Raw genomic sequence first — 72089 nt, 5'->3', positions numbered from 1 at the left:
ACTCTCTTTACGATCTCGTAAGGTCCAATGAACCGAGGACTCAATTTTTCTCTTTGACTAAACCTCAAAACCTTCTTCTATGAAGACACTTTTAAAAACACTTTATCTTCGACTTGAAACTCAATTCCTTTTCTTTTTAGGTCTACATACGATTTTTGTCTATCAGCTGCTGCTTTGAGATTACTTTGAATTATTTGGACCTTTTCTTCAACTTTCTGGATCAACTCAGGACCAAGAACTTTTTTATCTTTAAGCTCGAACCAATTTAGGGGCGTACGACATCTCCTTCCATAAAGAGCCTCATAGGGTGCCATTTTGATGCTTGATTGATAACTATTGTTATAAGCGAACTCATCAAGTGGTAAGTATCTTTCCCACGATCCTTTGAATTCTATAACGCATGCTCTCAGCATATCCTCAAGAATTTGGATAGTTCACTTAGATTGTCCATATGTTTGAGGATGGAATGTTGTACTGAAATTCAGTCGAGTGCCTAATGTTCCATGCAAGGTCTTCCAGAATCTCGAAGTAAATCGAGGGTCCCGATTAGAAACTATGGAAACAGCAATCTATGCAATCTAATGATCTCCCTTATATATAACTCAACGTATTTATCCATGGAGAAATCAGTTCGTACTGGAATAAAAAGAGCCGACTTAGTCAATCTATCTACGATCACCCAGATTGAATCTCTTTTGTTCGGAGTTAAAGGTAACCCCGTTACAAAATCCATTGTTACATTCTCTCATTTCTACTGAGGAATCAAAATTGGTTGCAATAATCCTGACGGAACCTGATGCGCAACTTTGACTTGCTGACAAGTCAAACACTTAGATACAAATTCAAATGTCCCTCTTCATTCCAGGGCATAAATATCGACTCTTGAGATCCAAATACATTTTGTTTCCTCTAGGATGCATGGTCAATGGGCTACAGTAAGCTTCTGTTAACAAGTCTTTCTTCAATTCAACATTATCAGGAATAACTAGCCTCCCTTGATAATATAGGTTCCCATCAGTCTTCAATTCATAATCCGTAACCTCTCCATTCCTTATTTGTTGTAGCTTCTTTGAACACTTTTCATCTCTAGCTTGTAATTCATTAATTCGATCTAGCCATGATGGCTTGAGAGTTAACTATGCACATATTGCACCGTCTCTGTTTAACGATAGTCTGGTATCCAAAAATCGTAAGGTTGTAAATGTATTTCAACTTAAAGCATCTGCTACCACATTTGCTTTTCCCGGATGGAAATCGATTACTAAATTGTAATCCTTTAAGAATTCCACCGATCTTTTTGTCTTAAATTTAATTCTTTTTGAGTCATCAAATACTTTAAACTCTTTTGATTTGTATATAAATAACATTTTCCCATACAAGTAATGACGCCAGATCTTAAGAGCGAACACTACTGCAGCCATCTCCAGATCGTGCGTTGGATAGTTCTTTTCGTGCGGTTTTAATTGTCTCGATGCATAAGCCATTAACACGCATCCTAAGCCATTATGAGTCGCAACACTATACACTATAAAGTTCTTGCCAGACTCGGGTTGTACCAACACTGGAGCTTCTGTCAAAATCTTTTTTAGCTTTCAAAACTCACTTGGCACTCTGGATTCCACACAAATTTTATCTCATTCCTCAATAATTTAGTTAGGGGTAATGCTATTATGGAAAAGTTTTTAACGAACCTTCGGTAATAGCCAGCTAACCCCAGAAAACTCCGGACTTCTAACACATTCTTTGGAACTTCCCACTCTAAAATGGCTTTAATCTTTTGGGGATCCACTCGAATTCCTTCTGCAAAATCACATGTCCAAGGAATGTCACTTCCTTCAACCAGAATTCACATTTGGAGAGTTTAGCATTAAGCTTATTTCTATCAAAATATATAGAACAGTCTTTAAATGTGAACTATACTCTTCTTCTGACTTTGAATACACTAAAATTTCATCGATGAACACCACTATGAATTGATCCAAATAGGGTTGAAATATTCTATTCATTAGATCCATGAAAGCAGTCGGTGTATTCGTAACTCCAAATGGCATAACAATAAACTCATAGTGCCCATATCTCGTTCTGAATGTCGTCTTTGGAATATCTTTATCTTTAATCTTTAATTTATGGTAATCATAACGTAAATCAATCTTCGAGAACACTGAGCACCTTTTAACTGATCAAACAAATCATCAATTCGAGGAAGGAGATACTTGTTCTTGATAGTCACTTTATTGAGTTGTCTATAATCAATGCAAAGTCGCATGGATCCATTCTTCTTTTTGACAAACAAAACTGGAGCTCCCCATGGTGAGACACTCGGTCTGATAAACCCTTTATCTAGTAATTCTTGTAATTGGATCTTTAATTCTTGTAACTCTTTTGGGGCCATTCTGTATGGTGACATGGCAATAGATGCAGTTCTTGGCATTACTTCAATCTGAAATTCCACCTCTCTATCTTGAGGCAAACCTGGTAATTCTGCAGGGAAAACGTTGGAAAACTCTCTGACTATAGGAATTTCATCAATCCCCTTCTCTTTAGCTCTAACATCCAGTACACTAGCAATAAATCCGTGACATCCTTATAGCAATAACTTCTTTACCGAAATCACTGATATTATATTAGCCAATGGGTTTCATCCTTCACTAAATACAATGACTTCTATACCTTCTTGACTTCTCAACATTAGTCTTTTCAGTCTACAATCAACATTAGCGTAGTAACGATATAACCAGTCTGTTCCCAGTATCACCTCGAATTCGTTAAAAGGTAATTCCATCAGATTAGTAGGGAATTCAATTCCCTGAATCCGTATAGGACACCTTTGACACATCATATTGACTCGAGCACTATGCCCTAATGGATTAGTCACTATCACCTCACTACTAGTAGCTTCTAACGGAATATTCAATTCTCTCACTAACTTAATGCAAATATAAGAATAAGTAGACCCTGAATCAATCAGTACAAACACATTCTTGTCATACGATAGAAAAATACCTACTATTATCTCTGGGTCATCTCGATCCTCGTAGTCTTAAGATTATACACACGAGCTGTAGAACGTATCTCTTGTGGAGCCGATGACTCTGATTGACTTCTTCCTCTACCTCTACCTCTACCTCTTTCTCTCTGGGTAGTCAAGGAAGACCTCTCTGACTGAGTAGATTCATCAGCTAACATGGGACAATCCCGAACAAAATGCTCGTTATCCCCATATTTAAAGCAGACTCCAAAAATCATATTGCAAATCCCCGAGTGATTCTTTCCACAATATGGACATGGTTTAACTTGACTCAGATTAGATCTCCTATCTCCAAATCCCACTGATCGTGTTTTTCGTCCCCTCATCGTATTTGATCTCCTCACGGAGGATACCACAAACTCTGATCTCGCTTGGGGTCAAGAATCAACATTTTTGCCCCTTTTTGATAGTGCAACACTCGATGATGCACTCGATCTTTTCGATATCTGAGCTCGGGAATCTCTGAACCTCTTATTCTGAGCTCTTTCCAGAGCTTTAGCATGATTCACCACTTCTTGAAATGAAGATAAGTTCAACACAATAAGCATCTCTTTCAAACGAGGACGCAATCCCTCAACAAACCACTTGCAAGTATCATTCTCTGTAGGAATTAACTCAGCAATGAAGCAGCTTAACTTGTTGAATTCATATTCGTACTCATACACTGTACGGTTCTATTGCTTCAAGTTCATGAACTCTTGCTTCATCTTTCGGATAAATTGAACTCCAATATATTTATGCTTGAACTCTTCTAAAAACAATGACCAAGTTACTTGATCATTCTCAATGCAACATTGGTCCACCAAATCCTTGCTTGCCCTCGGAGCAAAGAGACTACTCCATCCAGCTTGTCAGCATGAGAACAATGAAGTCCTTCAAGCATAATTTTCACATCATTAAGCCAAAGATCCGCAACATGACCTTCTTTGGCTTCACCTCTAAAATCTGGTGCTCATAAACCCTTCAACTCCTTTGCAATATTCATTCTCGGAGTTGAAGTAGCAGAAGGTTGGAAACGCGCCAAGACAATGTCTAGTGTTTTGAAGAACACATCTTGATCACTCACAAGCACTCCAGAGGGTGCCTGATCTTCACTCTGCCTGGCCAGGGCATGTGAATTACTGCTTTTAGCGGGCCTATCGTCTCCCGCTTTACTTCTAGAGCTACCATGTCCGGACATCTATAAAAACATATTCATATCATCCTATTAGCAAAACAACATACTTACTATTTTATCATATCAGAAGTTTTCACTATTTTGTTGGTATGTATACATTATAAGACTCTCTAGACTTCGGTTTATATCGAGAAACGACTAAACCATAGCTCTGATACCATTAAATATAATACCCCCAACTCGTACCCGACCCGGATACGAGTATGAGGTGTCACATTGACTTTTCAAACTTTGACTCTTGACGAAAATCAAGGAAATTTAAAACTTTCATTAAAATAACATTGTTACTTTACATAGGTTAACCAAAACAAGACAAAATTGATCAGAGCATTCGTAACTAACACTTTTCTTACATGCCAACCCAATATACACAATTAAAATACATACTTTCTCAGTTACTTCTGATATGATCTTCTAGCAAAGATGCCGTTCTTGTCACCCCTATTTATGCTCTTCTGAATTCTTGGTACCTACGTGTAAATCACTTACACACTAAGTCACAGACTTAGTGAGGTATAAAATAAACTGTTGAAAACATTTTGATATTTCGATATAATAAATTAAATTAAATGAATTTTAAGATTTTCCAAATGATTTTCTAAGTATATTCGATATAATTATTCGAATATCAAAACATTACTCCAAATATTTCAAAAATCATTTTTAATCCTTACTTAAGTGTAAAATTAAGTTTTAATCTTAAAACAATTTCAAAATAATCTTTCAAAGTATTTCGAACCATTTCAAAGCCAAAAATTACAGATTGCTCAGAGGGAACCGATTCCCCCCCAAGGGGGTACCGATTCCCCCCTGAATGGTTTGGCTCCGAGATTTCCAAAATGCTCGGAGGGAACCGATTCCTCCATAGGGGGTACCGATTCCCCCTGATCAACGGTCGAAATATTCGAATTTTACACTTAGGGAACCGATTCCCTATGAGGGGGAACCGATCCCCCACGCTCCAAGCTGTTTTATTAATTGTTTTCACACTAAAACGGCTATATGATCTTCACTAATCATCCCCAACGTTCATAAATGATTCAAGGTGTATTTAAACAAGTTCTGAAGCCCTTGATCAACAAGAAATCATAGAGAAACAAGAGAGAAAGCATCAAACACCAAGTTTGTGCAAATCAAGCCAATTTTCCTTTCAATATTCATTTTGCTTTCAAGAACACCATTTGTGCTCATTTGTAATTATCTTTGAGTGTTCTTTTCTTGTTCTAGAATTGTGCAAACATATTACCTTCTGAGGTTTTCCTTGTAAGTTTGCAAATTTGTAATCTTCTCTTTGGGAAAGAGTGTTCTCAAGAATTGGGGTATATTCTTGAGGGTGTTGTAAGGTTATCTCTTTGGCCTCAAAAGAAAGAACAAATTAGTGAATTTGTTGGAAAATCCTTAGTGTGGATAGCTAAGGTAGTGGACTTAGACTTTGATTGAGAAAGTCGAACCACTCTAAATTCGCTGTGCAATTACTTTCAATTTTCTGCAAAAGCTTCCATCAAATTTTTAATTGCCAATTCACTCCCCTCTTGGCCAAATCCGTCAATCGATTAACTTAACAATTGGTATCAGAGCCTAACTCATTTGAAGGTTTAATTGCCTCTTGAGTCGATTCGGGAAGAGTTATATCGATAATCAAAGTCATCAATGGCCTCCGCTTCAAACTTCGACTCCGGTCTCGACTCGATGCCCGTCAACAAGCCTCCTTTCTTCAATGGAGCTAACTATGCATATTGGAAGAATAGAATGATGTACTTCATTCAAGCAAGTGACATGGGAGCATGGAATGCTGTAGAAGAATGATACATCAAACCTCTCACTCATCCAAGGTTGTGGAGTGAAGGAGAGACAAGAATGTTCCAGCTCAACTCCAAAGCCATCCATATCATTTTTTGTGCTCTTGGACCAGATGAATACGGAAGAGTTTCAACGTGTACAACTGCCAAAGAAATATGGGACAAACTTTAAGTCACTCATGAAGGTACCGATGAGGTAAAGAAATCTAAAATTAGTATTCTAACGCATAGCTATGAAAATTTCAGGATGAAACCAAATGAAGATATCAAAGCTATGACGGATAGATTTTCAACGATTGTCAATGGTCTAAAATCATATGGAGAGATCATTTCAAATGAAAAGCTTGTGAGGAAGTTAGTCTACTCCCTCTCAAAATCGTGGCAATCAAAGAAGACGACAATCATCGAGTCTAAGGACTTAACGTCCTTAACTCTTGAAGAGCTAATTGGGTCACTCCTCACTCATGAAATGATGCTTGAAGATGAGGTGGACCTCGACAAGATTGACGAGACACCAAAGGAGAAGGAGAAGAAGAAAAACATTGGAGTTGCTCTCAAATCCACAAAAGATGAGAGTGATTCGAATAACGATGACGATGACGAGGAAATGGCATTGTTTTCCAAACGGTTCAGAAAAATGATGAGACCTTATCGAGGAAGAAAATTCAAACGAAATGAAGGCCTCAAAAATGAACCGAAAGAGAAGGACCCAATAATTTGCTACGAACGCAAAAAGCCAGGGCATGTTAAATATGATTGCCCATAATTGAAGAAAAAGGGCCAATCAAAGAATAAGCACAAGGCTCATGTGGCTATATGGAGCGATAAAGAAAGTTTTGATGAAGAGGAACAAGAAGTAGCTAACTTGTGCTTGATGGTATTTGGGGAAGATTCTAAGGTAACCTCTAACTCATCCGATTTTGATGATTTATCCTATGATAAGTTATTAGAGGAATATAATGGGTTGGCTTCGGATTATGAGAAATTATTTTTAAAATATAAAAACGATGTTTCAAAATTGAAAAATGAAAACAAACTCATATCCAAAACCAACAACGATCTTGAAAGTAAAATCAAAGATTTGCAAATCAAACTAGAAGAGTTTGAAAAGAAAAATTTAGATTTGCAAAATTTACTTTCAAAGATCAAAGATGATCTTCAAAAGAAAATTGATGATCTTAAAACTTCTTTTGATAAAGTTGGAACAAAACATTTTGAAAAAGGTGGAAATTAAAAATCCAACTTTGTTAGAAAAAGTTTTAGAAACTACAATCATAGAGGTCCCCAAAGAACCTCTAATGGAAAAATCGTTAGAAGTATGTGGGTTCCTAAAGAACACATTACTACTAAAGATAAAAATATCCTACACAAATGGATACCTAAGGGGACTAGGATTTTGGAAACTAATGAATATGGACCCAAAAGAATTTGGGTACCAAAAATAAAAAATTAATCTATGTTTGTAGGGAAAGGAGCATTGCTACAAGGCACGAGAAACAAATTCAAATTCATGGTACCTTGATAGTGGATGCTCAAGACACATGACCGGAGACAAAAGCCGGTTCATTGAGCTTAACGTCAAAAATGGAGGAGAAGTGACTTTTGGAGACAATTCAAAAGGTCACATTGAAGGTATTGGTACAATAGGTAATACCTCTTCCATACAAATTAAAAATGTTTTATATGTGAATGGATTAAAGCATAATCTATTGAGTATTAGTCAATTATGCGATAAAGGATTCAATGTCTTATTTGAAATTAATGGTTGTAAAGTCATTGACATTGCATCTAATCGGATTATGCTTGTTGGTCATAGAATAGGGAACATTTACATGGTGCATTTAGATTCTTTTGATATGACTAATTTATGCCTAGTTTCTAAGGATGAACATGATAGTTGGTTATGGCATAGGAGACTAGGACATGCTAGTATGAGTGTTTTGCAACGGCTAATTCAAGGTGATTTAGTTCGAGGGTTGCCTAAGCTTAAATTTGATAATGATAAAATTTGTGATGCTTGTGCTAAAAGAAAACAAAAGCGTGTTTCTTTTAAATCCATTAATGACGTATCAACTAGTAGAGTATTACAATTGATCCATGTAGATCTTTTTGGGCCAACTAGGACTACTAGCTTGGGTGGAAAACAATATGCATTTGTCTTGGTAGATGACTATTCTAGATATACTTGGGTTCTATTTTTAAGTACTAAAGATGAAGCATTAGAACAGTTCATCACATTTTCAAAAATAATCCAAAATGAAAAAGGTTACTCTATAACTAGTGTTAGGAGTGATCATGGCACTGAATTTGAAAATCTTGGATTTATTGAATTTTGTAATTCTAATGGTATTAGTCATAATTTTTCAGCACCTAGAACCCCTCAACAAAATGGAGTTGTTGAGAGGAAAAATCAAACTTTAGAAGAAATGGCTAGAACCATGCTTTGTGAAAATAATTTGCCAAAATATTTTTGGGCGGAAGCCACAAATACCGCTTGTTATGTTATAAATCGAGTAATGATTAGGCCAATTTTAAAGAAAACTCCATATGAAATTTTCAAAAATAAAAAGCCTAACATTAGTTATTTTCATCCTTTTGGATGTAAATGTTTTGTTTTAAACAACGGTAAAGAAAACCTTGGCAAATTTGATGCTAAAAGTGATGAAGGAATTTTTCTAGGTTATTCCTTAAATTCTAAAGCTTATCGAGTATTTAATAAAAGAACTTTAGTTGTAGAAGAGTCTATACATGTTGTTTTCGATGATAATCCCCTTCCTAGGAAGGATTCTTGTGTGAATGATGATGTAGGTGTTATAAATACAAATGACGTTAGACATGACGTTGGAGAACTATCATCAAAGAAAGAAACGAAAAATGAGGAAACTCGTGATCCTCTTGAGAATCCAACCATTGAAGAAAGGGAAGTATCTTATCCAAGAGAGTACAACTATGTCAAGGATGGTGAAATTATAGGTGATCCATCAAAAGGGGTAACAACTCGATCTTCTCTTAGAAATATTTTGTAATTATGTTGCATTTATTTCATGCGTAGAGCCTAAGAATATTAAAGAAGCATTAAATGATGAACATTGGATTATGGCTATGCAAGAAGAGTTAAATCAATTTGAGAGAAGTAAAGTATGGACATTAGTTGAAAGGCCTAGTAATAAATCTATTGTAGGTACTAGATGGGTATTTAGGAATAAGCTTGATGAGAGTGGTAATATAGTGAGAAACAAGGCTAGACTTGTTACTCTAGGGTATACTCAAGAAGAGGGCATAGACTATGATGAAACATACGCTCCCGTAGCTAGGATGGAAGCAATTAGAATGTTATTAGCATTTGCATGTTTTCATGAATTTAAATTATATCAAATGGATGTTAAAAGTGCATTTTTAAATGGTTTTATAAAAGAAGAAGTGTATGTTGAACAACCTCCAGGTTTGAAGATTCAAAATTTCCAGATCATGTTCTTAAATTGACAAAAGCTCTTTATGGTTTAAAACAAGCTCTTATAGCTTGGTATGAAAGATTGTCAAATTTTTTAATTAAAAAAGGTTTTTCAAAAGGAAAGGTTGACACTACATTGTTTTTAAAGCATAAAGGTAAAGATTTATTAGTAGTTCAAATTTATGTTGATGATATAATATTTGGTTCTACTAATGATGTTCTTTGCCAAGAATTTTCTAAGCTAATGCAAAGTGAGTTTGAGATGAGCATGATGGGGGAGCTCTCATTTTTCTTGGGACTCCAAATCAAGCAAAGAAAAGATGGCATCTTCATTAATCAAGCTAAGTACGTCAAAGATATGCTCAAGAAGTTTGGACTGGAAAATGGGAAACCTCATGACACTCCAATGAGCTCTTCAACAAAGCTTGACTTAGATGAATGAGGTAAATGTGTAGATATTAAATTATATAGGTCAATGATTGGCTCTTTGCTTTATCTAATTGCAAGTAGACTGGACATTATGTTTAGTGTTTGCTTATGTGCTAGATTTCAATCATGTCCTAAGGAATCACATTTACTAGCTGTTAAGAGAATCTTTAGATACCTTAAGGACACTCCTAGTTTAGGACTTTGGTATCATAGAGACTCTAGTTTTAGTTTGCATTCCTTCTCTGATGCGGATTATGGAGGATGTAAATTAGATAGGAAAAGCACCTCTGGTACTTGCCAATTCCTTGGAAATATGATGATTTCTTGGTTTTCAAAGAAACAAAATTGTGTTGCATTATCTACCACTGAAGCGGAATATATTTCAGCCGGTAGTTGTTGTGCACAAGTTTTATGGATGAAACAACAACTTTTTGATTATGGAATTGAAGTAGGTACTATTCCTATCAAGTGTGACAATACTAGTGCTATTTGTCTCACTAAAAATCCCATCCAACACTCTAGAACTAAACACATTGAAATTAGACATCACTTCATTAGAGACCATGTCACTAAGGAAGATGTAGTTCTAGAATTTGTTGATACTTTGCATCAATTAGCGGATATTTTTACAAAACCCTTAGATAAGGAAAGGTTTTGGACACTTAGGAGAGAATTAGGTTTAACTGACCTATTTTCACTTAGTGTTTAAAATAATTCAGCACTTTTAATAAATACTGAAAAATGCTCATAATAGTACTTTTTGATTGCATTCATTGCTATTAGTTAGGGGGAGTTTATGATTCTTGATAAAAAATTAATTTTACGTTCAAATATCGATTAAAGATTAATTTAATTGTTTGAACATAATTATTTTTCAATATATGAGTTGCCTATACCACTAGAGAAGATTAATTTAGCATTTTGTGTGCTTAAAAATCGGATTTTAGCATTTTGGTACAGAGGGAATCGATCCCCCATCATGAGTGAACCGATTCCCCCTTTGAAGGGGAACCGATTCCCCCCACAGGGGAATCGATACCCCCTTGGGGTTCTGTTAAATCGGGCTGAACACCCAAAACCCCAAAATACTCAAACCCTCTTCCGCCGTTCTCTCTCAACTTTTCTCAAATCTCCATTTTTGCCTCAAATCAACGATATTAATCGGAATTCGAATCAAATATCATCTTCTAAACCTGTTGGAATCATTAAAATCGTGCAAACAACATCTAAATCCCCTCAATCTTCATCTTTCAAGGTAAATTTTTCTAAACTCTCTATTTCATTGATTTTGAACATAAGATTAGTTTTAATTAGTTCTAAGTTGAAATAGTGATCGGGCATTGATTGTTTAGTGATTAGAAACTAGATGTTACAACTAATTTCATCAAAAACACAAGAATTTTCCAAAAAATTTTAAATTTTTGAAATTAAAAAAAATGTTAATTTTCAAATTATTGTGTTTTGTTTAAATTATGTTGTTGTTATGAAAACTATACATATATTGTTTCTCAAAACCATATTTTTCAAAAGTTTTTCGAAAACTTTGCCCATTAGAATTGATTTAGAAAACCTTGAAATATTGAGGACTCAATTGAGTTTTGGGATTAATTGAATTGCATACATTTGTTTTTAAAATTGCAGGTTATCCAATCTATTCCGATTTCCTTTACCTTGTCCAATCCTAAATGTGCTAGATCTTCATCTAGTTGTTCTAGTCGTCAACCAAATCCACCTCCAAATCCTCCTCCTATTCCTCAAAATCCAATTCCAAATCTTGATCCTAACTTGACTATCCAAAATTCTTGTTTCAATCAACCGGGTCCTAAAGATTATCGTTATTGGTTTTACCAATATTTTGACTCGTATAAGATTAGGGAAGAACGTATCTCATCTCTTCAAGCTATGGTTGCTATTAACTTTAAATATCTCCCTATCTTGTACAAATGGAAATTTGATAAACTTTTCGAACTTGAACCCGTTGTCTATCATCAACTTGTTCGTATCTTTTATTGTAATGCCGTTTGTATCAAAAATCGTGACAAAACCAAAACCATAGGAGTACGTTCCTACCTCCTAGGTTAATATTTCCATCTTGAACCGGCTTACATAGCCAATGCCTTAGGCTTGGATAATGAAGGTTTATCAAATGAAAAACAAGTTTTAGGCTCACGATATAAACGAAATGATAGTGCAAGTGTTCTAGATCTTCATGAGCGTTTTCTTCATCTCATGATCACTTGGTGGTTTCGACCATCCGGGGGTCGTTATTCTACTCTCAGAGCTTTAGATCTTTGGTGGTTGCATTGTTTTGAACACAATATAAAAATAAACCTTTCCGAGATTATCTTTGCTGAGATTGTTGAAACGGTTAACCTAGTGCCAAATAAGAAACTCTGTTCTTCACTAGTTTACGGTTGTATCCTTAGTAATCTATTTTCTAAAGCCGAGCTTCGAGTTGGTCTAGATGCCTCATTTCCTCTTAAGAAACAAATCAATCTTCTTTCTTTAACAAGAGCGGGATGGGTCAAAAATAAAGAAACCGGTGAATGGGTTCGATCTTCTGCAACTACTCCGGGAGCTAGTTCTTCACAAGCTCCACTCGAAGCTGACAAAGATCCAGAGTTTGAACAATTAATGAGGGATATCGATGAAGCCGAAGATAAGCCTGAGCAACCCAAGGAGCACGGACAACAATCGACTCAAATGGCTCCATATTTTCAATCCTTTATAGAGACATTTGATTTCCGATATGCGACCATGGATTCGCGTTTTACTTCTATAGAGTCCCATTTATCCACAATGGGAGCTCAACAATTAGAGATTCTCTGAGATATGCGAACAAACAACGCTTCAATGAATGAACGTATTGATGCACTCTCACACGAGATGGCCGCTATGCGAGCTCGTTTTCCTCCTCCCGATCCTCCTACGGATGTTTGATTCTATATTTTGCTTTGAACTCCAAACTTATTGTTTTAACATTTTGAATATTTTGGAATGTTTGAATTTGTGGATTATGAATTTGTTTGGATTTATGGATGGTGTGAACTTATATGTTTGGTGTGATTTATTCATTATTGCATCATTTAAATCATTATTAGCAATATGACCAATTTTGTCATATCACATTGTTTATGAATATTGATTATGGAACTAATGGCTAACGTTTCTCTTGATTGTGATCTTAGCAGCTTATGCATACATATACCTAATCAATTGGCTAAATGATTTTCATGTTTCTTTGAATCTTTTTGATTTAACAAAAAGGGGGAGAAGTGTGTGTTTTTAAAAAAAATGATAAATGGGAGAAGTGTTAAAGTAAGGGGAGTAATTTCAAAAAATTGATTTCAAAATCTTAAAATTACTAAAATGTTTTGTTATATCAAAAAGGGGGAGATTGTTGAAAACATTTTGATATTTCGATATAACAAATTAAGTTAAATGAATTTTAAGATTTTCCAAATGATTTTCTAAGTATATTCGATATAATTATTCGAATATCAAAACATTACTCTAAATATTTCAAAAATCATTTTTAATCCTTACTTAAGTGTAAAATTAAGTTTTAATCTTAAAACAATTTCAAAATAATCTTTCAAAGTATTTCGAACCATTTCAAAGCCAAAAATTATAGATTGCTCAGAGGGAACCGATTCCCCCCCAAGGGGGTACCGATTCCCCCCTGAATGGTTTGGCTCCGAGATTTCCAAAATGCTCGGAGGGAACCGATTCCTCCATAGGGGGTACCGATTCCCCCTGATCAACGGTCGAAATATTTGAATTTTACACTTAGGGAACCGATTCCCTATGAGAGGGAACCGATTCCCCCACGCTCCAAGCTGTTTTATTAATTGTTTTCACACTAAAACGGCTATATGATCTTCACTAATCATCCCCAACGTTCATAAATGATTCAAGGTGTATTTAAACAAGTTCTGAAGCCCTTGATCAACAAGAAATCATAGAGAAACAAGAGAGAAAGCATCAAACACCAAGTTTGTGCAAATCAAGCCAATTTTCCTTTCAATATTCATTTTGCTTTCAAGAACACCATTTGTGCTCATTTGTAATTATCTTTGAGTGTTCTTTTCTTGTTCTAGAATTGTGCAAACATATTACCTTCTGAGGTTTTCCTTGTAAGTTTGCAAATTTGTAATCTTCTCTTTGGGAAAGAGTGTTCTCAAGAATTGGGGTATATTCTTGAGGGTGTTGTAAGGTTATCTCTTTGGCCTCAAAAGAAAGAACAAATTAGTGAATTTGTTGGAAAATCCTTAGTGTGGATAGCTAAGGTAGTGGACTTAGACTTTGATTGAGAAAGTCGAACCACTCTAAATCGCTGTGCAATTACTTTCAATTTTCTGCAAAAGCTTCCATCAAATTTTTAATTGCCAATTCACCCCCCTCTTGGCCAAATCCGTCAATCGATTAACTCAACATAAACATACAACAATAATATCATGAATACACACTACTATTAATCCAATGAGACATTGCAATGCAAATTGTAGATATCACACTATGACATATAAGTATGATATGCATGAATGGACAATTATGTTTTATGAGAGTTTTCCTTTAATTTATCTTTGAATGCTCATGTACATTATTGAGAACAGATGGTACGCGAGTACACTGAGGTTGTGCACAATGCTATCACCACAGATCGGATAAAATCCCACTAGGGGCATTGAATATTTGTCCCGAAGGACCACTATATCCCGAAGAACCACTGATAATCCCTCGACTCTTGGCATGCCAATTATACCTACAGCTCTCATATTAAATAACATGGGCTTAATTACCAATACATTTCTTATTTCATATCTCTTTCATCACTGTCCATGTAAACAAATAAGTCACTTTATATGATCATTTCCATTATTTTACATACCTGGAAGGATTCTCTGATAATGGCATTCATTCATATAATATCATGTTAAATCATGAATGAATTATGCATGGAATCACTATAACATTAACACATATATATGTATGCATGTGCATGAATATGGAATCATAAATTCAATTATAAGAAATAGACTTATCGCAAGTCTTATCTCAATATAATTCTATTTAGGATATGCACTCACCTTAGCCTTGCTTGATTTGTCTCGATCCTAATCCTTCGATTATTCCGGAACAAGATTACGTTCACTATCTACATAATTATACATTTATACATATTAGTAATCCAATTGTATACTCTAATATTCTAATTATTAAGCTTAAGGAAAGGTAATTTCCATTCTCATTTATAATAGGTATCGATACCCCCATAGGGTATCGGTACCCCTACAATAATCTGAAAATTTCATCTTAAGGGGGGTATCGATACCCCCTATAGGGTATCGGTACCCTTATTGCATTCTGTTATTTTTCGTTCAAGGGGGTATCGATACACCTTCATAGGGTACCGATACCCTCTGCCCAGAAATTATATTTTGAGCACGAAATTTGCTTCCTTTTTAGCTCAACACTTCATATTTCACCTACTTTAATATCTCTAACTTGCATACACCTACTTAAACTAATTTATACCCATTCAATACCTCTTAAACTTAAAAATCCAATCCTCCACATAGAATTCAATAATCTCACTCAAATTCTAACATGTTATAAATCTAATTCTAACACTTCATATTCTTTAATCAAGTTAGTGACAAGTCAAATTCAACTTCCAAATCTCATTATGAACTTTATTTCAAAATTCCATTCAAGAACTCCTAACCTTTAATTCTTCCTACTCCCTTCATCTTGTTGTTTTAAGATAAATTAAACTTTTCTTAAGCTTAATTATCATCCAATAATCAAAACCAAAACTTAATTTCAACTAATAAGCAACTAATAAGGATTCTTACCTTTGGCTTAGTTATCACGTAGGAAGGAAGATGAAAAAAAGGAGAACTCTGGAAACTTGTGTATTTCCCACTTCACTCCACGTGGTTATATAATCCATAACCAAATTTAATTATTTTCCTTGCAAAAGACCATTCTATCTTTCTATTCCTCTTTCTTTTCAATTTCATCCTACACCATATTTTTCATATAAGTCTTTAAACTATCCAATTATTCTACTTTAAGTACCAAATTCCATAACTTTACAATTTAGTGATTGACCCGGTATTGAGGATGTTACAGTAAGTTTTCAATCGATGATGCTTGGGAAATTCTAATCTAACTTTGAATTATGTGGAGGTGTTGACTTGAATAAGGGTCCATTGAGAGAAGACCCGACCAAGGGACTATCGGGACCATCAACAATTCAAGGTGTAATGTTAGATACATGTCATCTCAGGTGAAGCATAGATGTTCGATGAAATTCTTGTAAGAAAAAAATGGGGTTAGAAATATAGAGTTGACAAATACTACTAAGATGAACTAAGTATCATTGTCGATAGTCACCAACAAAGCTGGAATTATTTTGTATAAATGACATATAATCTTCTTTTAATCCTTGTACTTAAAGATTTTCCAACATATGATCAAATATAATGAAATCCCAACCAACACATTCACCTCTCGTTTGGTTTTTGTTTAATTTTCCGCCATGTAAAATTGTAAACCCAAGCAGTGCTCTGTCTTTCACCTTTTTATTTACAAAGAAAAAATGGAGGAAGAATTGTTTGAACGCAACACCGATTGCGTTTATTTCTTAGCCTCTCCCCTCACTTGTAAGAATGTATTTATTTTCTCTTTTGGACTATCCGGTAGTAAGTTTTTCCTCTTTCTCACTTTCTCATTTTCAGCTCGCATTGTATGTTTTTTATTGAAATTTTTATGTTTCTGGAACCGCATATCAATGATTTGGAAATTTTATAGTTGAATTGTATTGAATTATAGCTTTAGAAGGCAATTCTGCATGCACGTAACTCGAAAGACATCATGACATCACAATATATTTGGAGAAGCTACTTAACCTTGTCATGATGCCTTTCGAGTTGCGAAAGAGACTGAGAGGTAAATGCGCTGTTGGGATTTCATTATATTTGATCATTTGTTGGAAAATCATTAAGCACAAGGATTAAACGAAGAAATTATTATATGCCATTTATACAAAATAATTCCAGCTTTGTTGGTGACTTACTTAACTTTTCATGATGCCTTTCGAGTTGCGAAGAGACTGGAGGTAAATGCGCTGGGATTTCATTATATTTGATCATTGTTGGAAAATCATTAAGCACAAGGATTAACGAAACTTATTATATGCCATTTATACAAAATAATTCCAGCTTTGTTGGTGACTTTCAATAATGATACTTACTTCATCTTAGTAGTATTTGTCAACTCTGCATTTCTAACCCCATTTTTTTTTCTCACAAGCATTTCATCGAACATCTATGTTTCACCTGAGATGACATGTATCTTACATTACACCTTGAATCATTGATGGTCATGATAGTCCCTTGGTCGGGTCTTCTTTTAATGGATTCTTATTCAAATCAACACATCCACATAATTCAAAGTTATATTAGAATTTCCCATGCATCTCCGACTGAAAAGTTACGCTGAAAATGAGAAGAGAGAAGCGAATAATGAAATTCTAGATCAAAAAGAAATTTGGGGTTTAGAATGAAATTTAAGACTGTGTTGCAAGTTTTAAAAGTTGGGGGACCTAAATGTAAGCGCCTAAAAAGTTCAGTGACCATATTACAAATATACTAACGGTAGTGTAACGGCATCAAACGGTCAGGGACCATATTGTAAACAGACTAAATGTTGGGGACCATATTTTAAATGGACTAAATATTGAGGGACTGTATTGCAAGTTTTAAAAGTTGAATAACCTAAATAAAAACTTTAAAGAAGTTCAATGACCATTACTATACTTTACACTAAAATAAAATCCAAAAAACCCATATATCTTTTTCTTCTTCGGTTGAGATAATCGAAGTCAAATCAAATTTATGAGGGGTCCATATTTCAACCCTTGAGCTGTGCAAGTGCATACCTGTTACATCATCAAACTAATGACCGATTTGACACTAGTCCGGTGAAATAATCGAACAGTAAAGCGCAACATTTTGGGATATGCAGAAGGCAAAATGGTTGATTCCACAAGATAATGTTCTCGAATTTTTTTTTCACGAGATAATACTTTGGACATATTATTTACTGAGATAGGGTTAATTCTACAGTGACCAAAGAGGTCGCCATGCACGCCCAACGACCAAAGAGGTCTCCATGCACGCCCAACGACCAAGGAGGTCGCCATGCACTCGGGGTGACCAAGGAGCGGGAGCTGCATGGTGTGCATGGGGGGGAGATTGGTGCATGCAGGGGAGATCACGCCCAACGACCAAGGAGGTCGTCATTCACTCGGGGCGACCATGGAGCGGGAGCTGCATGGTGTGCATGGGGGGGAGATCGGTGCATGCATGGGGAGATCGGTGCATGGGGCATGCACGTGGGGTGTAGGTCGCCATGGAGTCCCGGCGATATGGTAGGTCACCATGGAGTCCTAGCGACCAAGCTGTGGGAGATTCCTATCCCTCATGCATGCGTTGCATCCATAGCTGGAGATTACTACATCCTGACCAAGCTTTAACCCTATCACTCATGCATGCGTTGCATCCATAGCTGGGAGATTCCTGTATCCGTAGCTGCATGCGTTGCATCCATAGTTGCATGATTGCAACGTTAATTTAGCTGCTAAATGCAACAAATATTGTTGTTCAATTGAAGCCTTTCAATGCTCAATAGTTATACTATTCAATGCTAATATTATTTTCTTCAATAGTCAAATTTAATGACTCTGTCCAATGTTTTTTTGCTTTATATAAATGATATGGGGTTTAGGGTAGAAGCAGAAGCAGAACCAGCAGCATAAGCATAAGCACATATAAACTTTGAGGAGAGAAAGAAATGGAAGAAGAAGAAAAGAAGATAAAGGATCAAACATAGTTCGTGAGGTAATTTTTTATTGTTTAATTTAGTTTATTATATGAAATTATTAGTTTGTTAGTTTAGGGTTTAGGGTAAAACTAAAATCTAGTTAATTAGTTTGTTAGTATAAATTATTAGTTTGTTAGTTTAAGTTATATATATATATAAAAAATTAGTTATTAGTTATTAGTTAAGTTATTAAATATAAAAAAATATTAATTAATTTGTTAGTGTCTTTAAACGTATATTAGGTTGTTCTTTGAAGTTGAAGTTATATTATAAAAAAAATTAATTAGTGCTTAATTAGTGTGTTATTTTAACTAAGTTATATTATAATAAAGAAATAGTTTATTAGTTTAAGTTATATAAATATATATATATAAATTAATTTGTGGGAGCTATTGTTGTTTAAATAAATTAACAGTTTACACATACAGAGCATTATTCCACAACATTTGCCCACGTTCAGATTGATTCGAAGAAAGAAACAAAGAATGAAAAGAAAGGAAAGGAAGAGACATAATACGTGTAATTTATTATTTTGTTGTCCATTTTTGTTGGGAGTAAAAATTAATTAAATGAATAATTCGGCCAACGCATTATCACGATATTTTGCCTAACAAATTGTTTGATATTTTAAAAAAATAAAAAATATTATCAAACTAATCATGATTATTAGTAATAATTACTAAATGATTAGTATCAATCTAAATCATTAAATATTTATAATAAATAATTATTAGTAATCATGACTAAATCATTATTATTAAATCGTTAAATATCAAATCATTAGATTAAGAATAATTATTAAATTATTATAGTAATATAGTAATCAATCAATCAAGTTAAATAACAATTTTATTTGATCATTAATATAATAGTATATTATATTATATTTATTTTAATGTTTTATGAAATTATCTTATCTAATTTTAATCTAAATTAATTTATTTTTTATTTGTAGAAAAAATGAGCAACAACTTTTTCACGATTGTCCATTATAATGGACAGATTATGGAAAATGAGGTCGGAGTAGTTTTTCAGTTTGAAAAACCAATAAATATGATGTTAAAAAAATACATCACATTTATAGAAATGAAGCATAAGATAGAAAGAAAAATTCGAGCTGCAGTTGATGGTTTGAGGTATAGGTTTATGATATGCCCCAACCCAGTCAGAAATGTTGCAGTTCCACTTGAAGAAGATGATGATATTGGAACCATGGCTGGAATACATGAGTCAACCAATATAGCAGTTATTGAGTTATTTGTTTATGTGCGTAACATATGTGATGTTCCTGGGTCATCAAGAGGTGTGGCTCAAAATCCATCTGAAATGGCTTTATATAGTCAGTTTGAGGAGGCGACATACAGGTTCCCGAACAGTTTTATGGCACTATTGGAAAGTGTAAATGAAGTCGGGAGGTCATCTGCAGCAGCATAGTATGAGACGAGAAACATACCGGAATTGGTTGTTGATATTGACGCTGAAAATCGATGGGGAGAAATTCATGATGATTCAAGCGAAGATGAAGAAACCGAAGAACCCGTTTTGGGCGGCGACGAAAATATTTTGGTGGAGGAGGTGCAATTGATGAAGTTCAGATCGTATGAAGCTACTCCTCACATGTACGAGATAGACTATGATGCGATGAGGGCACCTGAATTCCAAGACATGCCACATTTACCTCCGTACCAAATGACTGAATCATTCGATAATTCTGGTGAATTTTCAGTTGGGGTACAATTCAGAGGAAAAATGAAGCTACGCTGGCGATTAAAGAGTACTGCATCAAATGCCATGTTGATGTCCATGTTGCAGAGTCCAACCAGAAAACCCTATACGCAAAGTGTGTAAAATATGGCCCAGAGTGCAAGTGGAAGATCAGAGTGTCGAAAAATCAAAGGCACGATGTTTGGGTCATCACGAGGTACAATGGTCCGCACACATGTTTACGAAACTCCATCGAACAAGACCACCGACTATTGGACTCTGATGTAATATGTGATACGTGAAGGCGGTTGAAAAGGATCCAAGGATATCTTGTTCAGTGTTATCTGCATCTATTCGAAGCCAATTTGGATATCAAGTAAAATATGGCAAGGTGTGGAATGCAAAATGAAGGCAATGAATGGAGATTGGGATACATCGTACAATGAGTTACCACATTTGCTACAAGCAATGAAGCGATTTATCCTAAGAACTATAGTGAAGTCTCAAACTATGCCCGCATATGACGAAGAAGGTCAACTTCTGCCAGGGAAGAAAATATTTCATAGACTATTTTGGACATTCAAGGCATGTATTGAAGGATTTTCATTGCAACGTATGATCCAAGTAGATGGTACGTGACTGTATGGTCAATATAGGCATGTACTTTTGATGGCAGTTGCTCAAGATGGTGAGTGAAATATCTTCCCAATTGCATTCGCCATTGTTGAAGGAGAGACAATAGAGGCTTGGGATTTCTTTCTGACCAATCTACGTCAATATGTCGTTCGTGAAGATGGAGTTTACTTGATATCCGATAAAGGAACGGGTATTTTGGCGGCAATTGAACGACCAGGAAGTCATTGGATACCTCTATATGCATCTCCGACATTTTGTATCCGTCATATTGGCAAGAATAGTATCGACCAGTTTCATAACGCACATATTCGTAGCAAGATAGTCAGCATGGGTAAGTTTTATTTACAATATTTGTGCATTTTTTACGTGGTTTTTTTTAATTGCGGTTTAACACAATATATTATGGAACAGGATACTAACTACGTTGACCAAATTTTGACAAGAGATTGGAGAATTTGAAGGTATTTTACGATGATCAACGTGTTTGGAAGAGGGCTTCAAAAATACCGCGGGAAAAATAGTTGCAAGCATACGATGAAGGTCGGAGATACGGACATAAGACCACAAACCTTACTGAGGCCATTAATTCGGTACTAAAAGGTACACGCCATCTCCCAATAGCGAGTGTGGTGAAAGAGACGTACTTTAGATTGGCTAAAGTTTGGTCGGACAAAGGCAAGGAAATTGAGAATCTCATAAATAGAGGTAAAACTTGGGCTCCTACAGTGGTGGAATCAATGGAAGCAAATGAGCGATTGGCAACATCAATGGTTGTTCATAATTTCGACCGAGTTGGTCATACTTTTGTCGTGTCGTGCATATACCGTCACGTCGGAGGAGAAGACCAAACATTTAGAGTTGATTTACGACACAAATAGTGTGATTGTGGTCGTTTTCAGGCATGGAAATATCCATGTGCTCATGCAATCGCTGCATGTATGTATGTTGGTGTAAGCGCATACACTTATGTTGATGAATGCTTCCACCTACGTAGGATATTAAATGTCTACAGCTATGCATTCAGACAGATCCCGAATGAATCATATTGGCCCAAAAAGGATCATGATGAATGGCTACCAAATCCAATGCTTCGCAGAAGTCCAAAGGGTCGACCTGAGTCTACTCGAATTCATACCAGTATGGATTTCCATGCTAGAGAGAGAGGTCAAGCAAAAAGATACGGATTATGTAGGGGTGAAGGCCATTCAAAAAATAATTGTCCTAATTTACCAAGATATAGGCCTCATCATTAGTAATCATATATGTATTTCTATGTATTTATCCGGATTATGTATGGTTCAATTAACGCCATTTTCGTTACATAACTAATATTGTCCCGGCATACATACCAGAGTTTGTGCAGTCTGAGGCACCCATCTTATAATATTAATGATTTGATAGTAATGATTAGTAATAATAAATTATTATTAATTTTTAATGATTTGATAGTAATGATTAGAACAAATGATTTGTAATGATGATTAGTAATAATGAAATTATTATTAATTTTAATGATTTGATAATAATGATTAGTAATAATGAAATTATCATTAATATTTAATGATTTGATAGTAATGATTAGTAATAACGAAATTATTATTAATTTTTAATGATTTGATACAATGATTAGTAATAATGAATGGAGGGCCCTAATTGATATGACATTTATAATTCGAAACTTGAACAGATTTGAATGGACGTGTGGTTCATTAACCATAAAAATGATTTTAATAATTTAAATAATAATTTAATATGAATTTAATATTTAATGATTGATGATTTAGTAATGATTTGATAATAATCATTTAGTAATGATTTGATAATAATCATTATATATGATATGATTAATATAATAATGATAATAATGATTTAATAGTATTATTTAGTAATGATTTTATAAATGATTTATACTATGATTTATAGTAATTTATTAATGATTTTAAATATTTAATGATTTGATACTAATGATTTACTAATTATTATAATGATTTATTATTAATATTTAATTATTTGATACTAATGATTTAAAATAGTCGATACTAAATATAATTATTTGATACTATTGATACTAGTTATGATTTGATACTAAATTCATTGTTAAGGTTAAAAACTAGTCTAATTTCAATATATAATTTGTAATAAATAGCAAACGAGTTTAAAATTGTTGTCGATGCCGGGGTGTTGTTGAATGATAATGTCGGGGTGGACGTCTGATACGTTGTGGCCGTTGTGGTTGGTCAGGAGTATTGTACCCATCCTCCTCATTCATTGGGGGCATTTGAACTGCCATGTGTTCAAAGTCATACGTCGACGAAAACGTAGGAGAATAGATGGGTGCCTCAGGCTGCACAAACTCTGGTATGTATGCCGGGACAGTAGAATCATCAACTGCGTGATGCAACGATTCCGCATCGCCGAACGGTTGTGGTGCGCTATTATCCTCATCGGTCATTTTCGCTTCAGGTTGTAGAGATGAACTCCCACTCAGTAAAGAGTATTCAGATTTACCAAATCTTTTCTTAAACCTAAAAAATTGTTGCCTCTCTACCATTGTTGTGAGGAACGACTTTCCATTATCCCAAAAATAAGCAAGGTAAGCCGAAGTCTCAAAATTAAAGTCGTCGTCTTGAATGGCGTCAAGAGTTGGCATGAATAAAGCCCTATTGTTCCAAGCATTAATGTAGGTTGCATGCTTTTCAACCCAATTAACGCCTTCTTTACGACGAAGGTCAAATCTGTGCAGATCGTCATGCGTCTCAACCCAATTCACCGGACGACGACCATCTAAGTTTTGGAGGAGGTCATGATCCCATGGACTCCGCGAAATAGGTTGGTGGAAGTGGAATTGGCTCAACAATCTATCCCCAAATTGGATCTCAACAAAAGCAAAATTGATCAATGGTGTAACAGCACACCAATATTGCAACCCATGTAAAATATCGTGCGGTATCAACGCAAATAATTCTTCATTCATGTATAGTCTCCAATTAAACTGTAAAATTACAAAAACAATAAAATTGATTTAAATCAAATAATATAGATAATTTAAATAATAATTAAAAAATACATATTATACATACCTCCTTTTTGGCATTAAAGTCGATCTTCAGCCTGAACTCTTTAATGTTGTTGTGCACAAACCCCGTGCCTTCAATTTTATGTATCCATCTGTATATCAATCAAAACCAAAATAGAGACATTTTGTTCAATAATTTTAATCAAAATAAATTTTTTCTAATTAATATTTTATATTAAAATAGAGGATTCATATTACCTTCCGGCAAGTGGAAAGTCAACCGCAGTCCGACTAATCAGTGTCAAAACCGGAAGTCTATGCCAAGCTCATGATTATAGCAGCAACATACATCCACCGATTTCTGCTGTATTATTATCATTCATGACTAATGACACCTTGTACATCTCATGATACAAGAACGCCAATATCGCCGAACCCCAGCTATATTGCCTACAATCTCAAAATTGTTAAAAAAAGAAGATACTGAGTGTGAACATAAACTACCGGATTTATCAGGCATCAAAATTCCCCCAATCAACTATATATATGCTCGTGTTGCATATATAATTTCGTTCTCCGTACTATTTGGTTGAAGTAGAAATTCATTCTTCAACCATGACAACCTCACTCTCCACCCTCTACACTCTGGTGGTACGGGCGCTTTCCCAAGAAACAAGTTGCAAAGTTGTGCCACATTTTTAAACTCATGTGACATTACCACCGGCATCCCATTAGTTTGGACCCCGAGTTGCATTGCCACATCCTCCAAAGTTATCGTGCATTCGCCACACGGCAAATGAAACGTGTGCGTTTCTGGTCTCCAACGTTCAATCAACGCACTGATCAAACCTGGGACCAACTTATAATCTCGCACAAATATTACATACCAAAATCCAGCCTCTTGCAAGTTTTCTTCTATCAATGGATGTGGCTTGGGCACTTTATGTAGCCGAAGACGAAGGACTCGTTGCTCGTCCTCCAACAATTAAATAATGCAAAAAAACTATCACAATCATCATAAAATAATATTCAAATATTTATTAATTATAATTCAATAACCAAATATTTTATTCACCATTATTCCCAAATGACTTGAAATATGTTCATTGTCAAGTCTTAGCAGTGGAATTTGGTCAGCCATTGGAATGAATCTGTAAAAAAAGTAAACAACAATATTTAAAAATTCATTTAATATAACTAATATAATCTAACTAACTAACTATTTTACAACACAACAAAAAATTTAATATAATAACTTATATATATTAAACTAATAAACTAACAAACTAAACTTTTTAAAATATAAGTTAAACGTAAATTTTTCCTTAAACAACTAAAAAACTATTCTTTAATAACTTACTATGCTTTAATATAACGTTAACTAATAAACTATTCTTTAATATAACTTAAACTAATAAATGATTTTTAATTATAATTTACTACTAAAAAACTAATTAACTAATTTTTTTATATAATATAAATTCAACAAACAAATATAACTTAACTATTTAACTAACACAAACTAATTACATATTTTTTATATAACTAACGACTAACAACTAACTAAATATTTTTATTAATATGTAACTATCAAACATGCTAATTAAATAATTTTTTATTTCTATATAACTTAACTAAACAATAACTAAACTAACAAACTAATTAACTAATTTTTGTTTTACCCTAATTTATAATAATAAACTAATTAACTAATAATTTATAACAATAAACTAATTTAAATAATTATTCTTTTATATAACTTAAACTAAAACTATTTTTTATAATAAAACTTAAACTACTAATAAACTAATTTTTTATATAATAAATTCAACAACCAAAATATAACTTAACTATTTAACTAACTACAAAACTAATTAATATTAGACTAACACAAGAATTAATTATTTTTTTAATATAACCATCAAACAAACTAATTAAATAATTAACTAAAATTGTTTTAACTTAAACCATAAACTAACAAACTAATAATTTAAAATAAAACTAATTTATATAATATAAATTCAACAACCAAAATATAACTTAACTATTTAACTAACTACAAAACTAATTAATATTAGACTAACACAAGAATTAATTATTTTTTTAATATATAACCATCAAACAAACTAATTAAATAATTAACTAAAATTTTGTTTTAACTTAAACCATAAACTAACAAACTAATAATTTAAAATAATAAACTCATTAAAATAATTAAAAAACTTACCTCAATGTTGTGCTCTCCCTTTCTTCTTCCTCCTTTTTTCTCTGCTATTCTCCTTTGCTATTTTTCTCCTTTCTTCTCTCTTAATTGTTCACTCATTAACCCCATCCATCCAATATATAATACAACAACCGGGCAGACTTTGCTTCAATTATAGGTGGCCGAGTCATTCACGTTCACGGGTTGCAATAATGCAGCAATAAGTGCTGCAATAATGCAACTGATTTCACGCTGCATGGGAGCAGAGGCGCAGCGACAGCAGAGCACGTGAGAGCTTCAGGCGAAGGCATAGGTCGTTTGGATCCCTTGGCGACCTACAATGTCGCTGGGATGCCCTGACGACCTACAATGTCGCTGGGATGACTACCATTCCCTGATTACCCACGTTGCCATGCCTTGCCATGCTGCCACCAGACCCATGCCACGTTGCCATGCCGCCAGGCACAGCCATGCAGAGACTCCAAGCTCGCCCAGACCCATGCCACGTTGCCATGCCGCCATGCACAGCCATGCAGAGACTCCAAGCTCGTCCGGATGCCATGGCGACCTCCAAAGTCGCCCGGATGGCATGACGACCTACGACAACACTGTGGAGATCACTCCATTTGAGCAATTAATCTGGAGAGATCATTATTTCGTGAAATAAACAATTTGAGAGCATTATCTCGTTGATTTTGCCGGGCAAAATTCTAAAGAATAATTTGAATACTGTTATTAAACCAGGAACGACCTAGCAGCCAGACCGGCGACTCCGACAAGATATTTTCCGACGGAATGTCTACATAAAGGATACTCAAAATAACCATAAAAATTTGTCGTTTCCAAAGTTCAGACATCAGACAAAGAGTACAAGATTGCAAGAACACACTAAACCATAAACTTCTAGAGCAACTTAAGTCTGTCCACAGCGATGCTGCCTGCACATTTCCTCTAAGACATATGACCTTCGCGAGCTGCCATGTCCTCAGCCTGTCGAAGGTTCTAGTTCTTTGATGTTTTTGTCGTTATGATCATCTGGTAACTGATTCCTACATAATACAACGGCAAAACTTATTCAGCACTTATACATTTGAGTTGACAATTTAGATTCCTTTTAAACAGGATTTCAGGAGGTACGTGTCATCATCAAATCATTTAGAATTTCATTGAACCATATGCAGAAGGCAAATTCTATACCTTTGTGTTTCCGAGTTTGCAACTTCTGCCGCTGCCAAACTCTAGTGCAGGCATCTGTGAATCAAACATGGAAGGAATTATTGCATGCAACAATAATTCTGTTCACCATATGTAGAAAATACTCCCCGTTTTCTTTATGTTACCTCCACGTTATTCGGATCTGAAGGTGAAATCTCTCTCTCAAGCAGCTTCTCATGCTAAAGGGGAAAAAACAGATTGTTGAGATTCAACCTCATTTGATGAGGTGAGAAGTCATTGGTGAAAATTTCAAATTCAAATCAGGTTATAAAATAGAACTCGAGTGACTTAAAAACTTTTAGTAATTAATGGAAATGGACCGACATAATTTGGCGATAGATACAAATGTAATGGTACACCCTTAGCATCACTATTTGTGAAATATTCTATGGAAAAAACAGCAAAGATCATCAAAACATACTCCATGTTCATCACACCAGTCTAAGAAACGAAGAAAGATATCCTCAATCCACTAGAGGGCATGAGAATTTTTTTATCACAAGTTGCATTTAGAACTCGAAAAACACAAGCATATGGAAAGAAGAACATAAATAACATTATCATCAGGTAGAGACTCTTCATGACCTTCCCTTGCTAGCAAAACTAGTAAATTGACCGGTAGGAGAAAGCATCATAATTCCAACATCAGTATCACTTAACATAGATAAATCAGCGGCCTTCTTGAGAATGCTACCCACCAGGAATTGTAATTTTTCTTCTTCTTGTGACCCATGATCAAAGGAAATCGGATGAGAAAATGAAGAACAAAAATATGGTGTAGACTACTAAGAGAAGAGTAGTTTATATAAGAAGGGAAGAATAAATTTTAGGGATATGCAAGAGGGTAAAATAAAGCATGGTACTATGACAACTACGGAAAAGGTCCCTTGATCATAATCACTAAAGGATTTTTCTTTGGCCTGATAAAGCAAGTAATGCCCTTACAATGGTTTAAGGCATTGATGGGAGTTGTCCAAGAAGGTTGCAACCGTATTTGCCGAGCAAAACCGACGGATTGACATGCTACACGTGGCATTTCCGTAACGAAGTCTGTTACTACCTGCGATTCACATGAATCCTGATCTATGCGAAATGTATCTTGCGAATTCTCGTTAATTGACGTGTGTCTGTCGTCTGTAACCTCACGAACAAACCTTGTGGACGCTCCCTAATGGCCACGTACCAACACAAGTGACTTCACCAGATAACTAATTAAGTCCCTACCATCGTTTCCTGGGACTTCCAATCAAGACCAATGCCACGACATCCCCCAATCAACTTCTGCCGAGAGTATTATAAATAGCCATGCAACAGAGAGCAAAACAAAGCACAATCTCCTCTACCAAAACTAGACCTCCAACTCCAAACCTGGACAACTACCACCTTGACTACCGTCTGACTGCCCTCCACGGTTCTTGTCTGTCTCATTAGTCAACAAAGTCGTACAAATTGTAAAGGGAAATCCGTCCTTCACAAAGTAAGTACCATGTGGGCAACCGAGGGATTAAAAGGCAAGACACAACTTTGGAAGGCCATGAAGTCATTTCCTCATTGGAATGTTAGAGATTTACATGCAGGTAATATACAAGCGAGATCGGATAAGATTCAGAATATTAGAGATAACTGTCAAAACATTAATACAACTAAGAGTAGTAGCTCACTTGTCAATGATTTAGATTCGGGTGTTTCATAATTCCTTAATTCTACTTCAACCACTTATCTAAGTAAACCATACAATTCAAAGAACCAGTATTTCATTAATAAATAGTATGCACTTAGAAAGGGAGAACAAGCAAAATGGAGCAGACCCAGATTTCCAATGACTAAAATATTCGAATATCTTAATTTGCCATGACAATTGGAAAGTTCTTAAACCCCACAAGAGCTCATTGCACATATAAAAGAACATCATAAATCATGAAAATTAAAGGGAAATTGTTGAAGCAAGCGAACAAGAAACGTAAATCATAATAAAAACAGTAAAAAAATGCGGAAGATAAACATCAGGAATCAGAAAGGGGGATCTTTTCAAATTTCAGTAATGACCCAACCATTTAATTCAGACAATCAAACAAACGTTTTATTTGTCGTTTTTGTAAAAAGGGGAAGCATTACTTAAAAACTACCATACCAAGAGCCGAGCAGAAAAAGAATTGATGGGACCCAAAACTCAAGAAAACTCCAAACGTTTCAACAAACAGCTTTAAAGTTTCTTCCATTTTCAGATTCCTTGAGTTGAGTTTAGTCAGGAGCATAAAATAGGAATTATAAAAAATAATTGAGGAATTTAAAGTAAAGGCTAAGTAGCTCAGATGGTAGAGCGCTAGCTTAGCATGCGAGATACACGGGGTTAGATACCCAGCATCTCCATATATTTATGTTCTTAACCTTTACAAAGGGTAAATTATGTTTTCAACATCCTTAACTTTAAAATATTTGAATTGACCACTCAATTTTCTAATTGCTTTCATTTTGGTCACTTACATTACACATGTTAAATCAAAGATAGGGTGACGTTAATTTGCACATGAATCAAAGATAGGGTGACGTTAATGATTTTTGCTGACATAAAATAGAAGTACGTGTTGTCCATTTGTATTTTTTATTTTATCTTCTCCTATAAAGATAAAATTTTAAGAGTTTTATTTAAGATACTAATAAATTTGTCTCATCAAGTCGAGTAAAAAAATAAATTATTCAAATTGATGAATAGTTTTTTAAAACTCAAACTTTATTTAAAAAAATTGAAGTCGAGTCTGTTTGATTCCATTTTGTTTGACGAATATTATTAGAAGTAAAATTAAAATACTTTTACTGTTTTCGGCCCTTAACCATTTTGTTTACTAAAAAAATAAATTTTATTGAAAATATTTATAATGTCATTGTACTATTTGATTCAAACATAAAAACTTTTCCATAATCATATATAATATACATATATATTTCTTCATATGTAATATAAATATATCATCCAGAGTTGAATGGCTCAACTCAAATTTAAAAACAATCTACTAATAAAAGTATTTTTAAAAGTTAAATAATCAAATTAAAAAAATGAAAATTTAATGACAAAACAATAACGCATGCAAAGTTGAATAATAGAAAACGTAATTTACTCTTCTAAAAAATATATTGTTTGAGGGGACCAATGCAACATAGTTTTTTAACTGGTTTTCTCTTATAATAATAAATTAATTAACATATAAATTTTATATTTTAAAGATTTCACGAAATAATACAATAAAATTAAAATATTAATTAACAAATTAATTTATATTTATGGGTTATAAATTGGGTAGTAACATTGATTTAGTAGCATATTATAGTGTTAATTGGACGCCAATATTGATTTAATGTCGCATGCGTATGTATGTATGTATGGTAAAAAAAATTATTGTTATTCTTTGATATCTTGGGTTAATGCACTATGAATTCTAGGGATATAAACGTTCAATGTTAAATGATTAAGAATTATCTTTAAACATATATTGCTTTGTACTTAACGTATATTAATAAAATAAATATATTAAAAAGCTTAGGTCATTGATTTTGAGGAAGGCTAAATATAAATAGAGACTTTCACCTCATTTGTATCATCCATTCCATTCATTTTCAGTTTGAGAGGGTAATAAAACTTAAGGTATTTACTTTAATTCTCTAGTCCCTTTCAATAGTCTAACTTCTCTTTATGCCTAATGATATTAGTCTAATCAAAATATTTGTTTTTAGATTCAACACACATATATAGTTGTTATTATATTTTTTAATTAAAAATTAATATATACTAATTATGTTAAATATTTTATTATGTTTATATTAATCTAATCGATAATTTTTTTAGATTTACCACTTATTATAGTAGTTTATCAGTCCAGTTGGTCATTAACAATAGGAGCATTCAGATTAACTTGTAATTGTTATAGTTAACAGTTAACTAGTGTGAGGGGCTGTTTGTTTACTTCAGAATGATTAAGCGCTGAATGATTTAGAAGCTCTGTATGAATTAGCTCTGAATGTGATATGTTGTTTGATAATGGCTCTGAATCATTCAGAATGTATTCTGTGCTGAATCATTCAACACTATTTTACTGAATCAGTCAGTACTGAATCATTCAGAGATGAGAAACAAACGCGCTAAATGCTGAACGGTTCAGCATTCAGCGTTGAATGGTTCCATTCAGAGCCAAACAAACAACCCCTAACTATTATATTTTATAAGTTAATTAACTGAATCATTAAAATTAATCGTTAATCAAACTGCTCAAGTAACATTAATAATTATGATTACGATTAAGTATTTTGACTAATGATTAATCATCAATTAATTGTTAATAAATATACAATTATATATTTTTAAAAAAATATTATTAGAAGTAAAATTAAAATAATTTTACTGTTTTCAGCCCTTAACCATTTTGTTTACTAAAAACATTTACAATTTTGGAACCGAATGAATTTTTTAAACCAAAGAGCCAGAGAAGAATTCTATCATTTTACTTGCTACAAATTTATAATTATAAGGGGATATGAATAACAATTTTATCAGATTAATGGTTAGGGATGGTCATTTTCCTAATCTTGATTGGTCCCAACCTGACTTGGTCAAAATCAGTTTTTATTAGATATTAGAACAGTTTTTTACTGAAATTTTCCTATTTGAATTGAGTTCCTTATCTTAGTATATTTCTTAAAATATTTTTATTTTATAATTATTTTTATAAAACTTTTATATCTTGCTAATCTTAATATTTATTAAAATATTTATAAAATTAAAGAATACATTTTTTAAAAATATTTTGTAGTATGAATTATAAAATTATAAAAATTTTATGTTATAGGTATCTTTGAAAAAGAATTAGGTAACATGATAGCTTGCAATCAAATCTTTTTAATGATTAGTTACGATTAATAGAATTTAATAATCATTATAAAAATTAATCGATCTTTTAGATTTATCGATTGGACGATCTTCGACTCTAGTGAAAAGGATGTAAACAAGCAATGTTAGATCGAGAAGTGTGGCACTGCACATTTGGTGGCTAGTTATGGGCATACTATGACCGTCGGTTTGGGATAAAATTGAAACATTCAAAAGTTTGGATCAATATAAAATAAGAGTCACAGTTTAGGGATAAATTTAAAATTTCAAAAGTTTAAGGAATAATTTAAAATAAGAATCATAATTTAAGGATGAGATTGAAATGTTTAAAATATATGATTTAATTTAGAATTAAGGTATTGGAGGACGTGTCGTACAATTAACTTGAAAGTTTATTGTTGCAAATTATTAGGGTAAGCTACAAAATAGTCACTAATATTTGATTAAGTTTCAATTTTCTCTATTGAAGTTTTAAAAATAATACTAACATTATAGTTTTATAATATAATAGGCATTAAAATTATGATTTATAATAAAATAGTCACTCCACCGTCCTCTATATTAAATTCAAGATGTGATAACGTTAACAAATATTAATATTTAGTTTTATCTTTAAACTACTATTAAAATATTAAATAGGTACTTAAATAATAAATTTATATATAATTTACCCCAAAACTTTTTAATTTAAGTATTTTTCAAATACCCACCACTACTGTATTTCTCTCTTTTCCACCTTAACAGCTCCCAAACTCAAACGCAGTCATCTCGACTTATCCTTCTCTCACTTTGAGAAAACACATCATCAGGTTGTATGGAAGGGGTGACAGGAACAAATGTCCCCTAAAAATTTTAAATTATTATATATTTTAAATTTTTTATATATATTTTTTATTTAAATTATATTTCTATCTCTGTCCAAAATTTTAATTTGCTTCTAAATTTAAATTCATCCCTTAACATAAATTTTTGTGTAGTTACAGTTTATATATAGTTTACGTTAATATATATTCATTTATGAAAAAAAGAAAAGAAAGAAAAATAAAGACACCGTGATGATTTAATTATTTTTTACTTTCTCGAGAAGGAAAGCTTTTCAAAAGCAAATCATTGATAATATCTTTCATAAAAGAATATAAATATAAATAATATAGTAATATATAATGGAAAAAGGAGGACTTTTCCAGTTCGTCTTCCTTTGAATCTTTCATCACATGGACATGGAGATGGTCTCGAATATTCGTTTCTTTTCTGCCGCTTCTTCCCTTCAAAGTTTCCAACTTTGATTCTCTTCAACCGAAAAAACAGACCACGATTTCAAACACCTTCGCTTTCCGGACAACAAGATCCGACCGTTTACTTTGCCCCAAATCTTTGTCAAAAAACCCCATCAACTTGAAAATCCCATATCAAAGCCATTCATCTTCAGACAACACATGCTAATTTGAAGCTGTAGGAATGTCTAGGTGTCCCCAGAACTCAGTTTTGTACAACGGCAGCCATTGTGCCTGCCAAGTCGGCCGCTTTCTCAACGTTTCGGCCAACAGCTGCATCACCTATGATGGAAGTTCAGCTATCAAAACTGATTCGGGGATTGACTACTACGCGTTCTCCTTCCCCAAGACCTTTATATCTTTCGATTCGATTAAGAAGTTCACTCAATCCCAAGCTGTGTTCTTGGAAGCTACTCTTCTGATGTTGCTTTCATGGCTCCTTTTTTGCTTCCTCTTGAGGTTTACAAAGCTTGGTGGTGGCAGAAATGTGTGGTTTAAGATTAGGTGGTGGATTAGTCGCTTGGATGTTTGCTTTGCTACAAGGCATTGGCTGGTTGGTCCTTTTTAACGATTTCCCTTGTTTCTTTTGATGCATTGCAACGTTTAAAAGGGCAACTCGCCTCTGTAGAATTCCAACTTTATATTTTTGAGCTGAAAGTTTGAGGTTCTAACTGTAGAATTCTGTAGTGACAATTGTGCTGATGGTTCTTTCTTTTTCCATGCTCCATGTGAATTTGTATGTATTTTTCTTAAGTGGGATTTCTTTTTTGCAGTGAACAAGTATATGTAGCATTATTTGTATGTTTGTATGCAAGTGTCTGATACAAGTATGTGTTATACATGTGCATATTCGATTTTGTGTATGTGTTTTCATGTATACAAATTTGTGCTGGACATGGGCATTGCAACGAAAATTTAGAGTTGATGAAGCAACATTCGTGTCTAGGATGTAGCATGCTCAAGTGACTAAGTTGGTTGAGATTTGGATTGTCTTGAAAATTGGGGTGACGTCGGGATTGGTTTTCGTTAGCTAATTAGCAAGCCATCATTAAAGTGTAATGTCGACATAATTCACTTTTGCATACTTTGGAATTGGGTGTATTATTGTCAAATTTGAAATTCATGTCTAAGGAATAATTATGATTTCAGAAACTAGAAGAAATGTATGTTAACATGTTTTCTCATGACGGATGGTTTTTTCTGTACTTTCATGATGCATAAACATGCTAATGCTTTAACTTGTTTAATTCATTTATTTAGGATGATCAGAAGTTTGTTGTGAAGCGGAAAACAGAACTTGGTGGAACTTTCTCGATCGCCAGCTGGATACTTTTCACTGGGCTGTTTGCTGCGTGAGTGAGGATAATGTTCTCGACGCAAGCATTTGATTTTCAAATTCTCATGAATGTTTTCTTAGAACCCTTTCAACATATGAATATACGTTGATTTGTTTGTCCCCTCCTTTCCATGATTTATGTTAGGCTGCTTTACCAAATCATCGCAAAGAGAACAATTGAAATGCATAACGTGAGAGCAACAAATGCGCCTGACCTAGCTCTGTTCAGGAATGACATGGAATTTAATATGACAACAGTTTCTAGTATGAGCTGCTCGAATTTGCGACGTCCAACTACTTTACTATCCGGAAGTTCCGGCTTCAATGAAGACAAAGTTTTCCCTATTTCGGGTTTTCTCAACTTTTCATGTCACAATACGAGTTTGGGGCCAACCATATCTCTCAAGTGCAGCAATTGCCGACTCCATCAAGATTTTTTGTCTGTTTCATGGCAGTTTGTTGATCTCCCAAACAGCCCTGCAAGTGCCGTAGGTTTTCAGTTCAATGTGACTTCAAAAGATCATATCAGGAGTGATCATGTGAGTTTCGTTAGTGGCACACTGAAGAATGGAACCAACTCTGATAATAGCCCTGTTACTTTCAGAGGGACGGACACAAACATATTGATATTCAATTTATTTCCCCGTCTATACCGCAGTGCAAAAGATCTCAGGCTAGTTCAACCCCTGTTTCATGAATTCGTCCCGGGGTCAATTTTGCGTGAGACCTCTCAGCTCCAGGCCTCATTAGAGAATGCTAGTGATGGACTAATGAACACTACATTATATGTCAATTATCTTAATTCCTACATCATTGAGTCTGAAAATCAAAATATAGTTGGTGCTGGTGAGTAATTTGCTTTGCATGTGTGTATGTGATTCAGTCTGGTGTTTTTTTATATTATCTGCTACATCAATTAACTTACGTTTGATATTTGTGCATTGTAAACTATTTAAGGTGACAGTCTGAGATATCTACATTATTTCGTTAATCACTTTACCAACTTGGTTTAGATGGAAGAGTTCTTGATGGCCACTAGCAGGATAATGTTGTTCTTTGATTGAATTGGCTTCTAATGGCTTTCACATGCCTTGTTCCTTTTCTAATTCCCCTTTATTTGGAGAACAACCTTTGATTGCATTATTCTGCAGGATTCATTGCAATGAGTTTCTACTTGTATGTATTAATGCATATTGTTTTGTTCAACTTGCAGTGGGCTTCCTCGCAGATCTTGGTGGGCTATATTGCCTTAGTATGATGCTATTTTTCTTTCTCTTGGTGCAAGTAAGTCGTGTTCCTTGTTTGTTTATCATTTAGTTCTTCCTTTTTCCCTTGATTTTCTAGATGATGATTGAAGACCTTACACTATCAATAAATGATGTTAAGGTTTATTTTTACCCTTCTTTCGGATGAAGAGAAAGATGTTTATATTCAGTATTTGAACATCATGTCAAAAAAATACTGTTACTTCTTCCTTAAGTAATTGTTCAAAGTTCCCTTCCCTATTTCACCTGCTTGGTGCACTTTGTAGTGTGAGTTCAGAATAAAACGGCTCCGCAATGAAGATAGCATTTTACGGAATATCAGAAGTAGAAGAAAAGCTCAAGAACACTGGGATAAAGTAATTTCTTTCTCTGAAGAACATGTAGCCTATGTTTATTAGTCAATTCGAGTATTCCTCTCTGATTTAGTCCTTTAGTATAGTTGAGTTGTGCTTTTCTTAACCAGGTGAGAAAATACGTCATGTACACGTGGAACTGCAGAACATTGGATGTCGATGACCACTCTAAAACGGAACCTGGTTGTGGTCATTTCATGCTTCCATCGGTCCATGGTAATGGATCAGTTCGTGGAGGGGTGTCATCGAGGAAGCGAAGGCAGCTAAGTAATATTGACCTAAGTTTTCACAAGCAAGTCAGCAGTGAAAAGGTAGATTCTATCAATCTCTTTTTCAATGCCAACCTAATTTCACCTTCTTTTGTTAAATTAAGTTTTTCTCGGAAAACACTTGCTTTTTACCCGAATTTCCGTACTCGACTCACATAAAGAAGGTTCAGTTAAACACAAGTTACCTATAATCAGTAACATCTCTGTTTTAATGGCCAAGTTTTTCCAGTTTTACCTAAAATTGTTATTATTTCTGTCATAGCCGTGTGAATTGTTCTTACCTAAAACTGCATCGACTGTCTGAACCAATGTACTGATAGTACTTGTATAACATGAAAGACCGAACAAATTTCTTAGTCGTCTATGTTGGAAGCATTGTCATGTGGTTTTAAGCCTTTGGCATCTCAAAGTGTATAATAATTGGCATATATATATATATATATATATGTATATATATTTATATATGTATATGTTATGATGAATGAGGCGGAAATAGTATTCCTCAATCTTCATTTTTCAATCATTTTTTAGGAGAAACATTCATACCAAGTGAAGTGAAGTTAAGTTTTAGCTGTGTATCAGTTTATGCAAATACCATTAGTAACTTTGTCGCTAACTTTTGGACCCGAACGTAGCATAGCTTGTCCACATAGGTTTCCATTCTGAAGCTTTCCATGTAAGTATGCAGGCCCTCAAATGCGATATATCTGGATCTGCTAAGGACAAGATAAAACATTGCATCGGTTCAAATGATGGAGTTGCTGTCCGGCATCAAGCATTTCCTATTGGTGACGAGATAATTCCCCCACCACCGCAACTAGGTACGAACAGGGCTATTTGGATTGTCATCATTTCATATCATGTTGCACTAAAAGACACAATTGGAGTTGATTGTTTTCCGTTGTCTCCGTATCTTCTAAACCATAGTTTCAGTTTAGTTAATAAGCGTTAAAACTTTTCTTTTTGCCAAAGAAAAAAGTTGGGTTCGCAGGGGACAGGGGTATGCTTTTGAATCACTGCTTTATTGTTTAAAGATTGTCAATGTAAACAAAAAGACTGTTAACAATAACTCATACATCGAGATGATTTCTTATTATAAGTTAAACTACTGGTGTCGAGTGTTGACTCCATTATTATTGCTCTTTCTATCTCCTATGTTACTCAGATTTAGGTATGGGTGTTGAATTTGAATATGTTCATTTTTTTCAGTATTTGATGTGTCATATCCTGGAACCGTACTTCGATATGTGTCATAGGTGAGTACTTCAAATAAAACTGAAGAGTCGGTTAGGAAATGACTTGCAGGTTGGTTTTGGAACTGCCTAAAAAGACTTTTCATTGTGATGAAATGAAACTGCATGCATAATTTTCTTCGAAATCTTCTAGTGTTTTTATTTACCAACATATTTTACGTTAAAGTTGCTCATCTTAATCCTTCTTCTTAATGCAGATCTGAAGTCTGGCTCAGATATCGAGTTGTCTGATATACAGAAGAATTTTCAACGTTTGTACGACTACAATGTCATGCTGAGAGAGGAGTTCATAGCCACCCAATCATTGCTTCGCGATTTGACTGCTAAGACTCCATCTCCGGGAACAGAAAGTCAAACGTGATACTGCTGAGTATATCCAATTCTTTTCAGACATTTTCCTATCAAAGCAAAAGGGGTGTTTCATGCAATCACCCTGAGGAATCAGCATGTAACTGTTTCTTCCTTTTCTTATCCTTCAATCATTTTTGTACAAAGAAGGCGTGTTTTACGGATGAACCCTACATGTTTAGTTCTTTATATTCCACGCCTCTTTCGGGTCAACTGACCTTACAGCGGATGCTGCCGGACATCATCTTTGCTTATGAAGAAGGCACATATGTTGTTGTATGTTGATTTTGTGATGGAACTCAATGCTTATTGTAAACATGATACCCAGGGTTTGTGTTGTAATATAGTGTATATCATGAACTCGGAGAATGCAAGAGGGTTATTCACTTCCGTAATTCATCTTTATTATTCATTTTCATAATTTTGATTTCGTCTAACCTTAAAATGTTTTTTTAACATTATTTATGAAGACATTTTTTTGTGTTCATTAAAAGTGACGTGTCCGTGGCTTACTTGGTTTATAGAAATGGCACCACTATTGATAAATATAGAAAACAAAATTGTGTATGGATGAAAAAAATAATAAATTGATAAAATTAGTCGTTTCCAAATTATGGGGCTTAATAACATGATATAAAACACGAAATGACACGAACATAAAGATAACTTGAACACAATTTGTCCTGTCTACTCCGTACAGTACAAATCATTCCCTATAAAAAAACATGGTTTCCTACAATCATTTTTCACACTCCCCCTCAAGCAAGAACCATAACCCACTACAGATTCAGACATCTTACACGGGAGAGAGTCGGACACAATATAGATGTCTTCTATTCCATGAAAACCAAAGCTCATAACTCAAGTCAGATGCAAACCAGTTTATGTAACGTAGATGATGGCGACGCCGTTAAATGCAACTACGGAACATTCAAGCAAGCAGCAGTTAAGCTAAACTCACCTTACCACGGAACATTCAAGCAAGCAAGCCGCACTCAAGCTAAACTCACTTTACCTGTTGTCCTTTCCAACAGTAGTAACAGTCCACGAAGCTCTATTGTTAAACTGGCAGTGGATTAGAAGAAAAATCCATAATTGCTCCTTGTCTACTGTATTGACTTCCTTTCACCACCTCTCGAATCCTTAGCCGAGTGCAGACCTAAAGCATTGACAAAGATCCGCTTTGCAGCTCCTAGATGTTCTTTTGAAAACTCTTTATTAACGCTACTTCGAGTTCTATCTGGTATACTAGCATCAATAGGTCTTTTTGGAGTTGATTCATCTGAAACATTTTTCTCACAAACCACCAAAGTACCATGTTCATTTGCATTGCTATTTGCTTTACTGCATGCATCCTCATTTTTCTCTTGTTCAAGAAAAGCATCTTGACAAGTTTCTGTTCTCAAATCATTATCAGCTTTATCCATATTTTGAATACTTGGTTCATTAGTTTGCACTTTATCTTTATAATCCCTGGCTTTATCGTCTTGATTGCATGAGTTAATTCTTTGTCCTAAAGCATGTGCAATCATTCGACGAGCCACAATAGGAACGGTTCAAGGCTTATGCTTAACAGGTTCTTGAATTTCTCCAATATCCATCGCGAATATCCATTCACGAGCAGCCAAGTAAGCTTCTTCTCTTGCCTCAAGACTAAGCTCAAAAGAAGGCAACTTTGTCTCCATTACTGAAAAATGAAAAGGCAATCTTTCAGGGCTTATCGTCAAGGAAATCAAAACCTCCATGTTATTAGATTATCAATATAGAGAAAACTAGTAACATATGCAGATAAAATTTTCAAAAATAATAAATGAAAAGGAAAAACGAAAGAAAAACAAACTAATATTAATATTCAATAAGCAAACTAGCTAAAACTTAAAACTATAAATGGTCAGCCATTAAAGGAAAAGGCAATTAGACACTTTTTAGAGGAAGAGGAAAAAAAAAAGATATCAATGTATGAGTAACTAGAATATAATGAAACAGTTAACAATATTCAGAAAATACAGCCTGCCCCAAGTAATACTGTTAAGCATCCATCTGAAAATCAATTGAACCTCACTGGCTCCTCTCACCTCCAATGTGGCAAATACCTTTAAATTTTAGAATTCAGTAAAATGAGTTAACATAAAAGAATCTATTGTGCAATGCTTCCCTTGAGAGAGAAAAATCAAAATACAGTCTCCTTGCTACCCGACTAAAAGAATCTAGTCGAAAAATACAGATTCTTTACTATGAGCTGTTAGGAAAAGTATTCTACAGCTTGCACTTGAAGAGAGAACAATAAAAGCTTTCTTCTTTTCAGTGTTTCAATACAACATGTTGAACCATCTTCCTAATAAAGAAAGAAGAGAAAAAGGAAAACATAATAACTAGCAAATGAGTAAATTAAATGGATAAATAAATAGTGCCTTCCATTCGTAGGCAATAACCCAAAGAGAACCAGATTTCGTAAACAAAAGATACAAAGAAATAACTGATATTTTGCTGAGGTAATTGCATTTGTTTTGGTAGACATGCCCTTCAAAATCCACCCCTTTTACATTTGGAGCACACAATGACAACAAATGTACATAATGGAAGAAAAACCATTGGTATGCATATTGCAAGCATGGAATTTGGAACATGGTTCTTTCTCTCACCATGTGACCCTCAAATTCAATTTTCCCCATCCCCGTTCGATATAGTTCCAATTGGAAGAGATCCATAATATCTTGCACGGCATGCTCTCTAATCAGCTATAAGTAACCATGGTAAAAATTGTACAGGAAAGAAAGAGATATTCTCAGCTACACATGTTATTGTTTTTTCTTAAAAATTGCAAATCAGTTCCTCCATCAATAGAGGGATCATGAGTTATGAACCAATAGCCTAAAAATGATTAAACAAGTGAACAGGAAGAAATTTACCTGGTGCAGTTCCTTCTCTTGTTAATATATAGCGAGACTCTGTAAGAGACTGAGGCTCATCACACTGCCATAATATATCACTAACAAGAATGGAAGGTCTGCAAGACAAGATGTTGCCGGGTCATGAGCACCACAATAACTAAATGACCAAAAATGAACAATAAGGAAACAAATTACATACATTGATGTCTCTGGGCATCGTTGCAAAACCAAATGCCTATCTTCTCCTTCTCCAATTGATTCATGCGCAAATCTAGCCAATTTTGTAAAACGTTGCTATTAAAAGCTAATTAAGAAAACACTACAGCTCCAAAGTCAATTCAAACGAGGATACATTAAGAAAGAAAGACAAAAAGAAAAGTACCCAAATATATCTGCAAGACGATGCAGGAGAAGCCGATTGTATGAATTCATAGGTTCCAACTCTAGGGTCCCATCTGAGCTGCAATCCAACATTTTTATTGTTCATAATGATCATAACTGAATCAGACTTGTACATTAAAAGAACTTCCTAAGAACCTTTTGCGTGGGGATGTGGGATTCTTTAGTTACCTTGAAGGAAATTAATGAAAGCCTCCTCCATTGACAGCACTAGATGTTTGCAAGGAAGATTGTCCTTAACTAGGAATGCCAATTCTTCCACCTGCATCGTAGTCATATTAGTCCACCAAAAGTCTACTTATGGAAAACCTCATCCCACCCCATTCCCAACCGAAAAAGTAAATAGTATTTATAATATCTATTTACTTCAAGAATTCATTTTTGAGATAGCAAAATCTACCATTTGATTCATTCAATTATTGAGTAAGAGCACCAAAATTTTCAGTTGTCGAGCACTAAAAATTAAAAATGAGGGGTAAACGACAATTACCCACAAAGCAAAGTTGGATGATTATTCAATGAAAAAAATAACTTTTTAGGCAGCAATAGTTAGCATTTTACTCATTCAATTATTCAGTAAATAATTGACTTTAAACAGTAAGTATATAAACAGAATTCTCAGTTTTGAACACTAAAAATCAATAAGATGTAGTAAATTATAATTACTCAGAAAGCAAAATGGGCGTTTATCATGTACTTTAATCCTAAACTATTCAGACATACACTGATGCAAACAAAAATTAACTTCTGAGATAGAAAAATGCATCATTTTACTTGCTCCGTTATTCAGTAAATCATTGACTTCAAACAACGAAAACATGGACAGAATTTTCAGTTTAGAACACCGGAAATAAAAAATTATTGGCAAATGATAATTACCCAGAAATCAAAACAAGTGATTATCAACTGTTTCAGATGAATTTAGGTTCAAATTAAGAGGAAAAAAGATAGCCTCAACTACTAACGCATTATTCCGAAAAAAATAATAAAAAACTAAGACGGTTTGAGAGGAAGAATCTTACCATAGCGAATTGGGTGACGCTCATGTTTGTTTAAAAAGAAAATTCAAAAAATTATAACGCAAAGAAAATCAGAAAATTCAGGGCGGAGAAAGATAAACAGGGGAAATTGTTCAAAGATCCGCGAGAGTATGTTATATTGTTTTTAGGGATCATCCAACTATAACCTTTTTATTTGACTATTATATTTAAATTCTTATCAATTAAACTATCTAATATTTAAATACATTTAATCAGATCACTTGTACTGATGTGATAGTTAATAAAATTAATATAATTATACATTTGGTCACTCTTACTTATATTATCTCAATTTAGTATAATCAGATCATGTATATATCACTAATATCAAATATCATGACACTGTCGTAATTCAATTTAAAGATTTAGTTTATTTTAATTTAATATATTTAATTTCTACTAATCAAAGAGTGACACATGTCACTTTTTTTGGGGAAAGAAAATTTAAAATAGTAAAAGGGCACAAACAATTTGAACCAATAACCATTGTGGAGAATGGAAGAGCTCGACCACTAAGCAAGTTCATTATAAAATATATTTTTATAGTTAAGAATTTAAAAATATACTTAAAAATATATTCTTGACTTAAATAATAAATTTGGCCTACTTTAAACCAAAAAAATATATTCGATAAATTAAGAAAAAATAATAAAATATATATTTTTATATTTAAGAATTTGAATATTTTAAAATATTTTAAAAATAATAAATTTGGCCTACTTTAAACCAAAATATATATTAGATAAATTAAGAAAAAATAATAAAATATATTTTTATAGTTAAGAATTTAAATATTTTAAAATATTTAAATATATATTCTTACCTCAAATAATAAATTTGGCCTACTTTAAACCGAAAAATATATATTCGATAAATTAAGAAAAATAATAAAATATATATTTTTATAGTTAAGAATTTAAGATTATACTAGGAAACAAGATATATGTACAATATGTAGTTTATTTTAAACCAAAAAAATGAACTTGGCCAAGTGGTTAGGCTTCTCCCTTCTCCCTTAATGGTTGTTGATTCGAATCCTTTGTGCCCCTTAACCACTCTTAATTTTAAACCAAAAAAATGAACTTGGCCAAGTGGTTAGGCTTCTCCCTTCTCCCTTAATGGTTGTTGATTCGAATCCTTTGTGCCCCTTAACCACTCTTAATTTTCTTTCCACCAGAGGGCGACACGTGTCACCTTTGATTGGTAGAAACTAAATATCTCCAAATCCTCCAATCGAGTAGCAACACATGTCATTATATTTGGTATTAGTGATCAAGTGGCATGATCTGATTCGAATATTAAATTTATTTGAATTTAGAACCAAATTGAGATAATATATAAGTAACAATGACCAAATGTGTAATTATACAAATTTTATTAACTATCACATCAGTACTTCCGTTAAATGTTAACAAGTGACTTGATTGAATGTATTTAAATAGTTAGGTGATCTTATTGACAAGAATTCAAAATAATGGTCAAAATGAAAGAGGATATAATTGGGTGGTCTCTAATATAGTTTATCCTTATGTTTATTTATATTTTCATTTTTTTCGGATAACTTATATTGCACGTCTTATTTTAATTTGATTAGGTTTATGGTTTTTTATAGGCTTAAATACACCTTTACCCCCTAAATTATATCATTTTTATCGAATTATCCCTTAAATTATTTTTTAGACATTTTACCCCTTTAACTATAAATTGTTATCCCGTTTACCCAAAATAGTTAACACCATTAAAAATAAAATTTACGAACCAATTAAAACACTTCACGTCACCCTTAATTTTCATTTTCTTTATTGAAATAAATAAAATATAATTAATAAAATATATAAAATACCAAAAATACCCCCTTCGTCTCACCATCAACACCACCCTCCTTCCCCAACCCCAACTCCCCCGCAAATTAACGAACCCCTTTCCCTAATCTCACCTTCTTTACTTTATTGTCTTTCATTTCTAAGCACTTATCTCTCAGTTTCAAATGATTTCGAATGTTCGTATTTTCTTCCCTAATCTCCACCATCAAAACGACTCTTGCCGATGCGATTTTTAACCATGTTTTTATGTTCTCTCTCTCTCTCTCTCTCAACTGTGTTTTTTGTTTCCTGATAATTCGCATATTCCTCCTTGATGTCTCTATCTTTCGGTTACGAAAACATCTTGTACGAATCCAGCAATGCATAAGCTTCTGACCGATTGCAATTTTGATACTTAATGCTTCCATTTTCAACCGAGTTTGACTGCCGTTTGATTCACTGGGTTGGGAAATCTTTTATAAGAAAATAAACATGTTGGAGGCAATGACCGTACTAAATCGGTGCTCGTTGGTCTTCAAGAAGGCTGTTGGACTTGGCGGATGACATTGGCTGGTAATTCTTTGTTATTATTTATTTTCAGTTATGCTGGAAATGGGAGGGGGTTTAATTTTCTCGAGGAGATTGCAAGTTTAGCCGTTTCTTGTGTCTAAATTTACTTCAATTTGTTCTGCTATCTAACTAATTCCTCATACTTATTCAAATTTGGGTTTAGGGATGTGGGTTTCGATTGCATGCAAGTGCCTGTTAATGGATCTGGTATTTTGTATTGTTTTAGCAATTGTACGATGATATTCAGAATTTTTTACAATACATTGAAGCCATTGTACATAAATCAAACGAGGGTCTGCCGGTGGAGATGGGAAAAAAAGGTGGGAGGTGTGGCGAGGGTCGGGGAAAGACGGGTAATTTCGGTAGTTTATATATTTTATTTTATTAATTTTATTTTATTTATTTAGATAAATAAAATAAAAATTAAGAGGTGACACGATTGGTCCGTGAATTTTATTTTAAACGTTGTTAACGATTTAAGGTAAACGTAATAACAATTTATAATTGGAGATAAAACATCTCGAAAAATACTTTAAGAATAATTCGATGAAAATGATATAGTTAAGTGGTAAATGTGTATTTAAGCGTTTCTAATATTAATTTTAAGGTAAAAATATCTGCGAGGCCCTCATACTTTAAGAAAATTTAAAGAGGGTCTAACGTACCTTTTTACCTAATTTTAAATTTGTATTTTTTTTGAATTGTTTTATTTTATGGAAATCTTATATTATTTCATAAAATTTTAATTTTTTTAAAATATTAGTTTTAAGTAATAAAATAATTAATATTTCTCATGTAATATATTTATATTATTTTTAATATTTGAGATATAAAATAATTTTTATATTATTGAAAGAAAAATTAACTATTTATTAAATAAAAAATACGATTTGATAATCATAATTTTTAAATTTATGAATCATTAATGATCAAAATATCATGGTTAGGTTTAATTTAAGTTTGCTTGATTCATTTATTCGCATCTAGCACGCCTTTAAAAATTGATTATATCCTGTTTTAGTCTTTGGTTTTTGATTTTATTAATTTAGTCCTTTCTAATAACCTTTAATATATACTATAATGAAAGGGTATGATCTAAAGTTTTATATAAATATTATTTTTCTTTTAAGGTAACGTAACCAAATATATATTTATATATCATCATTGATATTAAATCTGAATTATTAATTAATAAATAATTTTAATATTAAATAATTTTGACAATATAAATATTAAAAGTTTCACATATACACTTTAACTTAGCGGTGTGTATTTTCGGATACGGATATTATCCGATCTGAAATATATCCAAAAATTTCGGATCAATAAAATTTTGATCCATATCCGATCTGAAAAAATCGAATATCTGAAATTTCAGATCGGATAACCCGATATCCGATCCAAATATAAACTTTAATTTGAGAAAAAAATAAAATTTAAATATAATATTTTATAACTTTATACAATATATTTTATACCTCCATTATATATTTATCAAAATACATTTAAATAATTTTAAACTAAAAAAATTAATATCTCTTTTATAGGCTTAATTAAAGGGCGATTTTCCCGATATATCACCCGGTGACCGGTAATATTACCGATCTAACACCTGTCAGATTATATTTCCCGATCTAACACCCTTACCAGTAAAGCGCGCCCCCTGCACCGCGCTATACGATGATTTGGCGCCACGTGGGGTATAGCGCGCCCCCTGCACCGCACTATACGGTGAGCTGGCGCCACGTGGGTATAGCGCGGCACCTGCAGCGCGCTATACCTGTATATCTGACACGTGGGGTATAGCGCGGTGCAGGGGCGCGCTATACCCCTAACTACCGACCCGTCCTCCCTATAAATACCCCCATTCTCAATCAATTTTATTACACCAAATTCTCTCAAATTCTCTAAATTTCTCTCAAATATTCTTTTTTAAGGTATATTTTATAATATTTTTACTATTATATTTTTACTTTATTTAATATTTTACTAATATAATTCTTTTGCAGATATATAATGGAAGACAGTCTACTTCGCTCGGATGGAAATCATATATCTATACACTTTGCTGATACGGTAACATTTTAACGTTTTAATTTAATTTAAATTATTAGTAATATTTAGTTATTTATTTAATGCATGATTATTATATTAATAATTAAATATCTCGTCACTTTGCTGATACGGTAACATTTTAACGTTTTAATTTAATTTAAATTATTATTAATAATTAGTTGATTCATTTAATGCATGATTATTAGATTAATAATTAATTTTTGTAATTATTTATTTTTAGGAGAAGGACCGTGTATTAGATCATTTTATTAGGAATCTTAAGTTAGTGATACCCAGTCGTGTCTTGCCGTATTTAGTAGAGGCTGTATTCGGTTACATAGGTATATATCAGGGTCACTGAAAGATAGAGCCAGACCTAATTTTTGCCTTAGTAGAGCGGTGGAGGCCGGAGACCCACACATTCCATCTTCCGTGCGGAGAGTGCACGATCACACTTGAGGATATTTCTATGCACCTGGGGCTTCCGGTGGATGGAGATGTGATATCGGGGATAACTTCCGGTTCTTGGACTGGTTTGTGTCGGGATAGTCTAGGACGTGTCCCGGAAAATTTTATCGGAGGTAGGATACCGTTAAATTGGTTAGATGCCAATTTTCGGGAGTTGAGCGCAGACGCCTCTAAGGATGAGGTTAAGATGTATGCACGGGCATGCATACTGCAGCTGATAGGAGGGTTGCTGATGCCGGACAAATCGCGTAACCTAGTTCACTGCATGTGGTTGCGACATCTTAGCGACTTTCGTCTCGCCGGATAATTCAGTTGGGGCTTGGCAGTTTTGGCTTTGCTGTACAGGGAGATGTGTGGAGCCACTGACTACAGGCGTAATGCTATCGGCGGATGTCTCCTGCTGCTGCAGTCTTGGGCATGGTATCGATTGCCCTTTTTATGTCCCATTGTGAAGAACCCATTCGTATTTCCACTACTTCTGAGGTAATTATAAAACTGATTTTGTATATTAATAATTTTATACAGCGTATAACAATTTTTTTCCTTGAATAGGTGGTCTACTGATAGGAAAAATCATCAGGAGCTACCTGATGATTTAGAAAAGATTATGGTGCTAATCGATCAGAAGGCTGGCACACATGTATGAATTTTAATGTTTAAAAATCAATTTTAGATTATAGTTATATAATTAGATTATTATTTTGATAAAAATTATATATTATTTGTTTTAGTTTGAATGGGTGCCATATTCTACTGATGATGTGAGGGCGGTGATCCCACATGAGTTGAGGGGTCCATTAGATGTTTGGCTGGCGATGGTCCATCTGATCTGTTATGCGACCTTCGAGTGGCACTCCACTGATCGCGTGCTCCGGCAGTTTGGTTTTTTTCAACCAATTCCGAAAGCACCTCGCAATATGGATGAGTTGCATAGCTTAGATAGACGCGGCAAGACAGATACAGATTGGCCGGTGAGGCATCATGAGTGGGTCGTGTTGTGGGAGGATCGACATCGGCGCTTTCCACGTAGAGAGCCCATTTTTACTGACTTCTTGATGTATGCTGAGGATTATTATGAGTGGTTCAACAGTAACGGGAAACTGTTTCTACTTCCTGAGGATGCACGAGGGCAGACCTTTTCACGACGTCGACAGAGACGTTCACCGACACAGCACCATCGTCCCCCGACTCGTGGATAGAGCAGGTGCTTCCGGTTCATCCTCAGCTGCACCAACAGGACCTTACCAACAGCCACCGCAGCCATATATGATGCCGTCATCGCCTTTCCATTACCAGATGCCGCCGCCGTCGCCTTAACCCGATTTTATGACCCCGCCACCGTCACAGATGACCCCTCCTGGAGGATATTATGGGTCTATGTTTGTAGACCCAACTTGGGGTTCATATGCTGGATATTTGGCGGGTTCAGCCTCATCACCCATGGCCGCAGCACAGACACCGCCTCCTGTACAGTTTTCACACTCAGCGATGTCTGGGTTTTATGACTTTTCCCAGTTTTCGCAGTCCGGTGGGATAGTCAGTCATACACCTCCAGGGTCCTTATTCTACAGAGGTGCTTCATCGTCATCAGCTCCTCATGTACCTGCGCAAGACGACGACGACAATGATGACGACGACGACGATGGTGATGATGATGACAGCGATGAGTCAGAACCAGTGATACGAAGAAATCCTCCTCGAGACCGACAGCCACTGCCCTGCGGAACACATTCGTGTCGCAGGCATCGATATATTTGGTTTTTTGTTATATTTGTATTTACTTTATTTTGTTAAATTGTAATTTTTTTATTATTTCTCATTTAATACTTACTTTATTTTGTTTTTTAATATATTCCCAGTTCGTTTTTTTTATTACCATTTAATATCAGTTATTGTAATTTGGTTATCATTTACCATTTAATACTTATTGTTATTAGTTTGTTAAAATTTAATGATTGTGTTTGTTTTTTTAATCTTCATCGGTGATTATCAAATGACATTAACTTGAAGTAAATGCAAATTAAAGTAGAAGAATTATTATTTGATAATAAAATACATCATTTCCTCATCAATTGTTACTTGATGACAACAGAAGTGGACATGTTTTTCTAGTATGTCCTGGGTTTCTACAATGCCCACATCTTCTGTCTTGTCTAAATCTTTCTCTAATATCCATATCGCAATGAATTCGATTGGATTTTGGACGACCACGCTCCCTCAATAAACTCGGATTTGGTACAATCGGAAGCCAATCTTGAACCTCATCAGGGTCTTTGTCATTACCTATGGGGGGAAACTCAAATTCGTATACCTTAAAAACTTCAGATAGTAGGTATACGAGATCCACAAAATGGTTATAGTCTTGACGTGTATGCGAGCAAGCTGCTATCACATGAGAGCATGGATACTTCAGAGCTTGAAAAAACCCACAGTCGCACGTTCTGTCCCTTAGATTTACTCTTAACGACACATCTTCAATCCCTTGAAGAGGTCGCGGTAACTCTGTGACATGAAACATTTCATGCCTTCTAGAGAAGCTTGTTACAGACATTCCATTTGATGCAGTAATTTTTTATAGGAGATAGTGTACCCATACTGCGATTGTATAGCTGAAATCAACACTGCAACAGCTATATGAGAGCTTGCTTTTGACCATGGGCATGATGGCTTGGCATATCACTTCAGAGTCCAAGTCCAGCACAACATGTGTGAGGACCGTTGTATACTGTTAGTTCCCATCTGTTGTTTTTCCTCTTCCTCTTCGATACGCGAACCATCCATTTGCATCCGTTTTCGCGCTGGGCACAGTAGCATACATATTTTTCAGTCGTGGAGCGGTCTACTCTGGACTGAACAGAATTACGAATATTATAATTTTTTATAGCCATCATCGCTTCTTCTTTGCTTGAAAACTCCATGCCTAAAGATAACTCACCATTGAGTAATACCCATAGTCACCGAGATGAGGCATATCCGTAAATTCTGGCCCGTACATTGCACTATAATCAGCTTCATACATGTGTGCAGGAGGGTCAGTTTGTGCCATATTTCCTGGAACTTCATCATCATCGGAGTTGAATTGCGGTGATTCTGGGTCAATGAACAGTCCAGTCTCAGCACCATCCGCACCAGGCTCACGAATCGGTTCTTCTGGTGGAGATGATGGTTCCTCCATGCTATCCACATTTAGGTCGAAGAACCTACTACTTGCACGCCTTCCCCTTGAACTGAAAGGCATATCGACATTGAGATCAAAAAAGCTCGCAGTCGAATGCCTCCCCCTAGAACTTGAAGCCATCGTGTCAAATGGAAACTGCACAGATGGTTGCGTCGATGGCATCTCCATATTAAGGTCAAAGGGATTTGCAGATGAATGCCTTCCCCTTGAACTGGACGCGATGTTGCCATACGATTGTTCGTCGACCTACCTCGGTACATATCGTAAGGAGTTGCGGATGAATGTCTCCCCATTATGGCATTAAAATCATTACACATTACTGTCGTCGGGCTGTCAACTTGATCAACTTGTTCAGTCAGCCCATAGTGGGAGCTTAATGATTGACCCTGAACAACACGCACTTGAACAAAATGTGCATACATCTCAATAGCGGCGTCTGAATAATTACTTTGAGCTTCAACCATCATTTCAACATCATCATTGTTTGAAAGTTCGAACGCTATATAAGTTAATGGCAACAATGATGTTGGAAATCTATACTGCAACGACGACGCTCTTCTACTACTTCCAACATGAATCTTCCTCGAAATCTTCGTTATAAGCTCATCAAGAGTTATGTTTCTCTTGAATGATATTTTAACACGCTCATTTGATACGAAAACAACACCGGTTTCATCTTCTCGAATTTCACCATCATAATAAACAATAGCTAAAAGTCGCGCCATTATTTGAGTTTAAAAGAGCGGCACTATTATATCTGAAAAAAAAATAAATGAAACAAACCTGATTTAATAAATTATATATGAACGAACATATAACACAATAAAATTTTTACACATCAACGTAAATAAATTAAATAATATAATTTAATATTATTACCTGCACCGCAAAACTATTTCGACGTATGCTCCCGCTTTCTAATTTTACAAACACAAAAATTAATTGAAAATAATTGGTATAATATTTTTTCAAATAATCATAATAAACAATAAATATAAAAAAATTATAACAAAATTACCTTATAACGAAAAATCGCACGAACTTCTAAATAAAATATGAGAAGATTGCCAGAATTATTGACTCGTTGACGGAATTGTTGTATTAATTTATAAGTTGGGAGGAGAGATGTGAGAAATTAACCGACGGAGAATGGTATTTATAGCGAGGAAAGTTATACAAAACGTGGTACCTGCCCCGCGCTATATAAAATTATGGAGTAAAGATATGTCACGGTACCTGCCTCGCGCTATATAAAATTATTAGGAGTAAAGGTATAGCGTGGTACCTGATCCGCGCTATACCCCTACGTGGCGTATAGCGCGCTGCAGGGGCCGCGCTATACCCACGTGGCGCCAGCTTACCATATAGCGCGGTGCAGGGGGCGCGCTATACCCCACGTGGTGCCAAATCATCGTATAGCGCGATGCAGGGGTTGCGCTTTACTGCTAAGGGTGTTAGATCGGGAAATATAGTCTGACCGGTGTTAGATCGATAATATTACCGATCACTGGTGATATATCGGGAAAATCGCCTAATTAAAGTCCAAATAATTTAAAAGTTGAAAAAATATGCTAGCTGAGTAGAGGCGCTCGGGATGGGGGTGTAGGGGACTGCTAGCCTGCTTGGGTTGAGGGGTGTTGGGCCTGAATAAAATCATCCAAATGTCTATTTTCTTTTGAATTTTCGGATAATTTTAAACTGAAATTTTATTGGTCCTTATCAGATCTGATTATTCGATTTTTTTCTCGAATATTCGATCCGAATTATCCAAAATTAAAGAACAAATCGAATATTCGAATTTTTGAATTGGATAACATATTAGATTTATCGGATAGATTTTTTTGCAACACCTACTTTAACTTAATCTTGATATTCTCGTATGTGAGACTGAGATTTTATTTTAAAGATTCATGATAAGATCAAATTTTGATAATTTAAACATACATTCATGGATATTAAAATTAAACTCCATCTACTTCAATTTTTTTCTCAGCATTTCAAAATTTGTAAACCCCAAAACTATAAATATCTTAATCGCAATCCTTTTTTTTTTCTTTCTTTCTTTTTGAATAATAACTTTCCATTAGATTCCAATAGCGTCATTGATCACAACTTGTTTAATATAGTCAAGTACATCATGATAAAACCAAAGTAGATTGATTCTCGACAATGCCCATTGAAGATACTAATTTTTTATCCATTTATTTTTTATTTTTAATATTATTATTTATTTATACTATTATTATTATTATATTATTATTATTATTATTAATATTATTATTACAAACAGGCCCAAAATAGAGCCCAATACCCGGAAGCCCGTTTTACACCCAGACTGGCCCAAATAGACGGCCCAAACCCACCAGAAACCCTAAAACCCAACTAGAGTTTCCATCTAAGGTTCCAGCCGCCTCTCCTTGTCAGCCGTTGGATCTAACTTAGATCCAACGGTCCAAATGATCCCAACAACAAACCCTAGGGTATCATAACCCTAGGGACATGCAGTCGCCACCTCTGTTGCCGTCGATCTACGTCGTTCCACGCCACTCTACACACTGCCACGACTCCAACAAGAGCCTCCAGAGGAAATCAACACCAGCCGTCCACGTTGTGACCTTAGGGTGAGTAACCACTGTGGGTTCAGTGACTCACCGAGGGATGTTCTTTTACCCGGTCCGAGGCAAGGTTCGTGGTGGCTATAAAGCCACCGAACCTGTGAGATAGAGAACAGGGACGGAGAGAAACAAAAAGATAACCAACAGCAACCATTCGAAAAGAAAAAAAAGAAAAGAAGGAAACACTTACCACGACCGTCAGACTCTTCATGTGAAACCGGATAAATAAAGCCATCGAAGGTAAAAAACCTTCGATTTTTTTAGATCTAGGGTGATTTAGGGATTTTTATGTAAAAGAGAGGCCATATTTGATATAAGAAAAAAACCAGGTTTCGATTTGGGTAAAAAATTTAGTTCCGACCACCATGTACGGTGGCCGTCGGTGGATATTTGCGGCGGCAGACGGCTGCCGGCCAGTGAACGGATTCCCTCCAGTAAGGGAATCCTAGAGAGAGGCGAGAGAGTTTTAAAACTCTCACAGTTAGAGAGAGAATGGAAAGAAGAGAATGAAAAAATTTGGCCTTAAGGCCGGCTATAATAGGGCTTAAATACCCTCACCAAAACGATGTAGTTTTGGTGAGGGCCTTTGTGTAATTTCGCTTATGGGTTAATTATACCCGATGCCATCCCATATTTGTAACTTTACATTATAGTCACTGAAATTAAATTTAAATCCTTTTAATTCAGTTTCTTAATTTTAATTTTATTTATTTTAGTCCTTTATATAAAATAATAGATATTTTAGGTAAAATAACAAATTTAGTCCTCTAATTTTAATAATTAATATTTTAACCCCGAATAACATGTTTTAATTTAATTTAATTTGATGTTCGAATTTGATATAAGTTTATTTTAGTCCCTAAATTAAATAAAGGTAAAATAGCATGTTTAACTCCTGTAATTTTAAATAATTAATTATGAATTAGGTATTTAATTTTATTATGTTATAATTTAGTCATTAATTTCAAATACTTTCATTTATCTTAAAAGTTTTATTACTTTTTATATTTTAATACTATAGTTTTAATTTTATTTATTTTTGTCATTGTTTATTTATATTTATATTTTATATGTTTATATATTTAATTATTATTGTTATTATTATGTAGTCATATAAACATATATAATAAATAATATTTATTCACTTATTTTTTTATATTAAATAAAAATCTTATTTATAAATTTAATTTTATATAAATTACTTTTAAGAAAAATAATCATATTTTAATATTTATTTATTTTTTAATATTAAGAAATGACTGTCTTAAAGCACCTAGAAATCATTTTCTGATATTCTTAAATAAATAAATATCCTATTTTTATAAATTATATATTAATTTATTTTAATTATTTTTAGAGAAATGTTTTATTAATATTTATTTATTTTTTAATATTAAGAAATGAGATGTCTTAAAGCACCTAGAAGTCATTTTCTGATATTTCTAATTAAATAAATATCTTATTTATAAAAATAAATAAATATATATATATATATATATATATTTTCTTAAAATTATACTAATAAATTTGAGATAACAGGATTATGAATTAAATAATTTTTTAAATTTTTAAATTTCCAATAATAGAGACAATTTATAATTAATGAGTACCAATTTTGGGCGTTATAGGGGTGCTAATCCTTCCCTAAACGTAATCGACCACAAATCCCTTCTTTACTAAAAATATTTTTGGTTATACGCAGATCAATTTATCTTTTAAATTATGTTTTCTTAAAACTATTTTAAAAGATTGTTTTTAGGTATTTGACCTACCTAACCCAAAAAGGTCAATGGCGACTCCCAAAACATTTTTTTAATCAAAATCGTTTGTTTATTTATTTTAGTTTTCTCGCCAAGTAAAAAATTCGTTCTCGGGCAAAAACCAGTTACGAAAGCTTGGCGACTCCGCTGGGGACTGGTCAAGCTTTGAAATTAATTATAAACTGTCTCTATCAATTAGAAATTAAAAATTCATATTTATTTAATTTATAATTCTTTTCTTTCAAAATTTTTAATACTTATTATTTTCATAATATTTTATATATTCTTCTTTATTACTGTTTTTATTTTATTTTCAGGTATTAAATTTCATTATTTATTTGTTTGTCAGAGGTTTGAATATTTCTCCTCACACACAACACTTGCATTGCATAACATAAGTTTAATAATCAAGCTTGTCCCTTTTAAGTGGGAGTGAAAGCGACGTCTTCGTGAGAATTTATTCTCCATGTCAGACCTAGCAAGTAGCTTTCGGGGTTCATATACTCTATATCTTCATGAGAATTTATTCTCCGTGTCAGGCATAGGGAAATGTGTCCCCTCGAATTGAACTCGATCCGCTTAAGTTTGTAGTGGACTAGGATTGAGGGTTGGCAGACCAAGGGGGCACTAACAAGGACAATTCGGGTACCTTTACTCTTAGAACTGAAACTCTGCATATAGTAAACCCTAGAAACTCTTTCGATCTGAAGCCATGCTGAAATTTTATCCCAAATAGGTGTATACGAAGGAGAAATGAATTCTAACTTTTTCCTTTTAATTTATTTATTTATTTTCTTGCTGAATAAATTGCATATGAATTTAAATTATTTAAAGTATGCTATGTAGAAAGCATGTTTAAAATAGAAATATTTGGGTATACATTATTATTAAATTAAAATTTTCCTTTATTATGTGAACTAATTCATTTCTTTTTATGTTATCTTTTATTTTTGTTGTTTGTATAGCATCATACAGGATTAAAGGTATTGATCTTCGAGTTAATCGTCTCATTGGAAAACCTTCATTTATGGATAAAAAATGTTCAAATCAAATAGTTCCAAACTCAAAAGTAAGACAGTGGTCTGAGGACTTACAAAGACAACGGGAAGACAGTCTGCAGGATGATTATGTACCCGAGTTAGCAAGTTATACTCCAGTTTCTCTAAAAAGAAATGATATGCAAGATTTGCGAAGCATTTGGGAGAGTTGGGACTCAAACAATAAGTTGCAGTTCTACCAGTCTTACTGGGACATCCCATATTTTCTCTATGTCGAAGTTGATGATGAATTGCTTCGAGCCCTGATTCAATTCTGGAATCCCGGTTATAATTGCTTCACTTTCAATAAGGAGGATTTGGTTCCTACTATTGAAGAGTATACAATTTTGCTACATATAGAAGGGGCTTTGGAGAATCGAATTTATTCAAGGTCATTTAAAACTCAACCTTTCCGAGTTAAATTAGCAAAGATTGCAGGAGTACGAGAGGAATGGGTAGTGGCCTGTACAAAACAAAAGGGCGAGAGCGAAGGCATTTCCTGGACCAACATCAAAGAAATTATTCAGAGTCATCCAGAAGATAAAGTACGATTTGATCTCGTTGCTCTAGGTATATATAGTATGGTCATCTTCCCGAAAGCATTGGGATACATTGAGGCTGCAGGAGTAGATTTGTTCGAGAAGTTACAAAAGACACGGGAGGTGGACGATTTTTCGGATGTGCAAAATTATTATATGTCTGGATCCGTAGACATTTTTGGAGGACAGAAAAGGTTTCATATCATCGCTTTAGTACGGACTACTCAACGTTGAAAGAGTTTCTGGAGCAAGAATGGTCGAAAGATGTCACGAAAGACATGTGGATAAATGCCCTTCGAAATTTGCAAAGCAACGACATCGTTTGGCACGTCCCGTGGAAAATTCAAAGGAAATTCTTTTACAAATGTGGTGACTATAACTGGGTGATGTTGCTCAGTTTATGGGGAGGAATTGCATATGCACCACTTCTGGTTATAAGGCAATACGAGGGTCGTCAATTTGTTCCTGGTACTGCTGGGTTACATTCGTCTGAGTTCGCATTACATAGCAAAAATTACAAAAGAAACATCATGGATGTTGTTAAATCTTGGAAAATAACTTTCTGTATTCGGGCCAAAGCAGCAAAAGTAATGTTAACTCCTGATTATGAGGAATGGAGATCTGTCAGGAAAAATGAAAATATTCCTCAACCAGATCAAAATGAGGATATCTCTATGGAAGATTGCATCCGGGTAGTTCCATCAGAGATTGAAATCTTAAGAGGTGAGTTTGAAGCTGAAAGAGAGGGTTGGTCAAAAGAGCTAGAACAAATGTGACGAGATAAAGCTATGTTGGGCGTCAACATTGACTTCCATTTCGCATAATGTGCAATGTTGAGGGAAAACAAAGAAAAATTTAATGGTGAGTTCAGAACGTTAAAGAAGAATTACCATGAGATGCAAAAATCCCGGAGAGCATCAGAATCGAGCAAAGCAACAACACAGATGATCAAAGAGTTGAACATTGAGAAATGCTGAGTTGAAGTAGAATAAGAGGTGGCCAATAATTGGATGCAATGATGTAGAAACAAGAATGTGCAAATCCAGAAGCTTAATAAAAGAACACAAGAAACATGAACAAAACTTGAGAGGATTTGGATCAGTGTAGAAACAAAAATACAGAGTTTAATACTTACATCTTGCAACTTGAAGAATCATTATTCCAAGAGAAGGTTCGTCTAGGACCTAGTGATCTTAAAGAGAGTTATGAGGAGAACGCTTCACTACGAAGATGAATCCGAGATCTTGAAAATACTCTGCACAGTTGTTAAGTCAGAATCACTGAATTAGAACAAACTCTCGAGGGAACCAATGAACAATGGCAAAAATATACTGGTTTCTATTAAGAAAGAAGTGAAGAAAGAAGCAGTATGGTATTTGAGGCCATGGTACAAATGAGCGAAGTTTCCAGATATATTGGGGAGTTAGCTGTTAAAGAAAAGATTATTGAGCATCACGTTGATCCAGTTTCCAAGTTTGGAAAGAAGATGTCATGGCTGATGAAGGAAATCATAGAGCTTAATAGGAAAGCTATGTCGTATCTGTAGTTATGAACTATTATATAGAAACTTTTGTATGCCGATGGAAGTTGTTCTATGACAGTTAACTTTTTGGGATCAATACCTTTTGCATACATGCATTTTGCATACATTCATTATTCATTGCATTATTTTATTTATGTATAATTTTTATTTTACATTAAGATAAACATTCATTAAATAAAATTCTAAAAAATAATATCAAAAGGATTTTCAATCACAGTTATCCTGGCCAAACAAGAAATTCAACACCACTAAGGTACTAGAAAAGCAACTAAGAAAATGGAGGATAAAATACAACATCTCGAGGAACAGCATAGTAAAGAACAAGCAGAAATGAGAATGAAGTTAGAAAAAATTGAAGCTAGCATTGCAAACTCACAAGACAGTATGATGCAGAAAATAGAAGATATGCTCAAAAAGCAAGCTACCATTGGGAAAATTCATGAAAATCCTGTATCTTTTGACCAAGAACCTATGTATCCTTTAGGTTTCCCGCCGGAACCAGTTTATCATTTTGCTATCACACCTGTGCAAATTCATGCTCGCACTTCAGCACTACAAGAGACCAAACCTAATGATAATTAACAAGTGGATCTTGCGTCTTCAAGCAAAAATCCGCTTATGTCAGATATGAAGATAGGAGAATTTAATCCTGAGCATCTAATTCCAGATTTGAATGAGTTGAATGAGAAAGAAAAAGTCAATGAAGAATTGACCAGACAGATCAAGAGCTTGGAGGAAAGAATAAAATCCGTAGAGGTAACTGAATCATTATATGGATTTGACACCAACGAGTTGAGTTTAGTTCCAGACCTAATCCTCCCCATCAAGTTCAAAGTTCCTGAATTTGAAAGATATGACGGTACTACATGCCCTTCGTCCCACATTACCATGTTTTGTCGCAGAATGACAAGTCATGTGAAAGAAGAGAAATTGTTAATTCATTGCTTTCAAGATAGCTTGACATGACCAGCTTTAAAGTGGTATACTCAACTGACCAAAGCCAACATTAGATCATGGAAGGATCTGGCAAAAGCATTCCTAGAGCAGTACCGTCACGTTATAGATATGGTCCCTGATAGATGGACTCTCTAAAATCTGGAGAAAAAGAACAATGAAACATTTAGACAGTACGCCCAGAGATAGCGTGACACAGCGGCCCAAGTCCAGCCACCACTATCAGAAAAAGAAGCTACAGTGATGTTCGTCCACACTTTAAAGGCTCCTTATTTAAGCCATTTAATGGGGAATGCAACCAGGAATTTTACAGATCTGGTAATTTCTGTAGAACTCATTGAAAATGTCATGAAAAGTAGCAAAATCGAGTCAAGTGAGGGGTCTAGTTCAAAAAGACCCAAGTATCGAAAAAAGGAGAATGAAGTTAACAATGCGAACACCTACAACAAGGATACCTCGAAAAGTGATACGATAACCCAACCAAGGGTTAAGAAAGAAGAAACAAACACTAATCGAACGGAATCCAGAGGATCTCGCAGGGAAAATGAAAGGCCTTCTTTTGTACCATTACCAGTACCCTACGCTGAGATCTATGATTCGCTGTTAAAGGTAGATGTCATACGGCCCTATCCTTTAATTCCCATGCAACCACCATTCCATCCATGGTATGATGTAAAAGCACACTGTGTTTATCACGATGGAATTACGGGTCACTCTATTGAAAATTGTTTGGCATTCAAAAGGGTGGTCCAAAATTTGATTAATACTAGGAAATTGGAATTCAATTCACCAGCTACGTCAAATCATCCACTACCAAATCATGGAGATAAAAGCGTGAACGCAATTCAGGAAGAGAATAGAAGGAAAACCAAAATTGATGTCTCTAAAATTAAATCTCCCTTTGGTTAGATATTTCAACAACTCTCCGTATCTGGTATGATTCAATAATAATTCAAGCCAAATCATAATGAAGACGAAAATTATTGTGAATATCATCAAGAAAAGGGACACGTAATTCAACTATGCCCTGAATTTGGGGATTTGGTGCAAAAATTGATGAATGACAAAGAGATAGAGTTCTTTGAAGAAGAACCAAGAAAAAGAGAATATGAAGTTTGCGCATCAGAAGATTCTAAACCTAAGCAGAGAACAAGTGATCCCGTGATCATCACTGTGAAGTCATCTACAGTGAATCCTGCACCAACAAAGTCGAAAGTGGTTATCACAACTCCTTTACCATTTCCATATAAGGATACCCGTAGGGTACCTTGGAATTATCCTACCAATGTTTCAATGGTAGGAGGATTTGTTTCTCTGGAAAAAGAAGAAGAGAAAGTACAGAGTGTGGATTCGACATCTGAAGCAGTAAGTGAAGTTGGATTTTTTACAAGAAGTGGGAGGTGTTACTCTCCCGAGACATCAAATGCATCAGAACAGACAAAAGCAAAGGGAAAAGCTACAGTGATACCCTAAAAGCTATTTGATGACGAATCCACACCAACCGTCAATAAGCCCGTAACAGAAAAACAAGCACAAGAATTTTTGAAATATCTGAAACATAGCGAATATAGTGTGGTTGAATAGCTACATAAACAGCAAGCACGGATTTCAATTCTTGATTTGCTGATAATTACATAACATTCACTGATGATGAAATACCTGAAGGCAGAATGGGATCAGTGAAAGCTTTGAATATTACCACACATTGTCATGGCCATATTTTGCCAGAGTATTAATTGATAATGGATTTGCTCTTAACTTGATGCCTTTGGTCACACTACAAAGGATGCGTGTGGATAAATCGCATATGAAGAATTATTAGAATATAGTTCGAGCTTTTGATGGCACTCAAAAGAAAGTAATGAGAAAAATGGAAATACCATTATTGATCAGACCAGTAGTGTACAATATTGACTTTGTGGTAATAGATATTCACCCTACATATAATTATTTATTGTGGAGGCCGTGGATTCATTCTACAGGAGCTGTTCCTTCTTCATTGCATCAGAAACTGAAGTTTGTCGTTGATGGTCAACTAATATATGTAGGAGTCGAGGAAGAAATCATTGCTTCTGTTACAAGTGATGCTCTGTATATTGAAACCAATGATGATGCTGTAGAGTCCTCTTTCCGAGCTTTGGAATTTGTCAATGCAACTTTTATTGCCGAGGGAAACAAAAATCCACATCCCAGATTGTCTGATTGCACTAAGATGACTGTACGACAGACTTTAGGCATATGAGCTAAAACCAGAAAAGGTTTGGGGAAGAATCTTCAGGGAAGTTCAGTTCCTGTAAGCATGAAGATGAAGAAAGATCGTTTTGGGCTTGTATTTAAGCCTAATTTTCAGCAAAGAAACAAAGAGATGAAAAGAAGAGGTGAAGACAGAAGGGAAAGAATGAAAGGAGAAGAAATTCTTTGGGAACGCATGTCTTTCCCTCATCTGAAGTCCACATTCAAATCCGGAGGAATGGTAAAATGTAGAACAACAGCTTGTTGATTCTCTTAAAGAAGAAAAGTTGACAAAATATCAAAACATAGTTGAAGAAGCTATGGAAGGGTTATTTATCAACATGATCACAAATGACCGCAAGACTGGCAAATACTTAGCTGGAATTCACCCTTGCCTTCCTGGTGAAACGCTAAACAATTGGACTGCTGAAGATCTCCCTGTAGTTTTTAGTATTAACTTAGAGTAATGCTCAAAATCAATCTTTTATGCTTTAGCCCAAGAAAATAATTTTTTTTTGTTATATTGTAAGGGCAATTATGTTAAGTTCACTTAATATCAAATATAAGAAGTTTTCTTAAAATTCTCAAATGGCAATCATTCTTTATACCTTACATTTTTACATTCATTATTTCTCATTCTTTATATTTATTTCATAAATTTACTATATCCTTTCGGAAATATGTCCGATTTAAATTTGTAGGTGTCATAATGTTAATAGCATGATTATTCCTAAATTTAATCATTAGATAAATTTAGAGCGGCCCATATGTTTGGAGGAAATCAATGAGTGTGAGGATGAAGTAGAATGTGATGTTCCTACCGAATTATTAAGACTGGTAGAAAAAGAAGATAAACAAATCTTACCTCACAAATAATACATTGAGACTGTAAATCTGGGAACCAATGAAGAAATGAAAGAAGTGAAAATTGGCACTACTTTGTCAGCCCAGATAAAACAAGAATTGATAAATCTCCTCCAAGAGTTCAAAGATATCTTTTTTCCTGGTCTTATCAAGATATGACTGGTTTGAGTACGAATATAGTGGTGCACAAACTTCCAATCAGTCCAGAATATAAACCTGTTCAACAAAAGCTCAGACGAATGAGGATAGAAATGTTGTTGCAGATTAAAGAGAAAGTAATGAAGCAGATTAATATAGGATTCCTACAGGCATCCAAATATCCATAATGAGTAACCAACATAGTTCCAGTACCAAAGAAGAATAGGAATGTTCGAATGTGTGTGGATTACAGAGATCTTAACAAAGCTAGTCCGAAAGATAGCTTTTCATTACCTCACATAGACACATTGGTGGACAATACTGCAGGACATGCATGATTTTCATTCATGGATGGCTTTTCAGGATATAATCAGATAAAAATGAATCATGAGGACATGGAAAAAACAACATTTGTAACCATGTGGGGCACATTCTGTTACAAAGTAATGCCATTTGGATTGAAAAATGCAGGGGTAACCTATCAGAGAGCAATAGTAACTCTATTCCATGACATGATGCATAAAGAGATTGAAGTATATGTGGATGACATGATTGCCAAGTCCCGAACCGAAGAAAAACATATTCAAAATCTAGAAAAGCTTTTCCAAAGATTGAGAAAGTATCAATTAAAGCTCAACCCCGCTAAATGCACTTTTGGGGTAACATTAGGGAACCTTTTGGGATTTGTAGTCAATCAAAAAGGAATCGAGATTGATCCAGATAAAGTAAAAGTAATTAAAGATCTTCCATCACCTAATACAAAAAAAAGAAGTTCGAGGCTTTTTCGGAAGATTAAATTATATATCTCGATTCATTTCTCAATTAACTGACAAATGTGATCCAGTGTTCAAGTTACTTCGAAAGAAAAAATCCTGAAGTCTAGAATGATGAATGTCAAGAAAATTTGGATATTATTAAGAAATATTTATCCAATGCCCCCATTTTAGTATCACCAGTGCCTGATAGACTGTTAATTCTCTATTTGACAGTCTTTGAAAATTCGATGAAATGTGTACTGGGACAACATGATGAATCTGAAAGAAAAGAAAAAGTCATTTATTATATGAGTAAGACATTTACTAATTTTGAAATTCGATACCCACCAATACAAAAATTATGTTGTGCCTTCGTGTGGGTTACTCGAAGACTCAGACAATACATGTTATATCATACCACTTGGCTGATATCTAGACTTAATCCGTTAAAGTTCTTAATGGAATCACCAGCTTTGACAGGAAAAATGGCTAGATGGCAAATGTTATTATGCGAGTTTGGTATTGTATATGTCAACCAAAAAGTGATAAAAGGAAGTGTCATAGCTAATTTTCTAGCCAGTCGTGTATCAGATGATTATCAGTCTTTAAGTTTTAATTTTCCAGATGAAGATTTGTTGTGCATATCCATGAATGAAGAAGTCAGAACAAATGATGAATCTTGGAAGCTTTATTTTGATGGAGCATCCAACGCCTTGGGACGAGGAATTGGGGCAGTGTTAATTTCTCCAGAAAATATTTATTATCCTTTTACAAGTAGATTGGAGTTCTTTTGCACCAATAACATGGCGGAATATGAAGCTTGTGTCATGGGATTGAAGGCATCCATAGAAAGGAAAATTAAATTTCTCAAGATATATGGAGATTTATCGTTAGTGGTGTATCAATTACGAGGAGAATGGGAAACGAAAGATCCCAAATTGCTGGAATACCGAGATTTTACCCTCGAATTAGTGAAATAATTTGAGAGAGTCACCTTCAATTATCTCCCTCAAGAGGAAAATCAAATGGCGGATGCTTTGGCTACATTAGCTGCTATGTTTTAGGCAACTAAGAAAGTTGATATGATGCCGATTAAAATGCAAGTATATGAAATTCCTGCACATTGCTACAGTGTGGAAGGAGAGGCAGATGACAAACCATGGTATTATGATATCTTGCAATATATCAAGTATCAAAGTTATCCACAAAATACATATGAGATTGATAAAAGAACATTGAGAAGAATGGCTCCTGGATACTTTCTTGATGGTAAGACTTTGTATAAAAGAAGCAATGATCAAATGCTATTGAGATGTGTAAATAATAGCGAAGCCAGAAGCATCATTGAGAAAGTACACAGTGGGATATGTGGAACACATGCAAATGGTCTTTTCATGGCCAGAAAAATAATGAGATATGAGTATTACTGGGCTGCCATGCATACAGATTGCATTGATTATGCAAGGAGATGTCATAAATGCCAGGTATATGTAGATAAGATTCATGTACCTCCATAACCTTTACATGTAATGACAGCACATTGGCCATTTTCTATGTGGGGAATAGACATCATTGGGGCAATCACACCAAAAGCATCAAATGGACATTGTTTCATCCTAGTGGCAATTAATTATTTTACCAAGTGGGTTGAAGCTGCTTCATATGCCAATATTAAGAGGTCTACAATTTGTAAATTTATAAGGAAAGAAATAATCTGCTGGTATGGGCTACCAGAGAAAATCATTACAGATAATGCTCTGAACCTGAACAACAAAATAATGACTGAACTTTGTGCATAGTTTAAGATCAAGCATACAAACTCAGTGGCATATCGTCCAAAGATGAATGGGGCAGTTGAAGCAGCAAATAAGAACATCAAGAGAATCATTACAAAGACTATTGAAACTTACAAAGATTGGCAAGAGAAGTTACCTTTTGCCTTATATGCATATCGAACTACTGTGCGAACATCTACTGGGGCAACGCCTTTTTCTTTAGTCTATGGAATGGAAGCAGTCTTACCAATTGAAGTTGAGATTCCGTCACTTTGAATTTTGAGAGAGGTAAAATTGGATGAATCTGAATGGATCCAGGCTCGATTTGATTAATTGAACCTTATTGATGAGAAGAGATTGAAAGCTATTTGCCATGGACAGATGTATCAGAAACGGATGATGAAGTCTCATGACAAGAGAGTACATCCAAGAGAATTACAAGAGGGTGATCTAGTGCTGAAAAATATCTTTCATATATATAAAGATTTTCGTGGGAAATGGATGCCTAATTGGGAAGGGCCATATGTTGTAAAAAAGGCCTTTTCCGGAGGAGCGTTGATCTTGGCATAAATGGATGGAAAAGTTTTGAGAAACCCAATAAACTCAGATTATGTCAAGAAATATTATGCTTGAAGAAGAAAAAAAGGAAATAGAAAAGGAGGGTCAAGATAAAAACCCGCAAAGGGCGTCTTGCAACCAAAGGAAGGATTTGAGTTGAAAACCTGAAAGGGCTGCTCAAATGCATGTTGATATTAGGCATCTGGCAATTAAACCCTCTTAAGATTATAATATTTTGGGAGAAGCTTTACATCTACAAGCATTCTGGCAATGTTTGAGATCTTCCAGACATAAGCTTACCTCAATGCTCTAAATTATATAAAGTTAATTAGTTTAGAAATACTTATGCTAATAATTTGTTGAGTCATTTGAATTTTTATCATTCTTATGTTTGCCATGACTTTGAATACATTTCTATCTATTTATTAATAGATTCCAAGTTTATCTTTTCTAAATTCAATTTATTCATTTTCAAAATTCAATTTATTCTTTTATATAAACATCTTGCAAATAGATTAACATAATTTTTGAAATAAGCAAAAGATTTCTGGATATCATTTTATGTTAATACTTTTCAGTGCATGGAATCCAAAGTAAGTTTTATCAACATTTGCAAGCATTGTTGAAAAGTAAACAAGTTATTACCATCACAGATTCATTTGGAAGCAAGTAAAACAAAAAAGCAGAAAAGAAATTCTGGGCAGAAGCCACGGGAAAGGATGAATGTGTTGTCAAATGTTTTATGAACCAGTAATTATGGTGCTGAACCAATGTTGTGGTCATATGGTGTTTCCATTTATTGTTTCGAAATGAAGTTTGTCTTCTTTAACACTAAGATTTGAAGTGAGATATGATGAAGATTTTTTTTCACAGAATAGGAGCTAAAATTTTAGCAACAAGAAACTAGTGGAGCCAACTGAGATTGAACAATAGGTTATTGTTAAGCATCTCAACATGATATGGTTTGAATGGTTTTGTTTGAGATCTGATTAGATGTGGAGAAATGAAATGAATTAGGATAAATCTTCCTTATGATGTGTTTCAAGAGTCAAATCAGAACATACTGCTCTCTTAATTTATCTTTACTAAGTTTGACATATCTACATCTACATTCTTTTAAAGATGATAGATTCTCTTTTCAAAGATGATATATTCTCTCTTAAAAGATGATACATTATCTTTTCAAAGAAGAAAGATTTATTGGATTTCTACACAAGTCCAAGCAAAGAAAGCCGGTGTTATCCATGATAAAATAGGGGCAACAAGACCATAATTCTGACAGCAGCAAGAATTTTGTGAATGAAACATTTCTTCTGAGAGTTTAACGCAAATGAAGCAAAGTGGATATAGAGTCTCTTCTAAAAAATAGAATACCAGCTTGAAATGATTTTGATTAAGTGAACGAAGACCGAGTTGGCCACTTTGAAATCAAATAAATATGAACTTAACATTCATGCATCATATTTAGACATTTGCAAAATAGGGGCATTTTCATTCATTTTATCCATGTTGAATATTTGACAGGAATTTCAAAGATTTTAGCAAAGATTCAAATCCATCATTCAATGGATCAACATTTCCAGGTAGAGTTCATAATGAGAAGAACTCATCTGAAGAAGGAAGAAGAAGTTTATAATGAGAAGAACTTGTTTTGCTCGAATTCATCACTCGATGGATCAACTTTTCCAGAGAAAGTTCATAATGAGAAGAACTTATCTGAAGAGGAAGAAGAAGTTTATAATGAGAAGAGCTTGTTCAACCTTTTGCATGACTCTATCACAGAAGGAGATAGATCAGTATAAACTTTTCCAGAGAAAGTTCATTATGAGAAGAACTTATCTGAAGAGGAAGAAAAAAAAATCATAATGAGAAGAACTTGTTCAACCTTTGCATGACTCTATCACAAAAGGAGATAGATCAGCATCAACATTTCCAAAAGTGTTCATAATGAGAAGAACTCATCTGAAGAAAGAGAAGAAGTTCATAATGAGAAGAACCTGTTCAACCTTGCCTTAATTCATCACATATGAAGCCAAATTAACAACCCCTCTTTTTAAAGATCAACATTTTCAGAAGGAGTTCATAATGAGAAGAACTCATCTGAAAAAGAAGAAGAATTTCATAATGAGAAGAATTTGTTCAACTTTTTGCTAAATTACATCATAGAAGAAGATAAATTGTCATCCCCAGTAGAAAAGTTCATAATGAGAAGAACTAATCCCAAAGAAGAATTTGTTCAACATTGCCATCATAATCAAGTGAAGTCAAATGAATAAAAAAAATTTTATTATCTTTTCATCTTTGCCCTATTCTTGTTAACAAAAGAATGAGCAAAGAGGGGCAGCTGGAGATACTAATTTTTTATCCATTTGTTTTTTATTTTTAATATTATTATTTTTTTATTTATATTATTATTATTATTATTATTATTTTATTATTATTATTATTATTATTACAAACAGGCCCAAAAACAAAGCCCAATACCCGGAAGCCCGTTTTACACCCAGACTGGCCCAAACAGACGGCCCAAACCCACTAAAAACACTAAAACCCAACTAGGGTTTCCATCTAAGCTTTCAGCCGCCTCTCCTTGTCAACCGTTGGATCTAACTTAGATCCAATGGTCTAGATGATCTGAGCAACAAACCCTAGGGTATCATAACCCTAGGGACACGCGACCACAACCTCTGTTGTCGTCGATCTATGTCGTTCCACGCCACCCTACACACTGCCACGACGCCAACAAGAGCCTCCAGAAGAGATCAACACCAGCCGTCCACGTTGTGACCTTAGGGTGAGTCACCACTGTGGGTTCAGTGACTCACCGAGGGATGTTCTTTTACCCGGTCCGAGGCAAGGTTCGTGGTGGCTATAAAGCCACCGAACCTGCGAGACAGAGAACAGAGACGGAGAGAAACAAAAAGACAACCAACAACAACCATTCGAAAAGAAAAAAAAAAAAGAAAAAAACACTTACCACGGCCGTCGGAGTCTTCACGTGAAACCGAAAAAACAAAGCCATCGAAGGTAAAAAACCTTCGGTTTTTTTAGATCTAGGGTGATTTGGGGATTTTTATGTAATAGAGAGGCCATATTTGAGTTAATAAAAAAACCAGGTTTCGATTTGGGTAAAAAATTTAGTTTCGACCACCATGTACGGTGGCCGGCGGCGGTAGACGGCTGTCGACCGGTGAACGGATTCCCTCCGATGAGGGAATCCTAGAGAGAGGCGAGAGAGTTTTAAAACTCTCTCAGTTAGAGAGAGAATGGAAAGAAGAAAATGAAAAAAAATTTGGCCTTAAGGCCGCTATAATAGGGCTTAAATACCCTCACCAAAACGACGTAGTTTTGGTGAGGGCCTTTGTGTAATTTCGCTTATGGGTTAATTATACCCGATGCCATCCCATATTTGCAACTTTACATTATAGTCACTGAAATTAAATTTAAATCCTTTTAATTCGGTTTCTTAATTTTAATTTTATTTATTTTAGTCCTTTACATAAAATAATAGATATTTTAGGTAAAATAATAGATTTAGTCTTCTAATTTTAATAATTAATATTTTAACCCCGAATAACATGTTTTAATTTAATTTAATGTTCGAATTTGATATAAGTTTATTTTAGTCCCTAAATTAAATAAAGGTAAAATACCATGTTTAACTCCTGTAATTTTAAATAATTAATTATGAATTAGGTATTTAATTTTATTATGTTATAATTTAGTCATTAATTTCAAATACTTTCATTTATCTTACAAGTTTTATTACTTTTTATATTTTAATACTATAGTTTTAATTTTATTTATTTTTGTCATTGTTTATTTATATTTTAATTTTATATGTTTATATATTTAATTATTATTGTTATTATTATTATTATGTAGTCATATAAACATATATAATAAATAATATTTTATTTACTTATTTTTTATATTAAATAAAAATCCTATTTATAAATTTAATTTTATATAAATTACTTTTAAGAAAAATAATCATATTTTAATATTTATTTATTTATTAATATTAAGAAATGGGCTGTCTTAAAGCACTTAGAAGTCATTTTCTGATATTCTTAAATAAATAAATATCATATTTTTATAAATTATATATTAATTTATTTTAATTATTTTTAGATAAATGTTTTATTAATATTTATTTATTTTTTAATATTAAGAAATGGGCTGTCTTAAAGCAACTAGAAGTCCTTTTTTGATATTTCTAATTAAATAAATATATTATTTATAAAAATATATATATATATATTAATATATTTTCTTAAAATTATACTAATAAATTTGAAATATCAAGATTATGAATTAAATATATTTTTAAATTTTTAAATTTCCAATAATAGAGACAATTTATAATTAATGAGTACTAATTTTGGGCGTTATAGGGGTGCTAATCCTTCCTTAAACGTAATCGACCACGAATCCCTTCTTTACTAAAAATATTTTTGGTTATACGCAGATCAGTTTATCTTTTAAATTATGTTTTCTTAAAAACTATTTTAAAAGATTGTTTTTAGGTATTTGACATACCTAATCCAAAAAGGTCAATGACGACTCTCAAAATATTTTTTAATCAAAATTATTTGTTTATTCACTTTAGTTTTCTCGCTAAGTAAACAATTCGTACCCGGGCAAAAACCGGTTACGACACCCACTAAGCCAAAGAATGCGCAACAATGTTAGCCTAACGATTGACGTATTGGACTTTGTGACTTTGGTTGGCATCAAGGATGCTATGAGCCTCGTTAAGCAACAATCCAATAATAAAAAGATCCTCATTTTAGTATGCAATTCGGTTGACAATGGACATGACATCACCTTCAATTAAAACTTTGTTCCATCCATTTTCAATGGCAAACTGGATACATGAGATGAAAGCCATGGCTTCTGTTGATTCAGCAGTGAATGATGGCTTGATCTTGTACGTCATGGCTCCCAAAACAATACCAGTGTGGTCCCTCGCCACAATCTCAATTGCTCTCAAATAAGAAATGAGGTTAAAACGTCCCATCTACATTGACCTTGATAATTTTGAGTATGTCCAAAAATCAATAATGAGATGAGGGCAATGGTACATTTTCTTTACCATTTTTATTCAATAAAAATATTATCATTATTATTTTTAATTGTGTTTCTGTGTTTAATATAAATTAAAGGATGATAAAATTCATATAATAATATAATTATTATTAAAGATCTTTAGTCAATTATTATTAAGTGCATAAATAATAATAATACGTTTAAAGCTAACATGGAGTTGATTGATGACAATGAGTTATCATTAACATAGAGATGTCAAAGTCGATACATGAGTATGTTGTTAGAGAACAATTTATTGAATTGACTCACTAAGAGCATATTTATTGGATTACTATGTGACGGTCACAATATTACTCACAGTGATGATTATATGAATAATTCTCTGACTTGAGATCATTACTATATCAACATATATTGTTGTATGTTTTATACAATTAAACATGCTCCGTAACTGGTTGCACTATAAAGACTGATATTGAACATATTATGGTATATGTAGTGAGGTGTGAATGATCAAGATATGATTTGTCCTTCATACATAATAGGAAATATATCACAGGCCACTTGATTGAGTGAGACCAGAAATGCATGGCCATGCTCGAATAAGTTGATATGAGATATCATAAATTATTCGTTTATTATAGTCTACTTTATATATCAAGAAATAATAGATAGGCTATACAAGTATGATCATTCCAAGACTTGTTCTTATTCTAGATATAAAGGACGAAAGCATAGAATGCATTAAAAAGTTAGTCACGAAGATGTTATGTCGAATCGTGACTTCCTTTAAATTAGGTGACAATGATATATTGCTAGATGCCACTCATTGTTTGTAATTTTAGAATGATTCTAATAATTACTACTAATGTTACAGGAACCTACAAGGTCACCCCTAGGATTGAAATGAGCAAATATTAGACGAATATTAATTGTACAATTTATTGTACATGATTGAAGAATATAATTGAGATTAATATATATATACATAAATTTTAATTATCCCGAATATAAGAAAACTAATATTAAAAAAATGTGAATATGGTTACAATTCTTTTAATGATTATTTAATTCATAATATTTTTAATTTGAATTAATTAATTTTAGATTTAATTAATTTAAAATTAAGAACCCTAAAGGTTAGGTAACTCATATAAAAAGATAGGAAAGGTCTAGCAGCCGCACTTGATATTTTAGACAAAAATTATCAAAACAATTTTTGAGATAAGAAAAATATTTGTCTCAACCGGGTGAATTGAGTAGAGGTCGAGACGTTGACGTGGAGGCTTAGCATTTGAATCATTCATGACTGCATTACCAATTGCTATTTTTCAAGA

At 33.9% G+C, this 72089-nt stretch overlaps 3 protein-coding genes and 1 long non-coding RNA gene across 5 annotated transcripts in view; 1 reads left to right on the top strand and 3 right to left on the bottom strand.

The window, feature by feature from the left end:
• LOC120174070 (mitochondrial protein pet191 homolog) overlaps window positions 1-3704 on the bottom strand; it is a 14277-nt gene extending 10573 nt beyond the window's left edge. The window contains exon 1 of the mRNA XM_039181043.1: window positions 3694-3704. The gene's annotated coding sequence lies outside the window, so the exon portion shown is untranslated. The remainder of the gene's footprint in view (window positions 1-3693) is intronic.
• Window positions 3705-27264: 23560 nt separating this feature from the next.
• On the bottom strand, window positions 27265-28161 carry LOC120174106. The gene is made up of 3 exons (XR_005521127.1): window positions 27676-28161; window positions 27533-27586; window positions 27265-27384 (listed from the first exon to the last, which is right to left on the bottom strand). It is a non-coding gene; the product is annotated as an uncharacterized LOC120174106 (long non-coding RNA).
• A 5455-nt stretch (window positions 28162-33616) lies between these two features.
• LOC120174147 lies at window positions 33617-38914 on the top strand. The gene is made up of 8 exons (XM_039181108.1): window positions 33617-34256; window positions 34964-35055; window positions 35185-35885; window positions 36253-36323; window positions 36571-36660; window positions 36768-36968; window positions 37615-37747; window positions 38377-38914. The coding sequence occupies exons 1-8, from the start codon at window positions 33888-33890 to the stop codon at window positions 38538-38540; spliced, it is 1821 nt and encodes a 606-aa protein (XP_039037039.1). The 5' UTR covers window positions 33617-33887; the 3' UTR covers window positions 38541-38914.
• A 299-nt stretch (window positions 38915-39213) lies between these two features.
• Window positions 39214-42954, bottom strand: LOC120174081 (R3H domain-containing protein 1-like). 2 transcript variants are annotated; one of them, XM_039181054.1, is made up of 6 exons: window positions 42840-42954; window positions 41989-42079; window positions 41801-41878; window positions 41618-41689; window positions 41437-41534; window positions 39214-40214 (listed from the first exon to the last, which is right to left on the bottom strand). In XM_039181054.1, exons 3-6 carry the CDS (start codon window positions 41848-41850, stop codon window positions 40084-40086), a joined length of 351 nt encoding a protein of 116 aa, XP_039036985.1. In that variant the 5' UTR covers window positions 41851-41878; window positions 41989-42079; window positions 42840-42954; the 3' UTR covers window positions 39214-40083. The 2 variants fall into 2 exon arrangements, with proteins under 2 accessions (XP_039036985.1, XP_039036984.1); XM_039181053.1 differs by lacking the exons at window positions 41989-42079; window positions 42840-42954 and having other exon boundaries at window positions 41801-41975.
• Between the last annotated feature and the right edge of the window lie 29135 nt (window positions 42955-72089).

The sequence above is a fragment of the Hibiscus syriacus genome, unplaced genomic scaffold (genome assembly GCF_006381635.1).
Source record: "Hibiscus syriacus cultivar Baekdansim isolate YM2019G1 unplaced genomic scaffold, ASM638163v2 tig00112000_pilon, whole genome shotgun sequence".
NCBI classification, from domain to species: Eukaryota; Viridiplantae; Streptophyta; class Magnoliopsida; order Malvales; family Malvaceae; genus Hibiscus; species Hibiscus syriacus.
This window is presented reverse-complemented; position numbering and strand designations above follow the sequence as displayed.

Bases quoted from the DNA above. Each gene is read 5' to 3' on its own strand.
- LOC120174147 (XM_039181108.1), top strand. From the start codon at position 33,888: ATGTCTAGGTGTCCCCAGAACTCAGTTTTGTACAACGGCAGCCATTGT. The intron at 34,257-34,963 runs GTTGGTCCTTTT...TCATTTATTTAG, and splicing joins TTGCTACAAGGCATTGGCTG to GATGATCAGAAGTTTGTTGT. The intron at 36,969-37,614 runs GTAGATTCTATC...GTAAGTATGCAG, and splicing joins AGCAAGTCAGCAGTGAAAAG to GCCCTCAAATGCGATATATC.
- LOC120174081 (XM_039181053.1), bottom strand. From the start codon at position 41,892: ATGTTGGATTGCAGCTCAGATGGGACCCTAGAGTTGGAACCTATGAAT. The intron at 41,690-41,800 runs GTACTTTTCTTT...AAAATTGGCTAG, and splicing joins CGTCTTGCAGATATATTTGG to ATTTGCGCATGAATCAATTG. The intron at 41,535-41,617 runs GTATGTAATTTG...CTTGTCTTGCAG, and splicing joins CGATGCCCAGAGACATCAAT to ACCTTCCATTCTTGTTAGTG.